This window comes from Salvia splendens, chromosome 20, assembly GCF_004379255.2.
Source record: "Salvia splendens isolate huo1 chromosome 20, SspV2, whole genome shotgun sequence".
Classification (NCBI taxonomy): Eukaryota; Viridiplantae; Streptophyta; class Magnoliopsida; order Lamiales; family Lamiaceae; genus Salvia; species Salvia splendens.
The window spans coordinates 10071060-10143148 of record NC_056051.1 but is presented as its reverse complement, the minus strand read 5'-3'; the positions used below and the strand labels follow the sequence as shown (position 1 = coordinate 10143148).

General features: G+C 49.2%; 2 protein-coding genes and 1 pseudogene across 2 annotated transcripts; 1 reads left to right on the top strand and 2 right to left on the bottom strand.

The window, feature by feature from the left end:
- Positions 1-2687: 2687 nt before the first annotated feature.
- LOC121781444 lies at positions 2688-4202 on the bottom strand. The gene has a single exon (XM_042179182.1). It carries the CDS (start codon positions 4200-4202, stop codon positions 2688-2690), a length of 1515 nt encoding a protein of 504 aa, XP_042035116.1.
- A 26868-nt stretch (positions 4203-31070) lies between these two features.
- Positions 31071-32159, top strand: LOC121781443. The gene has a single exon (XM_042179181.1). The coding sequence runs from the start codon at positions 31071-31073 to the stop codon at positions 32157-32159; it is 1089 nt and encodes a 362-aa protein (XP_042035115.1).
- Positions 32160-51786: 19627 nt separating this feature from the next.
- LOC121781015 lies at positions 51787-52819 on the bottom strand (annotated as a pseudogene).
- Positions 52820-72089: the final 19270 nt, after the last annotated feature.

The window sequence follows — 72089 nt, the reverse complement described above, 5'->3', positions numbered from 1 at the left end:
ACATGGTTGGAGACTACATCCGAAATAGACAATGGGATGAACCCAAACTGCAACTCCTCCATGCCCAAGCCGGTCTCCCCCAACATGTAATCCAACAAATTCTCGGCACTCCAATTGTATCTGGAGAACCGGACATCCCAAGATGGAGCCACTCTCGGCTCGAGGACTTCTCCCTTGCCACGACATGGGAGATCATCCGTAATCGGAGACCTATCATCCGGGGCTTGGATGATATATGGAAGGCTGGCCTCACCAAGTCAATCTCCATTTTTGTTTGGAGGCTGCTTTCTAATCGTATCCCGGTCGACACAAAGCTTCAATGGAGGAAGATTGAGATGGCATCCAAATGTCAATGTTGCCCATTCAGGCCAAACATCGAGTCTCTCCAACACCTTTTCATTCAAGGTTCCGAGGCAGCCAGAGTGTGGAGATAATTTGATGCCTGGTTTGAAGGACCCTCACCCGCAATCATGATCAATGACACTATACCGGAGCGCCTGGAGGTCTGGTCGCGAAGAACCCGACAAGAGAGCAAGAGGCACCTTAGCCATGCCATGCCTTACCTTATCATGTGGTTCCTTTGGGCCGAGCGAAATCGGAGCCGGCACCAAATGTCCCAATTCAAGGCGTACAACGTGGTTTGGCAGGTTCAAACCTATATCCGAAACAGCATGGTTAATGGGAGCATAAAGCAAAAACATTGGAAGGGAGTGAAAATCAACTTGAACATACCGGCTGAAGCCGAGACAAGGACGCCAAGGCTAATCGCCATGGCGATCAAGTGGCAACCCCCGGATGAGGTTTGGGTAAAGATCAACACGGATGGTGCGTTTTCACACACCCTTGGTAAAGCCAGAGGGGGAGGAATTGTCCGTGACTTCACGGGAAAGATGTAAGTCGCCTTCGCTACACCACTCCAAGCACATTCGGCCCTTGAGGCCGAGCTCAAGGCTATTCACCACGGCCTAATCTTGGCAAAGGAGTTCAACCGTCTAATATGGCTCGAGGTGGATTGCGAACAAACGCTCAACCTTCTAAATGGTGTATGTTGGGGGCCGCCTCAAGTTAGACACGATGTAGCTCGACTAATCGTCCTCCAACGTCAAATAACCTTACGCGCATCCTTTATCCAACGGGAAGGTAACAAGGTGGCTGATTCCCTCTCAAAAATGGGCGCCGAAAAAACAGATTACCAACGCATGACCGCTAGCTTAGCCCCTCGGCTAGTGAGGGCCATGGTACGCATGGAGGAGATGGGAATGCCTAATATCCGAATGCGTGGAGAAGACCCGACCTAGCTTGATGTTTTGTTTGTTTTTGCTTTTGGATGGAGTAGGATGAGGTCCGCACCGTGTTGGCACGGACCGCCTAATACTCTAGTTGTGTCTTCTGTTGGAACACCACTTTGGGGTGTGGCCATGAATTGTAATTTCTCTTGATGCAATATAGGGATGAGGGACCCACGAACCCTCCATCGTGACGGTGTTTGAATAAAAAAAACAAAAATAGGTAGAGATTCAGTTTTTGTGGTTGTTGATAGGTTTTCAAAAATGGCACATTTTATTCCATGTCACAAAACTGATGATGCATCTCATATTGCTGATTTGTTCTTAAAAGAAATTGTCCGTTTGCATGGTGTTCCTAGATCAATTGTGAGCGATCGAGATGCTAAATTTGTGAGTCACTTTTGGCGTGTGTAGTGGAATAAGTTGGGAACTAAACTCTTGTTTTCTACTACTTGTCATCCACAAACAGATGGACAAACTGAAGTATTTAATAGGACTTTTTTTTTCCAAACACCTTCACGGTGGAGGGTTCGTGGGTCCCTCATCCCTATATTTCAAAAGGTTGTGAACTACAGAACGTGGCCATACCCAAAAGTGGTATGCCATAGCGAAGGCAAGAGTAGTATGCGGTCCGAAACCGCAGGGACCAGACCTTATCATACTCTCTTCAAAATTACAATTGCATGGTACGTACAAGAAATAACACATCATTCCTCGGCACTCAAACCTAATCTTCATCCTCGGTTTGGACCCGAATATTGGGGACGCCCATAGCCTCCCTTCTGACAATTGCTTTAATCAGGAACTTGGCGGTTGAGTTTTTTCAAAATCTCCTTGTACCCGAGCCTATGATGTTGGCCGAACCTGAAATTAGCATGATCCACCACCTTCCGGCCTTGAATCAAACCGAGGACTTAGCCAAGCCTCCCGAGGAGGGTGAGGTAAAACGAGCCATCTTTGAGATTTCCGGTAATAGTGCACCGGGTCCGGATGGATTCACGGCAACCTTCTATCAAGCATGTTGGGAAATTGTAGGCGCGGATGTGGTGGAGGCGATCAAGAAGTTCTTCCTCGGGGCCTACCTACCTCGAAGCATCACAGCCACAAGTATTGTCCTCATCCCCAAAAAGCCTTCACCGGAAACATTTTTTTTTTATAAAACACCTTATCGGTGGAGGGTTCGAGGGTCCCTCATCCCTATATATCATCCAACAATTTCAGTTACAGTTCTCGGTTACAAATGATCTTAATCGAAGCCAAAATACAAAACTGTTACAACCAACTCAAGAACAAAAGCAATAAAATGCAACTCACAAACATCAAACTTGGCTCTAAGCACTTAAGAGTAGGTCGGGGTCGTGTCATGGCTGGCTCGACACCTGCATACTCTATGGTGATCAATTAAGTCTCTCCATCTTCACGAACGCAGATATTCGGGGTCCCCTTCTGCTCCAACCGGACGATATCTGTAAGGGCCCACGGCACATCTTGTTCGGACCAGGTTTGGCTGCAGATCATGTCCGTACCCATCTTCGCGAGTAAGTCGGCCGCCTTGTTGCCTTCCCGATGGATGAAAGTTGTTCGGAGGGTGAGCCTGCGCTTTAGCAAGGCAATGTGCGCCATGGCGTGGCGAGTATGGGCAGGGCCCCATTGTGCCCCTTTGATAAGGTTAATGGCTTGCTCGGCATCCGACTCGAGCCAAATTGGTTTCGCAAGGGCCTCGGCCATCTTTAATCCATGCTGTATAGCAAGCAGCTCGGCCTCGAGGGGTGATTGTGCTTCGAGGGTTAAGGCATAAGCCAAAATCAACGTGCCCGAATGATTCTGAATAATGCCCCCTCCCCCGGCCTTACCAGACCTCTCGAAGTATGATCCATCTGTGTTTAGTTTGATCCAAGGCTGATCCGGAGGCTCCCATTTGATCATCATTGCAAGCGGAAGTGGTCTTAGGCATTCGGCACGGCTAGGGATGGTGACTCCAAGCCGAACTCCCCTCCAATGTTTTGGCTTGAGTCTTCCATTCTCCATGTTGTTACGGATAAAGGTAATGGTCTGCCACACAACGTTATTCGCCCTGAACTGGAGTTCATGATGGCGGCTTCTATTTCGTTCTGCCCAGAGGAACCAAAAGATGATGTAAGGCAAGGCTCGGCTAAGATGTTTCCTACCTGGTTGCTGCGTTCTTCTCGCCCATACTTCAATTCGTGTGGGTATGGTGTCATTTATCCCAAGTGGTGAAGAGGGGCCCTCGAACCATCCATCAAATTCTTTCCATACTCTTCTCACCCCTACGCCTTGGATGAAAAGGTGTTGGAGGGACTCTGTGCTCGGCCGGTGGGGGCAGCAGTTGCATTTGGATGCGATCTCGATCTTACGCCATTGAAGTTTCGAATCAACTGGGATCCGGTTAGATAAGAGCCTCCAATTAAAGATTGCCATGGAAGTTGTGAGACCAGCCTTCCATATGTCTTCGAGTCCCTGGATAATTGGTCCTTGGGACCGGGACACCTCCCGCGTTACGGCTAAGGTGAAGTTCCCTCGCCGGGACAAGGTCCATCTCGGGACGTCCGGATCTTCGGTTATTATTGGGGTGTTGCGGATCCGATCAATGATTGGTTGCGGAAGACCAGCTTGATCATGAGGCAATTGAAGTTTAGGAACATCCCATGTGCCGTTAGTGAAGAACTCCGAAACGGTTGTCATGGGATTGCCCCTCTCATCAATGCAAGTCTCCCTAAGGGGGATATCACCGAGCCATATGTCATCCCAAAAACAAATTCTTCCTGTTCCCACAAGCCATCGAATGTGCGGGTGGGCATGACCCCATGCCTTGGTCAATCTCTTCCAAGTTGGGCTCCCTCTACTCATGGGTGTCGGGGCAAGTGGTGAGCCATTGGAGCAATATTTCTGCATCATGTACTGTGCCTATAAGGAATTTTGTTCTCGAAATCGCCACCACAGCTTGATGTTGAAGGCACGCAACACCTCGAGAACTTCCGAATGCCGAGTCCTCCCTCGTTAAAGGGAAGGCACATCTGGTCCCAACTAATCCAATGAGTTCTCTTCCTTTCATTAGTCGAGCCCCAAAAGAAACGGGCCAATTGTTGATCTAGTAGCTTGAGGGTACCAGCCGTTGGCTCAATGGCTTGAAAGATATGAATGGGGATCGCCTCAAGTGTGCTCTTAATAAGAGTGAGCCTCCCTCCAAAAGATAGATGTTGATGCGCCCATCCGGATACTCTTCTAGCTAGCTTCTCCCGAATGAACATAAACATTTCCGTCCGCTTGGCCCCTCGGTATATAGGAACCCCCAAATATAGGAAAGGGAACGTACCCCGAGCAAATCCTCCTTCCTCTTGGATTGTTCGTGCCCATTGCTCGTGCACGTTTGCAATGTAGAAATTGCTTTTATCAAGGTTGATCTGTTGCCCTGAAACTTTTACATAATTGTTGAGACACGCTCTAAGCCGACGCATTGGGGCTGCAGCCGCTTGGGTGAAAATGATAATATCATCAGCGTAAGCCAGGTGGCTGATTTCCATGCACTTCCTGGAGGCCTTGAATACCATCTCCTTCTTGCCAAGAATAAGCTTGTCGAGTGCCCTAGAAAGGTAATCCGCGGCTATCACAAAAAGAGCCGGGGAGATGGGGTCTCCTTGCCTTAACCCTCGGGTTGATTTGAAGAACCCAGCGGGAACGCCATTAATGAGAACTGAGAACCAGCATGAGCCTATACATCGTTCGACAAGGCTTATCCATGCATCCGGGAAGCCCATGCGCCTAATAACCTTAGTTAGGAAGCTCCATTAGACCCTATCATAAGCCTTAGCCATATCAATCTTAATTGCCACATTTGGTGCGGGGGAGCACCTTGCTATTTCGTGAAACATCTCTTGGGCCATCAAAACGTTGTCATGTAGAAGTCGTCCCTTAACAAAGCCGCTCTGGTTTGGGGAAATTACTTGGGGCAGGAACGGGCCGAGGCGAGCAGTGAGGACATGTTTTGGAACCGAAAAGCTTTACCTCCCACGGGGGTATTAGGCATCTTGCATCGGACAAGGAGAGGGCCATGATTCGATGCAATACGAGGAAGGTTCGTGATTCGTATTGCATCGAACAATTGAGACGCCACCTCACTAATCAGCACCCTGTCTAACCTTTCCAGAAGTCCATTCTTAGCCCATGTAAAGTCTGATCCATCATACCCTGGATCCAAAAGACCACAATCTTCAATAGCCTCAGCAAAGTCCACCATTTCGGCCAGACGGTTTGTGTCACTCCCCGTTCTGTCTCTCGCGGAGAGGATTGTGTTGAAATCCCCTCCGATAAACCACGGCATTCCTTCTGATTGGCCTATCCCCGAGCCAGATGTCGTCCCAAAACAGGGCTCGTCCATCACCAATGATCCAACGGATGTTTGGCTGGACCAGGGGCCAAGCGGCCGCGAGTCGTCGCCACGTCGGGCTGCTCCTACCCGAGTTCAGTCGAGCCAAAGGTGATTTTGAGGCACAGTATTTGCTATACATGTGTGAGGTCCATAAGGAGTTTCGCTCTCTAAAGCGCCACCACAATTTGACGTTGAAGGCCTTCAGGACATCCTCAAATTTCCTAATCCCTAGGCCTCCTTCCGTAGTGGGGAGGCAAATCTGTTCCCAAGCAATCCAGTGTGTACGTCGTTTGCCCTCCACAGTGCCCCAGAAGAATCTTGCCAGTTGTTGCTCCAAGAGCTTAAGGGCTCCTTTTGTTGGTTCGATCGCTTGGAACACATGTATTGGGATGGCCTCGAGGGTACTCTTGATCAAGGTCAACCTGCCCCCAAATGATAGGTGTCTGTGTGCCCACCCCAAAATTCTTCTTGAAATTTTATCTCGGAGGAAGAGAAACATGTCGGTCCTTTTGACACCTTTGTAAATAGGTACGCCAAGATAGAGGAAGGGGAATGTACCTCTAGTAAAACCTCCCTCCGTTTCCACCGTGCCTGCACAGTCACCGTTAGTCTCGGTAATGTAAAAATTGCTCTTCGATAGATTGATCTTCTGCCCGGAGACGGCCGAATATTCATCTAAACAAGCTCTAACCCGTTGGATGGATTCCTTGGCCGCTTGCGTAAAAATAACAATATCATCAGCGTAGGCCAAATGACTAACCTCGGAGCATGCGCGTTTAGACTTGAAGGTCATTTCCATCTTCCCTAAAATAAGCTCATCCAACGCCCTTGATAGATATTCCGCTGCAATAATGAATAATGAAGGAGAGATAGGATCCCCTTGCCGCAAGCCACGAGTGGATTTGAAGAAACCAGCTGGTGCTCCATTGATTAACACCGAGAACCAACAATATCCAATGCATCTTCCAATGAGACTAAGAAATGTCTCCGGGAATCCCATACGGCGCATGACTTGGATCAAGAAAGGCCATTGTACCCGATCATAAGCCTTTGCCATATCAATCTTGATTGCAACGTTTGGCGCGGGCATCCTTCTATATAACTCGTGAAACATTTCTTGGGCTAAGAGGACGTTGTCGTTTAGAAGCCTCCCTTTAATAAAACCACTTTTGTTCGGGGATATTACCTTAGGGAGGACGGGGGCCAGCCTTGAGGCAAGGACTTTTGTGATGATCTTGTTTGAAACATTGCAAAGACTAATTGGTCGATAGTCCGACCAAGATGCCGGGTTATCCTTCTTTGGTAATAGAACAATCATTGTCGCGGTGATGCTCCATGGGAGAAAAGCCCCGTTAAAAAATTGTATTACCGCATCCCCCACATCCCGACCAATGATATCCCAACAACTATGATAGAAGGACGCGGTGAATCTGTCGGGGCCCGGTGTGCTATCAGCCGAAATGCTCCATACTGCCCGTTTGATCTCCTCTTCATTGGGGGAAGTAGCGAGGCTCTCCAAGTCCGAGGCCTGTGGGTGTCGCCGAATCAAGTTCAAATCTGGATCGGCCAGAGGGAGAGCCGATGGTGCAAGTAACTCTTGAAAGAAGTTAGACGCCGAGTCCTTGATCTCTCTCTCGTCTGTAATGGTTCGGTCTCCCGCAAGTATGCCATGGATTCGAAGACGGGCTCTCTTTTGTTTGACCCAACTTTGATAGAACTTCGTATTTCTGTCCCCCTCCTTGATCCACCGTACCGCTGCCCTCTGTCTCCATAAGTCCTCCTCCATTTTTAGTAAAAGGATGTAGTCTGCAATTGCCTTATTTACTCGGCATCTATTGGTCGGGGACGCATCAGCTTCGAAGGCTTGCTGGGCCTCTACTATAGTTGCCTCGGCCTCTTTAAGGTTGGATTGGAGGTTTCCAAAAGTTGCTCTATTCCACTCTTTAAGGACTTTCTTAAGCCTTGCGAGCTTGATTTGCAAGTTAAGTAGTCCTCCGGCCTCGGTGGGTTGGCTCCAACTAGATTCCACGACTCCTCGAAACCCCTCGTGTCTCAACCACATGTTCTGGAATCGGAAGTTCCTACCTTGCTCCCCTGTCACCTCTGTTTTGCATCGAACCAGGATGGGACCATGATCCGAGGCGACGCGAGGCAGGTTCGTGATTCTTGTTGCCTCGAAAACGCTCGCCCACTGCTCATTTATAAAAACTCTGTCAAGCCTCTCAAATAGGTTGTTCTTTGCCCAAGTGAAAGGTGCACCGTCAAATCCCATATCGACCAGTCTACAATCTTCGATTGCTTCCGCGAAGTCCAACATCTCCGCTTGCCTATTAGACTCGCTCCCGGACCTATCTCGTGGGTTAAGAATGGTGTTGAAGTCCCCTCCAATAATCCACGGCCGACTCTCCAAGTTGTCCGCAAGATCCCGCAATTTGTCGCAAAGTGGATATCTTTCCACGCGAGTACACTTAGCATAGATAGCCGTGACCGCCACAGGTTGGCTGCATGCCTCCAAGCGAAGTATACCGTGGAGAGTTTGCTCGAAGTCGTCCATAACATCAAAGTTAACTCCCTCTCTAGTAAAGATCCAAATTTTCCCCGACGTGTTAGCGCCTTTGAAGTTGAGTCCGAAAAGCTTCGAATACAACTCCGGGTTTGGCGCGGTGAAAGGTTCCATTATTGCCATGAAAGAAATATTATGAACAGCAATTAGTCTTTTGATAACGTTGCGGGACGAGGATTTCACAATTCCCCGCACGTTCCAAAACAAAAGGTTACAAGACATAATTAATTGGATGAGGACTTACCCGAGCGGGATGAAGACTGCCCTGTTACATCCATATTCCGATCATTTTTGTGCCTTGAACTCTCGCTGAGGCAAGAGGTTACATCCTCCCCCGTGTTCGGGATTGGTTGCACCACAATTTCCATTCCAATCACCTCATCTTCCTCGAGATGATCCGTTTCATAGGCTTCTTTCTCCATGAGTGCATGGTATTTATTAATGCTCATGAAGTTTCCTAGGTCCCCCTCGGGTGCCATCGATCCATTCTCCTCTTGACCCCTAGCCGGGGTGCCTCGTTTGATTGGAGAGGAAGGTCCGCTTGAGGCCTTGCGTGCGGAGCGTCCACGAGGTTGCCAACTCCCGTTCCCCTTATTGCTCGATCCACCGGCCCCATTATGAGGACCTCTCTCCCCCCATTGTCTCGGCTCAAGAACATCCGGAATGCATGTGTCCGAGTAAGGTGGGACCTCTTGAGCTACCGAAACCATGGCCGTGGGAATAGGCTGTATACTTGCCTCCTCCTTTTCCGGACGATGCCATTCCGTTATTACCTTGTTTCCATTATGGTGAGGCGATTTTCCGGCCGTATTGTGATTTTTCTCCGAGTTCCTCCTCGCCATCGGGATGTTGTAGTTCCGCTTTGGAGGCTTCTCCTTCTTACCCGAGGCATAACATGTTGCGGCCGAATGGCCCACGTGCCGACACTCCGAACAAAACGCAGGTATCTTGTCCCATTTTATGTTTTGGATGGACACCCTACCGCACATATCCAAGATAATTTCCTCCGGAACGGGTTTGGTGATGTCTATCTACACGCAAATTCTCGCGAACGATAACCTCGACTTATTAGCTGTTGCACGATCAATTTGGATCGAGTTTCCTAGGAGTTTTCCAACCGCAAACAAGGCCGAATGGTCATAGAGATGGATAGGAAGGCCAATAAGGTTACACCATATGGCTGCTATCGGTGACTCGCAATAAATGTTGAAGTCCGGAGTCCACTTAAAGACTCGCATTAGGTGTCTATCCACGTACCACACCGGAGTATCCTTCGGACCATTAAGCAACCTCGCGTAGTCATTAAGATCATCTAGTTGTATTAGCACATGCTTTGCGTTAATATATTTCCAATTCCAACCTCTAACAAACTTCATATTGTCTAAGGCTTTTTGTATTTGGCTTGAAGCTGGAATGGAATGTGAAAACTTACCTACAATAGCAAATCCCAACGAGTCGGCCAATTGTTGTGTCACACTTCCGGAAAAGTAGATCGTCGGGACGCCATTGCTCGACGAAGTGAACCCCATGTTTTTTATTTTCTCCGGCTCAAATATGTCGGGTCCGGTTGGTTGCGAAGGATATCCGCCATCGTCGGTTGTGGTTGCGGCCCTCGGTCCTTACTCGGGTTGAGATGCGAGCCTTTTCCCGTCGGATGAAGCTCCCCCCGAGGCACCTTTTCCACCAGGTTCAAGACCCCATTCTGAACCCCACCGGCAGAGCTTTGCCCGTGTTTCGGCCTTCCCTTCCATGATGACGCCTCCCCTGTTTCGAACGAGCTACATAGTTTTTTGGTTCGGCCCTTTTCGAGAGGAGGGAAGTGCTCGAGATACTCCTGGTTCGGGTCAAGGTTCCTAGCCTGCTCCGCGGTTTGTTCGGCGTTATGAGACTCGACTCCAATAATTGCTTGAGGCCCACTCGAACCATGCCCGTTGCCGGCGTCGACTTGTTAGAGGGGTTGTGACGAAATCCGGTCCAAGGCCTCGGCGGAATCGAGATTAGCTAGTTGCAAAAGGGATTGTTTTGGCTGCACATGTGACTCTTCCATGAAGCAATAACGTGAGTCAAGGTTTGGGAATGAGACCAATTGCCTTTCACCAATGAGTCTTGTCTTTATTGCCATATCCAGAAAGTTGACCATAGTACCTTTTGTTTGTCTTGTTTCCACTCCAACCAAGCAAGCTAGCTTCCTAGAGTGTACCATCTTGTCACCCACCATAGCAACGGTCATATTGTCGCCGGATGAGGGCTGCGCCGCCGCCGCCGCCCGCGTGGAGTTGGAATTCAAAGATTCCAGGCGTTCGGGTAGTTCCAACGCTCGGGATTCCGTTTTACTTACCTCGAGAGGGCCTTCCTCACCACCAATTCCGTCCTTTGGGAGTTCGGAGAAGACAACACTCTCTTTGCGAGTCGGTATCACTTCTTCCGGTGCCTTCTCCTTTGACCGGCCATTGTTACCTTCTCTTCCTTGTCTTTCAGCGCTTCCCACCGCCATGTCAAGCTCCTCTATAAGGTTTTTCTTGAGGCCGCTTGTACGGATATCCTCCCCGGCGTCGTCCTCGGCAAAAGCTTTCTTGACTTCCGGTTTTGTCGACGGGGAGGGGGACGCATTGTATCTTTTCCTCCCGTTACCTTTCGTTGCCGGCCTCGGAGTAGACTTCCTCATTTTCAGCCGGTCTCCTACACTTCGACGGGCCTCCTTTTTGCTCGTCGTCGCACTTGTAATGGTATCGCCGGCGGATTGGAACAAGGCCATCGTTGCATCACTCTCATCGGTAGCCGAATCGTCCATGGACGACGGGGAGACCGCCAACGAACGGGGAGACCGCCAACGAACGATGGAGACCGCCAATGGCTGGGTGGTTCCGGTCGTCTAGTCCGACGGGGAGACCGCCAACGAACGATGGAGCAAGCGTTCTAGAGAGAGAAGTTAGAGAGAAGGGAGAGAAATTTTTTGGAGTTGCACTGTTGTCGAGGTTTTTTCGAGCAGGTCCCCAGCTTGGCCCTTTGAAGAGATTAAGTGCTTGCTCGGCGTCCGATTCAAGCCAAATTGGCTTCCCGAGCTCCAAGGCCAGCTTCAAACCGTGGTGCATGGCGAGCAGCTCGGCTTCGAGTGGTGATTGTGCTTCGAGGGGGAGCGCATATGCGACGAGCACCTTACCCAGGTGATCTCGAATGAGACCTCCTCCCTCGGCTTTTCCAGTTGCTTCAATAAAGGACCCGTCCATGTTGAGTTTAATCCAGGGCTGATCCGGTGGTTCCCACTTAACCATCATAGCAAGACGCGGTGGCCGTTGGGGTTCGGCATGGCTTGGAATACTAACTCCGAGCTTCACCCCTCTCCAATTCTTCGGTTTGAATTGAACATCATGGTGGCGGCTTCTATTTCTCTCTGCACGGAGGAACCAAAAGAAAAGGTAAGGCATGGCTCGGCTGAGGTGCTTCCTTCCTGGCTGTTGCGATCTTCTCGCCCATACTCCAATTCTTGTTGGAATCGTGTCATTCGCCCCGAGAGTGGGGGTCGAGCCTTCGAACCACCTGTCGAATTCCCTCCATACTCTAATCGCACCTGCGCCTTGTATGAAGAGGTGTTGGAGGGACTCGGTACTTGGCCTTTGTGGGCAGCATTGACATTTGGATGCAAGTTCAATCTTGCGCCATTGTAACTTTGCGTCAACAGGGATGCGGTTAGAAATGAGCCTCCAATTGAAGATAGCAATGGAGGTTGTGAGGCCAGCCGTCCAAATCTCTTCAAGACCTTGGATGATGGGCCAAGGCGACCGGATCGTCTCCCACGTCGAGGCTAGCGAGAAATCTCCTCACCGTGATAGCGTCCATCGCGGGATGTCCGGCTCCCCGGGGAGGATCGGGGTTTTGCATATTTGAAGAATAATCTGTTGGGGGAGTCCAGCCTGGTCATGAAGTACTTGGAGTTTGGGGACGTCCCATGCACCATCCATGAATAATTCCGAGACGGTCGTTGTAGGGCTACCTCGCTCGTCGAAACAGAGCCCCCTAAGAAGGGCATTGCCGAGCCATATATCATCCCAAAAGTATATCTTACCATGTACAACAATCCATCGGATGTGCGGGTGAGCATGGGCCTAAGCTTTGGCCAGCCTCTTCCACGTCGGACTATGGCGAGGATATGGCGCAATATTTTCTCATCATGTAACGGGCCCATAATGAGTTCTGTTTTCTGAACCGCCACCAGAGTTTAATGGTAAAGGCTCGTAGGACTTCAGTGAACTTTCGGATCCCGAGCCCTCCCTCCTTGGTGGGAAGACACATTTGGTCCCAGCTGATCCAATGGGTCCGTTTTCTTTCTGTTGTCGAGCCCCAAAAGAAGCGAGCCAGTTGCTGGTCAAGAAGTTTAAGGGTACCGGCTGTGGGCTCAATGACTTGAAAGATGTGGATAGGAACCGCCTCAAGAGTGCTCTTAATGAGAGTTAGCCTCCCTCCAAAACATAGATGACGATGTGCCCATCCGGAGATCCTTCTAGCAATCTTCTCTCGGATGAACATGAACATTTCCGTCCGCTTGATTCCACGGTATATGGGGACCCCCAAATATAGGAAGGGGAACGACCCACGAGCAAAACCTCCATCGCTTTGGATTGCATGCGCCCATTGCTCGTGTGCTTCGGCAATATAGAAATTACTTTTAGCGAGGTTGATTTGCTGCCCCGAGACTCCGTCATACCTGTCAAGGCACGCTCTAAGCCGACGCAATGGGTTTGCAACTGCTTGAGTGAAAATAATGATATCATCAGCGTATGCTAAATGGCTGATTTCCATGCACCTCCTGGACGCTTTGAAGGTCATCTCTTTCTTGCCAAGAATAAGCTTGTCGAGGGCCCTGGAAAGGTAATCTGCGGCGATCGCAAACAGTGCGGGGGAGATGCGATCTCCTTGTCTAAGCCCCCGAGTAGATTTGAAAAAGCCAGCTCAGGCGCCATTAATAAGGACCGAGAACCAACAAAAACCATTGCATCTTTCAATGAGGTCAATCCAAGCAGCCGGAAAGCACATGCGCCGAAGTAACTTGATTAGAAAACTCCATTGCACCCTATCATAGGCCTTGTCCATGTCGATCTTGTTGGCCACATTCGGTGCTGGGGAACGCCTTGCTAATTCATGAAACATCTCTTGGGCGCGGAGGACGTTGTCGTGTAGGAGCTGACCCTTCACGAATCCACTCTGGTTAGGGGAGATAACCTGAGGCAAAAAAGGCGCAAGGCGTGCGGTTAGTACTTTGGTGAAAACCTTGTTAAGGACATTGCATAAGCTTATGTGCCGAAAGTCGGCCCATGTCTCGAGCGAGGCCTTCTTCGGGATAAGGTCAATGTTTGTTGCCGTGACACTTCGAGGAAGGTATGCCCCCAAGAAAAACATTTTTGATGGCTTCCACCACATCCGTTCCAATGATCCCCCAACATGTTTGATAAAAGACGGCCGAGAAGCCGTCCGGACCTGGTGCACTATCCCCGGAGATGTCAAAAACCGCTTTCTTCACCTCCTCAGGGTCCGGTGGGTAGTGTAACTCCTCTAGCTCTGTTGAGGGGGGGAGTTGGTGAATTAGGTCAAGGTCCGAATCCTCAAGCGCCGGGGTGTCCGGGGCAAGAAGGCTCCGAAAGAACTCAACCGCTGAGTGCCGTATCTCTGTTTCTTTCGCAATCTCCCTGCCATCCACATTGATAGAGTGAATTCGGAGTCTCACTCTCTTCTGTTTCACCCAGCTTTGGTAGAATCTGGTATTCTTATCTCCATCTGCAAGCCACCTTAGTGCCGCCTTTTGCCTCCAGAAGTCCTCCTCCATCCGGAGTAGGAGAATGTACTCGGCAATGTTTTTATTGATCTTGGTCCTGTTCCGCGGCGTTGGGTCAGCCTCAAAATTGGCTTGAGCTTGCGCGATCTCTTCCTCCATGGCTTGGAGGTTGGCGTGGATGTTGCCAAAAACCTCCTTGTTCCAAGCCTTAAGGGCCTTTTTGCTCCTAGCAAGCTTAGTTTGGAGATTTAAGAGCCCACTCGCCTCTGTCGGTTGAGCCCAAATATCTTGAACTTGCTGCAAAAAGCCGTCGTGCCGGACCCACATATTTTGGAACTGGAAGTCACTACCCTTCGAGGGCGGCCTCGGCATCGTACACCTCGCAAGTATCGGACCATGATCCGAGGATACCCTTGGGAGATTAGTCACCCTCGTTGCCTCAAATACATTTGTCCATGCCTCATTAACAAGCAACCTGTCCAACCTTTCAAACAGGCCATTTTTAGCCCAAGTGAATTCCGCACCATCAAACCCCGGGTCCAGAAGCCTACAGTCTTCAATGGCTTCGGCAAAATCAATCATCTCTGCTTGCCGATTGGTTTCACTTCCAACCCTGTCTTCGTGTGCAAGGATAGTATTAAAGTCCCCTCCAATCAGCCACGGTGTTCCTTCCATCCGGGTTGATATCTCCCTCATTTTATCCCACATGGGATGTCGCTCCAATCTATTGCATTTAGCATATACCACCGAGATGGAAATATAGTTGGCCATGAGGTCCAAATCCTCCTCAATGATGAAGTTGGCTCCCTCCTCGGCAAATACCCATATCTTGCCGGACATATTTGATCCTTTGAATTGTAGTCCCAGCGCCTTAGAGTACCGAACCGGGTCGGGATTAGTAAGTGGCTCCATTATTGCAAGAAACATGACATTATAACACTTAATTAATCTTTTTAGGACGTTTTGGGTCGGCGCATTAGCGACTCCCCTAGCGTTCCAAAACATGAGGTTGTAAGACATGATTAACAAGGAAGGGTCGTACCCAGAAGGTTTGAAGGCCCTCCTTGGAATATGACGATCTGATGGTCATCCTCCCTCGTGTGCGTGCCGGCATCAATTTGTAACAGGGTGTCCTTGGGTTGTGCACCGACGGTTTGAATATCCATTTCCACCGCCTCCATCTCGCCACATCCTTCGATATCAAATTCCCCATTGGCCATGAGCGAGTAATACTTGTTTGTGCTCATAACATTGCCCATCCACTCGTCTCCACTCCTTCCATGGTTTGATGTGGGATATCGCCATCTCCCTCTCGATCCCCCTCGTGACCCTCCTCAGGAGCTCGAAGCCAGCCGACGAGTCGTGTCTCCATGTTCCCACGGCACGTCCATTGACACCTCATCTTTCGATCTGGATCGGCTCGGCCCCATTGAAAAATTAGTGGCGGCTTCCTCACCTCGAACCGAACTAGTGCTAAGTTGGCCTTTTCCAAGCCCGTCATCTTCATGGAGGTCCCCCACGATGTCCGGGCCCTCCCAAACCGGTTCCTCCCTTTTTTCCCCATTCGGCCTAGCTTTCGGGGGAGTTCCCTTTCCTTTGTTTTTTCCTTGCCGTCTCCACTCATTATTGTCGTTTGGCTTGGCCTCAAAATTGACTGGCTTTTCGGTTGGGCCGTTTCCGTCTTGATTTGCTTTTTGAGGGGTTACATTATTGTAATTTCTCTTCGGTGGCCTTTCGGTCTTCCCCAAAGCATAGCAAACATTACTCGAGTGTCCGACATGCTTACACTCCCGACAATAGGCTGGAATTTTGTCCCACCGCACTTGTTGAACCGTTTCTCTTCCACAAATATCGAGTGTGATTTCTTCGGGGGGTGGTTTCGTGATGTCAATCTCGACGCAAATGCGCGCAAAGGAGCTTGCCGATGGCGAAGAGGGCTGAGTGATCAAATAAATGGATCGGGAGGCCAACTAAGTTACACCATATCGCTGCTATCGGGGACTCACAATAAGCATCAAACTCCGGAGACCATTTGAAAACCCTCATTGGATGCCGATCAATGAGCCACACCGGCGTGCCCTTCGGGCCACTAAGGAGCCTAGCATAATCTGTCAATTCCTCGCATTGAATGAGAATGTGTTTGGCGTTAATGTATTTCCAATTAAAACCACATTGAAATTTCATGTTATTGAGAGCCTTTTGAATTTGTCCGGCTGTCAGGATAGAGTGTGAGAATTTACCTGCGATGGCGTGCCCTAAGGTTTCGGCAAGCTTCCGGATCTCCAGCCCCGAGAAGTGGATTGATGGGATTCCATTTGATACTGATGCAAATCCAATTGATTGGATCTTGTCGGGCACGAACACTTGCGGTCCATTCGGGTCGGGAGCCCCCTTTGATCATGTCCGCCATTGAACGCCACGCATTTGTGGTTTCCGAGCCCGTCTCGGCACCATTGGCCGACAAATTGCCGTTTAACCTGGCCAAAGCTCCCTCTTCTCTACTACGTTGTGGCCCATTCGTTGGGGCTGATGGATTGGCCTTAAAGAGGTCGGCCATTACCCCGGATTTAGGGGCCGATGGACTCACCACATTCTTCGGGACCTCGGGCATGCTGGCCGAGGCCGTGGTGGCTTCTCCTGCACCTGGCTTGAAGTGGGTGTTAGGGAGTGCGTGCTGACTCGAACGTGAGCTCGGTGCCATCCCCGCACCTTTCGGCCTGCCGCTCTCGAAGGAATCACGGATCTTTAGAGTCCGGCCTTTCTCCAAGGGTGGGAACTCCATTTGATATGCCTTGAAGGCGGACGAGGGAGATGGCAAGGAACGGGTCGTACCTGATTGAGGTGCATAATTTGGCTCGGCTGCCGGCCGGCCAGACTCCGCCATGCCGGCGTTGAGGAGTGGTTGCGCTGCCAGGGTGTCTAGCATGTCCGCCGATTCCAAGGAGGCAACTTGGAGAAGATTGGTAGAAACCGGCTGCAAATAGTCTCCAACGGCTAGTGCATCATGTGACTCTCCATTGTGGCAAGGAATCAAACTACTTTCCGAAAGCATTTTTGTTCCCATATCCATATCGGGCAAGTTGACTCTCTCTTCATCCAAGGCTCCTAGTACTTTTGCAGCACCAAGTACGATAGATTTGTCATGGCTCGGTTGAGAGGACTCCATGTCGGGGTCGGCTCGCCGGTTGAGAGGACTCCATTTTCCTCAACATGAGATGCGTCCTCCTTGTCGAGGCTCACTTTGGTTTTGCGTAATAACGCTCGGAAGAAGGGGCGCAAGGCATGTCGTGAGGATCTTGGTAACGGCCTTGTTAAGGACGTTGCAAAGGCTAATAGACCTATAGTCACCCCATGTTTCCTTTGAGGCAACACGGGTGTCTAACCTACCTCGAATCTCCTCGGATCATGGACCGATCCTCGCCAGATGCACGATCCCGAGGCCTCCAACAGGGGGTAGCGCCTTCCGATTCCAGAATATGTGGGTTCGACACGAAGGCATCAAGAGCTTCATTCAAGATGTTTGGGAAGAACCGACCGGGGCGTCGGGCCTGCTCAATCTCCAAACAAAGCTAGCCAGAAGTAAAAAAGCACATAAGGCTTGGAATAGGGAGGTCTTCGGCAATATCCATTACAATCTCCAACATGTTTACAATTAGCACAAAACAATGGGATACAGTCCCATGCCACTTTGTACCTTGAATCTTTGCCTCGGATATTAAAGATGATCTCTTCCGTCGGGGGAGTAGAGATGTCAATCTCTACGCAAATCCTTGCGAAGGAGAGCCGGCTTTGATGGATTGTGGCATGATCGGCTTGTAGTGGCTTGCCTAGTAGTTTACCGATTGCCATGAGAGCCGATTCCTCAAAGAGATGCGCTGGGATTCCCATGATGTTGCACCAAACGGCGACAACCGGCGACTAAAAAAATGTATCAAAGTCCGGCGCCCACTTGAACACCCTCATCGGGTGGATATCAACATACCAATTGGGGTTCCCATTGGGGCCATTTAAGACCTTAGCGTAGTCAGCCATCGCTTGGAGTTGAATTAAGATGTGCTTGGCATTCAAGTATTTCCAAGTGAAAGAACCCACTAATCCCAAACCTCCAAGGCTATTTTAGATTTGGGAGGGAGATGGGAGCGAGTGTGAGAATCGGAGAAGGTAAGGGATGGTGTGCCTTCAAAGCATCCGGCCTTCCCCACAGCTTTAATCTTGGTGTCATCCAAAGGTATTGGCTCGGCCTTAAAGGGCTAGTGCGTGGCTGATTCTCCTCCCATGCTCCCCGACCCCTTTTGGGGCTGGAGTACTTTCGCCACCTTCCAAGCTCCCGCCGGACTTTGATACATTTTTTAAGTCGCCGGTTGTCGCCGTTTGGTGCAACATCAAGGGAATCCCGACGCATCTCTTTGAGGAATCGGCTCTCATGGCAATCGGTAAACTACTAGGCAAGCCACTACAAGTCGATCATGCCACAATCCATCAAAGCCGGCTCTCCTTCGCAAGGATTTGCGTAGAGATTGACATCTCTACTCCCCCGACGGAAGAGATCATCCTTAATATCCGAGGCAAAGATTCAAGGTACAAAGTGGCATGGGACCGTATCCCATTGTTTTGTGCTAATTGTAAACATGTTGGGCATGAGAAAGAGGATTGCCATGCAGCGGGAAGAAAGGCTCGGGGCAGAGACAAGGATCGCCGAGCATCATCCAAGGAGAACCACTCGAGTCATGCCGCCAAGATCATCCGCCGTGAGTGGCGCCCAAAGGCCGATGCTTGGGTCGACACTCCATCGTCGATTGGACACTTGGAGAAGGCCAAAGATAGTAACAACCACACGGAGAACATTGAGGGTACATCGGGTGCGGGATCGTTGAAGTCAAGAGTGGTTAGTAGGAGTCACCCAAGTGTGGATGAGGATGGCTTTCAATTGGTGTCGAGGAAGAGGAAGGGAAAGGGGCATGAGGGCGATATGCACACCAAGGCTCCACACGTTGAGGATTGGCATTTGAAGGAGAATGTTGCTACGGTGACATTCGGGAGTGTCCCATCGGGTGCGAATGACTCGAGCTTTAGCTCGAAGAGGGCATGTCCCTAGCGGAGGTATCCCGAGTTGCATTAAATGGCAGCATTAAATGGTATGCAAAGGCTGCATTAAATGGTATTTGGATTTTGAGAGTATATAGATGACCACCCTAGTTGTTAGGGAGGCCCTCGTTGTACTCTAATTGTCATGTCTTGGCGAGTCGTCACTTTTGGGCGACTCGGTGTATGTTTGGCTGTAGCAAATGGTTTCGGGTAATGCACAGGTGTGGGTCCGCCTCAACCCTCCGCCCCTTAGGGTGTTTAAAAAAAAAGCATCAAGATGTGATCATTTTGCTCTATACAACATCGCAGTAATTGCCATATTTTAAAAGCTTATTTGAAGTAAAACACTTTATATATTCATTTTCTTGACCAATAAGCAAACGTGTTAAATCCAAATTGCTTACACACATACAATGTGAGACGTCTGTAATGTAATGGCATCGAAGACAATATTATATTGGTCAATAGAGTATCGTGGAAGTTCAATTAAAGCATAACTATTTGAATTTGTGTTTACTTGGCCAACAAGCAAACCTATTTCAATATGTGTTTACTTGGTCATCAAGTAAACGTTTTGAATCAAAATTGCCCACACACATACAATGTGTGATGTCTGTAATGTAATGACAATGAAGAAAATATCAAAAAAGTCTGAAAAAAATAGTAGCACCAACGACGCTCCTCCTTCTCTCTAACAATTGCATCCTTTTGACCCACCAATTATCTCCCACCGCCGGCTACCCTTTCCGCCTTCACGGTTCACCACGGCTCGTTGGCCGTCGACCACCTCGTCTCCCTTCTCCTCCACCCCGACCACAACTCTCGGCCCTTGCCCACCCCTCGTGACACCAAAGTTTTCGACCTCCGTCCTTTGTCGCCAAGCCTTGCCCCGCACCCTTCGCTCCTCCACCAGTTCGGCTGGCAGAATATGTGGGCTCGACACGAGGGTTTCAAAGACCTTGTCCGAAATGATTGGGGGGCCCCAACGGAGGCTGAGGGACTCTTCAACTTGCAGATCAAGCTCGCCAGGGTTAAGAAAGCACTGAAATGGTGGAATAAGGAAATGTTCGGTAACATCCACAACAATCTCCGGGATATGGAGGAAAAAGTGGCTGCGGCACAACATGAGTTCGAAGAAAGGCCAACGCCGGGGAATAGAGTCGAGATCAACAAGTTGGTCGCCAACTAAATCCTTCTCCTTAAGATGGAAGAGGACTTTTGGAGGCAGAAAGCAACCCTCAGGTGGCTAGCGGAGGGAGATAAGAATACTAGGTTCTACCAAAGTTGGGTGAAGCAAAAGAGGATCCGGATGCACATCCACAAAATCAAGGTAAATGGCTACGAAATCACGGATGAGGTAGAGATCAGGAACTCGGCGGTTGAGTTTTTTCAAAATCTCCTTGCACCCGAGCCTATGATGTTGGCCGAACCTGACATTAGCTTGATCCACCACCTTCGCCTTGAATCAAACCGAGGACTTAGCCAAGCCTCCCGAGGAGGGTGAGGTAAAACGAGCCATCCTTGAGATATCCGGTAATAGTGCACCGGGTCCGGACGGATTCACGGCAACCTTCTATCAAGCATGTTGGGAAATTGTAGGCGCGGATGTGGCGGAGGCGATCAAGAAGTTCTTCCTCGGGGCCTACCTACCTCGAAGCATCACAGCCACAAGTATTGTCCTCATCCCCAAAAAGCCTTCACCGGAAACATTTTTTTTTTATAAAACACCTTATCGGTGGAGGGTTCGAGGGTCCCTCATCCCTATATATCATCCAACAATTTCAGTTACAGTTCTCGGTTACAAATGATCTTAATCGAAGCCAAAATAAAAAACTATTACAACCAACTCAAGAACAAAAGCAATCAAATGCAACTCACAAACATCAAACTTGGCTCTAAGCACTTAAGAGTAGGTCGGGGTCGTGTCATGGCTGGCTCGACACCTGCATACTCTATGGTGATCAATTAAGTCTCTCCATCTTCACGAACGCGGATATTCGGGGTCCCCTTCTGCTCCAACCGGACGATATCTGTAAGGGCCTCCGGCGCATCTTGTTCGGACCAGGTTTGGCTGCAGATCATGTCCGTACCCATCTTCGCGAGTAAGTCGACCGCCTTGTTGCCTTCCCGATGGATGAAAGTTGTTCGGAGGGTGAGCCTGCGCTTTAGCAAGGCAATGTGCGCCATGGCGTGGCGAGTATGGGCAGGGCCCCATTGTGCCCCTTTGATAAGGTTAATGGCTTGCTCGGCATCCGACTCGAGCCAAATTGGTTTCGCAAGGGCCTCAGCCATCTTTAATCCATGCTGTATAGCAAGCAGCTCGGCCTCGAGGGGTGATTGTGCTTCGAGGGGTAAGGCATAAGCCAAAATCAACGTGCCCGAATGATCCTGAATAATGCCCCCTCCCCGGCCTTACCAGACCTCTTGAAGTATGATCCATCTGTGTTTAGTTTGATCCAAGGCTGATCCGGAGGCTCCCATTTGATCATCATTGCAAGCGGAAGTGGTCTAAGGCATTCGGCACGGCTAAGGATGGTGACTCCAGGCCGAACTCCCCTCCAATGTTTTGGCTTGAGTCTTCCATTCTCCATGTTGTTACGGATAAAGGTAATGGTCTGCCACACAACGTTATTCGCCCTGAACTGGAGTTCATGATGGCAGCTTCTATTTCGTTCTGCCCAGAGGAACCAAAAGATGATGTAAGGCAAGGCTCGGCTAAGATGTTTCCTACCTGGTTGCTGCGTTCTTCTAGCCCATACTTCAATTCGTGTAGGTATGGTGTCGTTTATCCCAAGTGGTGAAGAGGGGCCCTCGAACTATCCATCAAATTCTTTCCATACTCTTCTCGCCCCTACGCCTTGGATGAAATGGTGTTGGACGGACTCTGTGCTCGGCCGGTGGGGGCAGCAGTTGCATTTGGATGCGAGCTCGATCTTGCGCCATTGAAGTTTCGAATCAACAGGGATCCGGTTAGATAAGAGCCTCCAATTAAAGATTGCCATGGAAGTTGTGAGACCAGCCTTCCATATGTCTTCGAGTCCCTGGATAATTGGTCCTTGGGACCGGAACACCTCCCACGTTGAGGCTAAGGTGAAGTTCCCTCGCCGGGACAAGGTCCCTCTCGGGACGTCCGGATCTTCGGTTATTATTGGGGTGTTGCGGATCCGATCAATGATTGGTTGCGGAAGACCAGCTTGATCATGAGGCAATTGAAGTTTAGGAACATCCCATGTGCCGTTAGTGAAGAACTCCGAAACGGTTGTCATGGGATTGCCCCTCTCATCAATGCAAGTCTCCCTAAGGGGGATATCACCGAGCCATATGTCATCCCAAAAATAAATTCTTCCTGTTCCCACAAGCCATCGAATGTGCGGGTGGGCATGACCCCATGCCTTGGTCAATCTCTTCCAAGTTGGGCTCCCTCTACTCATGGGTGTCGGGGCAAGTGGTGAGCCATTGGAGCAATATTTCTGCATCATGTACTGTGCCCATAAGGAATTCTGTTCTCGAAATCGCCACCACAGCTTGATGTTGAAGGCACATCTGGTCCCAACTAATCCAATGAGTTCTCTTCCTTTCATTAGTCGAGCCCCAAAAGAAACGGGCCAATTGTTGATCTAGTAGCTTGAGGGTACCAGCCGTTGGCTCAATGGCTTGAAAGATATGAATGGGGATCGCCTCAAGTGTGCTCTTAATAAGAGTGAGCCTCCCTCCAAAAGATAGATGTCGATGCGCCCATCCGGATACTCTTCTAGCTAGCTTCTCCCGAATGAACATAAACATTTCCGTCCGCTTGGCCCCTCGGTATATAGGAACCCCCAAATATAGGAAAGGGAACGTACCCCGAGCAAATCCTCCTTCCTCTTGGATTGTTCGTGCCCATTGCTCGTGCACGTTTGCAATGTAGAAATTGCTTTTATCAAGGTTGATCTGTTGCCCTGAAACTTTCACATAATTGTCGAGACACGCTCTAAGCCGACGCATTGGGGCTGCAGCCGCTTGGGTGAAAATGATAATATCATCAGCGTAAGCCAGGTGGCTGATTTCCAGGCACTTCCTGGAGGCCTTGAATACCATCTCCTTCTTGCCAAGAATGAGCTTGTCGAGTGCCCTAGATAGGTAATCCACGGCTATCACAAAAAGAGCCGGGGAGATGGGGTCTCCTTGCCTTAACCCTCGGGTTGATTTGAAAAACCCAGCGGGAATGCCATTAATGAGAACTGAGAACCAGCATGAGCCTATACATCATTCGACAAGGCTTATCGATGCATCCGGGAAGCCCATGCGCCTAATAACCTTAGTTAGGAAGCTCCATTGGACCCTATCATAGGCCTTAGCCATATCAATCTTAATTGCCGCATTTGGTGCGGGGGAGCACCTTGCTATTTCGTGAAACATCTCTTAGGCCATCAAAATGTTGTCATGTAGAAGTCGTCCCTTAACAAAGCCGCTCTGGTTTGGGGAAATTACTTTTGGCAGAAACGGGCCGAGGCGAGCAGTGAGGACTTTTGTGATAATCTTGTTAAGGACATTGCAAAGACTTATGGGGCGGAAGTCAGCCCACGTCCCGGGCAAGGCCTTTTTCGGGATGAGGACAATATTTGTGGCCGTGATACTTTTGGGAGGGTATGCTCCAAGGAAGACCTGCATTATGGCATCCACAACATCCTTTTCAATGATCCCCCAGCAAGCTTGAAAAAAGACCACCGAAAAGCCATCCTGGCCCGGAGCACTGTCCCCGGAGATATCAAATACCGCTCTCTTCACCTCCTCGGCATCTGGGGGCTTATGGATCTCCATTAAGGCCGGGGTAGGAGGGAGCTCTTGGATTAAGTCGATATCTGGCTCCACGAGTGTCAAATTATCCGGTGCGAGGATGCTCCAAAAAAACTCAACCGCCGAATTTCTCAACTCTGTTTCGTCCGCAATCTCTCGGCCATTCGCATGTATGGAGTGTATACGAAGCCTAACTCTCTTCTGTTCACCCAGCTCTGGTAGAACTTGGTATTCTTATCACCTTCCGCAAGTCACCTTAGGGCTGCTTTCTGTCTCCAAAAGTCCTCTTCCATACGCAATAGGAAGATGTATTCTGCAATGCTTTTAATGATCTCGGTTCTATTCCGGGGGGTTGGATCAGCCTCAAAATCGGCTTGGCCTTGTGCGATCCTCACCTCCATTTCTTGGAGATTGTAATGGATATTGCTGAAGACTTCCCTATTCCAAGCCTTAAGTGCTTTTTTACTTCTGGCTAGCTTTGTTTGGAGATTGAGCAGGCCCGACGCCCCGGTCGGTTCTTCCCAAACATCTTGAATGAGGCTCTTGAAGCCTTCGTGTCGAACCCACATATTCTGGAATCGGAAGGCGCTACCCCGTGTTGGAGGCCTCGGGATCGTGCATCTGGCGAGGATCGGTCCATGATCCGAGGAGATTCGAGGTAGGTTAGACACCCGTGTTGCCTCAAAGGAAACATGGGGTGACTATAGGTCTATTAGCCTTTGCAACGTCCTTAACAAGGCCGTTACCAAGATCCTCACGACATGCCTTGTGCCCCTTCTTCCGAGCGTTATTACGCAAAACCAAAGTGGCTTTGTCAAAGGCCGTCTACTTAATGATAACGTTCTTCTGGCCCAGGAGATGTTCCATGAATTAGCTCGACGTGCACCAGCTCCAAACGTTGCAGTCAAAATCGATATGGCTAAGGCATATGATCGGGTCCAATGGCCCTTCCTTCTCAAGGTGTTACAGCGCATGGGCTTCTCCGGAACTTGGATCTCCATGATCGAGAGATGTATTGGCTCTTGTTGGTTCTCGGTTCTCATCAATGGTGCCCCGGCGGGCTTCTTTAAGTCAACCCGAGGGTTAAGGCAAGGAGATCCAATCTCCTCGGCTTTGTTTGTCATTGCCGCAGACTTCCTATCGAGGTCCCTCGATAAGCTTATTTTGGGCCATAGAGATATGATTTTCTAAGCCACCCGCAGGTGCATGGAAATTAGTCACCTAGCATATGCGGACGACATCATCATTTTCACGCAAGCGGCCACTGAATCTCTCCGCAAACTCAGAGCGTGCTTGGAGGAGTATGCGGCTGTCTCGGGCTAGCAAATCAACCTCTTGAAGAGCAACTTCTATGTCACCGAGGAGCACGAGGACTGGGCAACTTCCATTCAATCTGAGGGCAGTTTCTCCCGAGGTACCCTCCCCGTTATGTATTTGGGTGTCCCTATCTACCGAGGAGTAAAACGCACGGACATGTTCATGTTCCTTCGGGAGAAGATCACAGCAAGAATTTCCGGATGGGCTCATCGGCACCTATCCTTTGGGGGCTAGACTAATGCTCATCAAGAGCACACTTGAAGCGGTCCCAATCCATATTTTCTAAGCAATTGAGCCAACAGCGGGGGCGCTTAAACAGATTGATCAATAACTGGCCCGTTTCTTTTGGGGATCAACAAAAGAAAAGAAAAAGACACATTGGATCGGATGGGACCAAATTTGCTTACCGAACGAGGAGGGTGGGCTCGGCATTCGTAGGTCGAAAGAAGTCCTCCGTGCCTTTAACATCAAACTCTGGTGGCGCTTCCGGGAACAGAATTCCCTATGGGCTAAGTATATGATGCTCAAGTATTGCCACAATATCTCACCGCTCTCGGCTAGGCCGTCCGGGAGAAATAGCCCAATGTGGAAACGGCTATTGAAAGCAAGGGCCCAAACACAACCATATATTCGGTGGTTGCTAGGGAAAGGGAAGGTCTTCTTTTGGGATGATATTTGGCTTGGAAACTCGGCTCTTCGGGAGCATTGCATGGATGAGAGGGGTGCAGACTCGACCTTGGTTTCAGATCTGGTTAGAGATGGAGCATGGGACTAACCGAAACTAAGGCTACTCCAAGCACAAACAGGAATCCCGCAACAAATCGTATCAAGGATTCTCGATTCGCCAATCATTCCTGGGGAACCGGATGCCCCGAGGTAGAGTCTTTTCCGGCACGGGGATTTCACTTTGGCTACAACGTGGGAGACCCTGAGGACTCATAGGCCGATTATCCAAGGCCTTGATGATATTTGGAAGGCCGGACTTAGCCTCTCCATAGCCATTTTTAATTGGCACCTCCTATCCAATCGGATACCGGTGGACTCGAAGCTCCAATGGCGAAAAATTGAGTTGGCCTCGAAGTGTGAATGCTGTCCGAATCGGCCAAGCAGCGAATCACTTCAACACCTCTTCATCCAAGGACATGGTGCATTTAAAATTTGGAAAGAGTTTGATGAATGGTTCGAAGGCCAAGCCCCAGCCATCCGGGTCAATGACACTATTCCAGAAAGGCTTGAAGTTTAGTCACGACGAACCCAGCAGCAGGATAAGAGACACCTTGGCCGTATCATACCATACCTCATCTTTTGGTTCATTTGGGCAGAGCGAAATAGGAGCCGGCATCAGCGGGTACAATTCTAGCCTTTTAACGTGATTTAGCAGGTCTAGATGTACATCCGTAATTGCATGTCCAATGGAACAATCAAGTCAAAACATTGGAAGGGAGTTCGGCTTAGAATGAGCATACCGCCGCGTGTCGAGAACAGGAGGCCGAGGCCGCTTGCTATGCCGGTTAAGTGAAATCCCCCGGATCAGCTTGGATCAAACTGAATGTGGATGGTGCCTTCAATGAAATGAATGGCAAAGCCGGAGGGGGAGGGGTAGTGCGAGACTCCTCGGGCAAGTTGCTTGCTGCATTTGCAACTCCCCTTGAGGTACAATCAGCCTTAGAAGCAGAACTCATGGCCATCCACCATGGGTTGGAATTGGCTAAGGAATTCAGAAAACCCGTCTGGATTGAATTTGACTCCGAGCAAGCGGTCAAGTTGATTTCGGGGATGAGTTGGGGTCCGGCGCATGTCCGCCAAGCCATGGCGCGGCTGGCCGTTGCTAGGCGGCAGCACAATACACGAGCATCTTTCATCCATCGGGAAGGGAATAAGGCAGCCGACCTCCATGCCAAAGAGGGTCTTGAGCAAGATGACTACCGCCGTGTTACTATCCAAACTGCCTCGAGATTACTTAAAGCCATTCTCCGTTTGGACGAAATGGGGGTTCCAAACATTCGGGTCCGAGGTGGCTTGCGGAGGGAGACAGAAACTCAAGATTCTATCAAAGCTGGGTGAAACAGAAGAGGGTCAGGCTGCGAATCCACTCTATTCTTGCAAATGGTCAGGAGCTCACAGATGAAGCTGAGATTCGAAATTCGGCGGTTGAGGTCTTCCAGAGTCTTCTTGCACCGGACAACCCAGTGCTGGACGAGACAGACCTAGACCTGATCCATCAAATATCTCCTTCGGACGACCTTGCGGACCTTCATAAGGCACCGGATCCGGACGAGGTGAAGAGAGCAGTTTTTGAGATATCCGGGGATTGTGCACCCGGACCGGATGGCTTCTCGGGCACGTTCTATCAAGCGTGTTGGCTGATTGTTGGAAGGGATGTCGTTGAAGCGATCTCTTAGTTCTTCAACGGGGCTTACCTCCCTCGAAGTGTCACGGCCACAAACATTGTCCTTATCCCAAAGAAGGCTTCGCCCGAGACATGGGCAGACTATCGTCCTATTAGCCTCTGTAATGTCTTCAATAAGATCATCACCAAAGTACTAACGGCCAGACTCGCACCTTTCTTGCCACAGGTCATCTCCCCCAATCAATCTGGTTTTGTGAAGGGACGGCTCTTGAACGACAATGTCCTCCTCGCCCAAGAGATGTTCCATGAGATCGCTAGGTGTTCCCCTGCCCCGAATGTGGTGATCAAGATTGACATGGCCAAGGCCTATGACAGGGTCCAGTGGGGCTTTCTTACAAAAGTACTCCAACACATGGAGCCTGGATTTGCCTTATTGGAAGGTGCGTTGGTTCCTGTTGGTTTTCTGTTCTTATTAATGGTTCCCCCGCCGGTAGAAATAAAAGGTGCATTCAAGATAGAGTGAGAAGCTCCCCCTTCTCTCTAAAAACCTCACTATATTGACCCACCGGAATTTCCCACCCGCCTCCACCTCAACATCCCGTCGACCAACAATCCACTTAGCCTCACGCCATAACAACCTTGCCGACCACCACCTTCACCGGCCGAGACAACCCAATAACTACCGCCCTCGATCCCAAGCCTTTCCCGAGCAACCCCATCGCCCTCCCGGCCATGCCGGACGACCCGACGAGCGAGCCACCCCCTCTTGAGGGAGAGCAAACCCCCTCGGACCAACAAATGAAGTTTTGCTCGAAGGAATCAAACTCCCCGAAGGAGCCGTCAAAGAAAATGGCCTTGAAGGCTGCTAAAGCAAAGATCAAGGCTCGAAAGAGCACTCCGGCCCCGACTACTAAAGGGGATGGTCGGAAGAGGTACGTACTCTCCCCACTTCCCGAGGACAAGCAACTAAGGAAGAGAATCGACTTTGGGGAGGAAGATTGCGCCCCGGTTGTGAGCCCTAAATGCAAAAACTCGATCTTTCCGGTGCTTGTAAGTCCCAACATGGCGGACGCATTGCAAGAGGGGGAGAATGTGCAAGGAGAAGTTGAAGAGGAGATAGAAATGGAAAGGCCACATGTGGTCCGAGGCGCAACTTCCGACCTGGTGCTTTTCTCCGGCCAAGATTCCGTCCAAGTCGCCGGAGAGGAGACGGCCGACCACGACATGGAGCCTTCTCAACCGAGCCATGACCAATCCATTGTACTTGGTGCTGCAAAAGTACAAGGAGCCTTGGGGGAGGAGATGGTCAACTTGCCCGATAAGGATATGGGAACAAAAATGCTTTTGGAAAGTAGGTTGGTCCCTTGCCAAAATGGAGAGTCACATGATGCACTAGCCGTTAGTGAGTTTTTGCAGCCTAACCCTACCAACCTTCTCCATGTTGCCTCCTTGGATGCGGCGGACATGCTAGACACCTTGGCGGCGCAGCCACTTCTCAACGCCGGCACGGCGGAGTCCGGCCGGCCGGCGGCCGAGCCAAACCATGCACCTCAATTTGGTATGAACTTCCCCTTGCTACCACCTTCAACCGCTTTCAAGGCCTACCAAACGGAGTTCCCACCCTTGGAGAAAGGTCGAACTCTAAAGCTACGTGATTCCTTTGAGCGTGGCCGATCGAAAGGTGCCGAGATGGTGCCGAGTCCGTGCTCGAGTCAGCACGATCTCCCTTACACGCATGTCAAGCCGGGTGCGGGAGAAGGCCCCACGGTCTCGGCCAGCATGCCCGAGGCCCCGAAAATTGGGGCGAGCCCGTCATCATCTCCTAATTCCGGGGTAATGGCTGACCTCTTTAAGGTAACTCCATCAGCCACAATGAACGGACCATAATGTAGTAGAGAAGAGGGAGCCGGGGTCGGTTCGAACGATAACTTGCCGGCCAATGGTGCCGAGTTGGGCTCGGTAACCACAAATGCATGGCGCTCAATGGCGGACCTGATCAAGGGAGCCCCCGATCCGAATGGACCGCAAGTGTTCGTGGCCGACAAGATCCAAACCATTGGATTAGTATCAGTCTCAAATGGGATACCATCAATCTACTTCTCGGGGCTGGAAATCCGGAAGCTTGCCGAAAACGTAGGGCACGCCATTGTAGGTAAATTCTCACACTCTATCCCGACAGCCGGACAAATTCAAAAGGCTCTTAATAACATGAATTTTCAATGTGGCTTTACTTGGAAATACATTAATGCCAAGCACATTCTTATTCAATGCGAGGACTTGGTGGATTACGCAAGGCTCCTTGGTGGCCCGAAGGGGACGCCGGTGTGGCTCATCGATCGGCATCCAATGAGGGTGTTCAAATGGTCTCCGGATTTTGACGCCTATTGTGAGTCCCCGATTGCAGCAATATGGTGTAACCTAATTGGCCTTCCGATCCACCTATTCGATCAATCAGCCCTCTTCGCCATTGGCAAGCTCCTAGGGACGCCAATACAAGTTGACCGAGCCACCGCGAACAAGACAAGGCTCTCCTTTGCGCGCATTTGCGTCGAGATTGATATCACGAAACCACCCCCCGAAGAAATCATACTTGATATTTGTGGAAGAGAGACGGCCCAACAAGTGCGGTGGGATAAAATTCCAGTCTATTGTCGGGAGTGTAAGCACGTCGGCCACTCGAGCAATGTTTGCTATGCTGTGGGAAAGACCGAGAGGCCACCGAAAAGAAACTACAACAATGCAGCCCCCCAAAAAGCAAATCAAGATGGAAACGGTCCCACGGAAAAGCAAGCCACGGAAAAGCAAGCCAATTTGGAGTCCAAGCAAAATGATAACAATGAGTGGAGACGGCAAAGGAGAAACAAAGGAAAGGGATCACCCCCGAAAGCTAGGCTAAGTGGGGAGTAGTCGGTCTGGGAGGGTCCGGACATTGTGGGCAACCTTCAAGAAGATGATGGGCTTGGGAAAGGTCAACTTAACACAAGGCCGGTCCAAGGTGAGGAAGCCGCTACTAAATACTCAATGGGGCCGAGTCGAATAAAATCGAAAGATGAGGAATCAATGGGTGTGCCGTGGGAACATGGAGACACAAGCCGTCGGATGGCTTTGAGCTCCCGAGGTGGGTCAAGAGGGGGCTCGAGAGGGCGAGGGCGACATCCCTCATCAAACCATGGAAGGAGTGAAGATGAGTGGACGGGCAATGTCATGAGCACAAACAAGTACTACTCGCTCATGGCTAACGGGGAATTTGACGTCGAAGCATGTGGCGAGATGGATGAGGAGGAAATGGATTTCCAAACCTTTGGTGCACAACCTAAGGATGCCTCGCAACAAGTTGATGCCGACAACCACTCGATGGATGATGACCATCAGATTGTCATATTCCAAGGAGGGCCTTCAAACCTTCCGGGTACGACCCTACCTTGTTAATCATGTCTTACAACCTCATGTTTTGGAACGCTAGGGGAATCGCTAATGCGCCGACCCAAAACGTCCTCAAAAGACTAATCAAGTGTTATAATGTCATGTTTCTTGCAATAATGGAGCCACTCACTAATCCCGACCCGGATCGGTATTCCAAGGTGCTGGGACTAAATTTCAAAGGATCAAATACGTCTGGTAAGATATGGGTATTCGCCGAGGAGGGTGCCAACTTCATCATTGAGGAGGACTCGGACCAAGTCCTACACGGAAGGCTTACTTCGCACCGCATGGCGAATCATATCTCCATTTCTGCCATCTACGCTAAATGTAGTAGGTTGGAGAGACACCCTCTGTGGGATAAAATGAGGGAGATATCATTCAGGACGGAAGGAACCCCGTGGCTGAATGGAGGGGATTTTAATACGATCCTTGCACATGAAGACAGGGTTGGTAGTGAAACCAACCGGCAAGCAGAGATGATTGATTTTGCCGAAGCAATTGAAGATTGCCGGCTTTTGGACCCGGGATTCGATGGTGCGGAGTTCACTTGGGCTAAAAATGGCTTGTTTGAGAGGTTGGACAGGCTGCTTGTTAATGAGGCATGGTCTAATGCGTTTGAGGCAACAAGGGTGACTAATCTCCCAAGGGTTTCCTCGGATCATGGTCCGATTCTTGCAAGGTGTAAGATGCCGAGGCTTCCCTCAGGGGGCAGCGCCTTTCATTTCCAAAACATGTGGGTCCGGCATGAAGGCTTCATGCAGCTTGTGCAGAATATTTGGGCTCAACCAACAGAGGCGAGTGGGCTATTGAATCTCCAAACTAAGCTTGCTAGGAGCAAAAAGGCCCTCAAGGCGTGGAACAAGGAGGTTTTTGGCAACATTCACTCCAATCTCAAAGGAATGGAGGAAAGAATCGCGCAGGCTCAAGCCGACTTTGAGGCTGATCCAACGCCACACAATAGATCCGAGATCAACAATAGCATTGCCGAGTACATCCTCCTTCTCCGGATGGAGGAGGACTTCTGGAGGCAAAAGGCGGCTCTAAGGTGGCTAGCAGATGGAGATAAGAATACCAGATTCTACCAAAGCTGGGTGAAGCAGAAGAGAGTTAGACTCCGAATTCACTCTATCAATGTGAATGGCCGGGAGATTGCAGGCGGTCGAATTCTTTCGGAGCCTTCTCGCCCCGGACACCCCGGACCTTGAGGACCCGGACCTTGATCTTATTCAACAACTCCCCCCCTCAACGGATCTTGAGGAGCTACACTACCCACCGAACTCTGAGGAGGTGAAGAAAGCGGTTTTTGACATCTCCGGGGACAGTGCTCCAGGTCCGGATGGCTTCTCGGCCGTCTTCTACCAAACATGTTGGGGATTCTTGGAACGGATGTGGTGGAAGCCATAAAACAGGTCTTTCTTGGGGCCTACCTCCCTCGGAGCGTTACGGCCACAAACATTGTCCTTATCCCGAAGAAGGCCTCGCCCGAGACATGGACCGATTATCGCCCCATAAGCCTTTGCAACGTCCTCAACAAGATTATTACAAAAGTTCTAACCGCACGCCTTGCGCCTTTTTTGCCACAGGTTATCTCCCCGAACCAGAGTGGATTCGTGAAGGGGCGGCTCCTACATGACAACGCCCTCCTCGCCCAAGAGATGTTCCACGAATTAGCAAGGTGCTCCTCTGCACCGAATGTGGCCATTAAGATCGACATGGCCAAGGCGTATGATAGAGTGCAATGGAGCTTCTTGATAAAGGTGCTTCGGCGCATGGGTTTCTCGGATGCGTGGATCGACCTGATTGAAAGGTGCATTGGTTCTTGTTGGTTCTCGGTCCTTATTAACGGTGTCCCAACTGGATTCTTCAAATCTACTCGGGGGCTCAGACAAGGAGACCCCATCTCCCCGGCGTTGTTTGTGATTGCTGCAGAGTATCTCTCTAGGGCCCTCGACAAGCTCATCCTTGTTAAAAAAGAGATGACCTTCAAAGCGGCTAGGAGGTGCATGGAAATCAGCCACTTAGCATATGCCGATGACATTATTATCTTCACTCAAGCAGCTGCAACCCCATTGCGTCGGCTTAGAGAGTGCCTTGACGGGTATGAGAGAGTCTCCGGGCAGCAGATCAATCTTGCAAAAAGCAATTTCTATATTGCTGAAGCGCACGAGCATTGGGCGCATGAAATCCAAAACGAAGGAGGCTTTGCTCGGGGGTCCTTCCCATTCCTCTATTTGGGGGTCCCTATATACCGTGGAGTCAAGAAAACCGAAATGTTCATGTTCATTCGAGAGAAGATCGCTAGAAGGATTTCCGGATGGGCGCATCGTCATCTATCTTTTGGAGGAAGGCTAACTCTCATTAAGAGCACTCTTGAGGCAGTTCCTATCCACATCTTCCAAGCCATTGAGCCCACGGCCGGAACCCTTAAGCTACTCGATCAGCAATTGGCTCGCTTCTTTTGGGGCTCGACGACTGAGAAAAAACGGACACATTGGATCAGCTGGGACCAAATGTGCCTCCCCACCAAGGAGGGAGGGCTCGGGATCCGAAAGTTCACAGAAGTTCTAAGAGCATTCAACATTAAACTCTGGTGGCGGTTCAGAGAACAGAACTCTTTATGGGCCCGGTACATGATGAGAAAGTATTGCGCCAATTCCTCGCCACTTTCGCCAAGGATCACGGGAAGGAATAGCCCGACGTGGAGGAGGCTGGCCAAAGCTTGGGCCCACGCTCACCCGCACATTCGTTGGATTGTTGGTCAAGGTAAGATCTACTTCTGGGATGATATATGGCTTGGCAACGTCCCTCTTAGGGGGCTATGTTTCGACGAGAGGGGCAGCCCTACAACGATTGTCTCGGATTTTATCACGGATGGTGAGTGGGACGCTCCAAAACTCCAAGTTCTCCACGACCATGCGGGCCTTCCCCAACAGATCATTGATCAAATTTGCAAGACCCCGATACTCCCCGGGGAGCCGGACATCCGACGATGGATGCTCACGAGGTGAGGAGATTTCTCGCTAGCCTCGACTTGGGAGACGGTCCGGTCGCCTCAACCCATCATCCAAGGGCTCGAGGAGATTTGGACGGCTGGCCTCACAACTACTATCGCTATCTTCAATTGGAGGCTCATATCTAACCGCATCCCTGTTGACGCAAAGCTGCAATGGCGCAAGATTGAATTCGCATCCAAATGCCAGTGCTGCCCACACAGGCCTAGTACCGAGTCTCTCCAACATCTCTTCATTCAAGGAGTAGGTGCAACAAGAGTGTGGAGGGAATTCGACGGGTGGTTCGAAGGCTCGGCCCCCACTCTCGTGGTCAATGACACGATCCCAACAAGAATTGAGGTATGGGCGAGAAGAGTGCAGCAGCCGGGAAGGAAGCACCTCAGCCGAGCCATGACTTACCTTATCTTCTGGTTCCTCTGGGCAGAGAGAAATAGAAGCCGCCATCATGATGTTCAATTCAAACCGAGCAATGTGATTTGGCAAATCCTCACTTTCGTCCGAAACAGCATGGCCAATGGGAGGCTTAAGCCAAAGCATTGGAGAGGGGTTAGGCTCGGAGTCAGTATCCCAAGCCATGCCGAACCTCAACGGCTACCGCGACTCGCTATGATGGTTAAGTGGGAACCACCGGATCAGGCCTGGATCAAACTTAATACGGATGGGTCCTTTAATGAAGCAACAGGAAAAGCTGGGGGAGGCGGCCTCATTCGAGACCATTTGGGTAAGGCGCTCGTCGCCTTTGCGCTCCCTCTCGAAGCACATTCACCACTCGAAGCCGAACTACTCGCCATGCACCACGGCTTGATGCTGGCCTCGGAGCTTGAGGAACCAATTTGGCTCGAATCGGACGCCGAGCAAGCACTCAATCTCATTAAAGGGCCAAGTTGGGGGCCTGCTCACACTCGCCAAGCCATGGCCCACATGACCTTACACAAGCGTCAACTCACACTCCGAACTACCTTCATTCACCGTGAAGGCAATAAGGCGGCTGACTTACTTGCGAAGATTGGTGTCGACTTGAGTCACAGTCGAGTCTTGGAGGCCCAAGACTTACCGAGAGCCGTCCAAGATGTCATTCGAATGGAACAAATGGGGATTCCGAACTTCCGGGTCCGTGCCGAGGAAGATGCTTAGGAGGACACCGTAGAGTAGGCGGGTGTCGAGCCATTTGTGACACGAACCCTACTTACTCTTGTGGTGATTTGGCCTTTTGATTGTCCTTGTTTTGGTTGTAATAGTTAGTTGTAATAGCCGCTTGTAACCCTAAGCCTCGAGCTAGGCTAATTGTAACCGAGAAATATTTTGCTATATAGGGATGAGGGACCCACGAACCCTCCACCGTTAAGGTGTTTGACTAAAAAAAAAAATGGTTCCCCCGCCGGTTTTTTCAGATCAACCCGAGGATTACGACAAGGAGATCCCATCTCACCCGCCTTGTTCGTAATGGCGGCGGACTACTTGTCGAGGGCCCTTGACAAGCTCATTCTCGGCCAAAGGGAGATGACATTCAAAGCCTTGAGGCGGTGCATGGAAATCAGCCACTTAGCATACGTCGACGATATCATTATCTTCACACAAGCGGCTGAGACTCCCCTACGCCGACTTAGAGCTTGTCTGAATGGGTATGAGGGAGTCTCCGGGCAACAGATCAACCTCGCCAAAGGCAACTTTTACATCGCTGAAGCTCATGAGCAATGGGCACAGGCAATCCAATCTGAAGGTGGCTTTGCTCGGGGGACCTTTCCCTTCCTCTACCTGGGAGTTCCCATATACCGGGGAATCAGCACACGGATATGTTTATGTTTATCCGGGAGAAGGTTGCTAGAAGGATTTCTGGATGGGCGCATAGACACTTATCTTTTGGAGGGAGGCTATCTCTCAATAAGAGTACCCTGGAGGCGATCCCTATCCACATTTTCCAAGCTATTGAGCCAACAGTCGGTTCCCTTAAGCTCCTTGGCCAACAATTGGCGCGGTTCTTTTGGGGCTCGACAAATGAAAGGAAAAGAACCCATTGGATTAGCTGGGATCAAATGTGCCTCCCCACTAACGAAGGAGGGCTTGAAATTCGCAAGTTCAAGGAGGTGCTGCGAGCTTTCAATATTAAATTGTGGTGGCGATTTCGAGAACATAATTCTCTATGGGCACGTTACATGATGAGTAAGTATTGTTCCACATCTTCGCCTCTCACCACGGGAATCACGGGAAGAAATAGCCCAACGTGGAAGAGGTTGGCCAGAGCTTGGGCCCATGCGCACCTGCACATTCGATGGATAGTCGGGGCTGGACGGATTTATTTTTGGGATGATATTTGGATGGGCAATGTACCACTTAGGGGGCTTTGCATCGATGAGAGGGGCAACCCTGGCACGACCGTGTCGGAGTTTATCAAGGAAGGTTCTTGGGACGAACCTAAATTGCAGCTACTACATGACCAGGCTGGCCTCCCACAATAGATCGTCACTGATATCCTCGACACACTGATTCTGTCTGGGAGGCCGGATCTACCGAGATGGACTTTATCCAGGAGCGGTGAGTTTTCTCTAGCCTCGACGTGGGAAGCACTCCGGGTGACAAGGCCCATCATCCAAGGACTTGAAGATATTTGGAAGACAGGTCTCACTACAACCATTGCCATATTTATTTGGAGGCTCCTCTCTAACCGTATTCCAGTCGACTCAAAGCTCCAATGGAGGAAGATCGAGCTGGCATCCAAGTGTCAATGCTGCCCCTTTAGGCCACATACCGAGTCCCTACAACACCTCTTCATCCAAGGAGTGGGCGCCTCAAAGGTGTGGAGGGAATTTGACGGGTGGTTCTAAGGCTCTTCTCCACCACTTCGGATCAACGATACCATACCAACTAGGCTCGAAGTATGGGCGACAAGATTGCAGCAACCGGGTAGGAAAAACCTCAGCCGGCTCATGCCTTATCTTATATTTTGGTTTATCTGGGCAGAAAGGAACAGAAGCAGACATCAAGAAGCCCAATTCAAGGCGAACAGTGTGGTTTTTTTTTTTTAAATCAAACACACCCTAAAGGGCGGAGGGTTGAGGCGGACCCACACCTGTGCATTACCAACACCATTGGTTACAAACAAACATACACCGAGTCGCCCAAAAGTGACGACTCGCCAAGGCATGACAAATTAGAGTACAACGGGGGCCTCCCTAACAACTAGAGGTGGTCATCTATATACTCTCAAAATCCAATTACCATTTGATACAACCTTTGTATCCCCAACACTTCTGTCCATCACCTAGCTAAGGCCCGCAATAGGGATACCTCCGCTAGGTACATGCCCTCCTGGATCAAGGTCCTCGATGTGGCCCTCTATCTCCCGGTTGGGGCGCCCACATGCGACACTCATGGAGCTAAAGCTCGCGTCATTCGCACCCGATGGGACACTCCCAAATGTCACCGTAGCAACATTCTCCTTCAAATGCCAATCATCCACGTGTGGAGCCTTGGTGTGCATATCGCCCTGATGCACTTTTCCTTTCCTCCTCCTCCACACCAATTGGAAGCCATCCTCATCCACATTTGGGTGACTCCTACTAGCCACTCTTGACTTCGACGAATTTCTTTTAAGCTGTGATGCAAAGAATTCTAGAGAGAGACGCTCCTCCTTCTCTCTAGCAATCCCACCTCCCCAACGGTTACAACGCCTTATTCCTCCGCCCAAGTCGCTCCTACGCCGACGATCACCACCACACCCCATCATCACTTCGTTCTCGACCCCCATGCTCCTTCGAACGCCACCCTTGCTCCACCTCTCACGGTAAACTCATTGGTTTGGCCATGTCGGACGGCCCGCCGAGCGACCCTCCACCGCCGGAAGAAATACGAACCCTCTTGGACCAAGCCATGACATTTTGCTCGGTGGAGCCTTCTTCCCCGAAGCACGTATCTAAGAAGGCGGCAATGAAGCTGGCCAAAGCTAAACTTAAGTCACGAAGGAGCACCCCGGCACCACCAACCAAAGAGAACGGCCGGAAGAGATTCATCCCGTCTCCACTTCCCGAAGACAAGCAACTCCGGAAGAAGATAGATTTTGGAGAGGAGGAAGGTGCCCCACTTGAGAGTCCCAAATGCAAAGGGGCAATTTTTCCGGCGACTTCAAACGGAGAAATCGAGGGTACCATTCAGCCAAAGACGTGCGAGCAGCGTGACCTCTTTGACGAGCTTGATTTTGACAAGCCAATCAAGGTATGTGAAGCCTCTCCTAATAATTCGCACTTTTCCGATCAAGATTCCGACCGGACAGCCGGAGAGGGGCCGGTCGCCGATGGGGTAACGGTCACCCAGCCAAGTCACGACAATACACTTGTACTTGTTGCTGCAAAAGCAAAAGAAGTGTTGGAGGAAGAGAGAGTCAAACTTCTTGAAATGGATATGGGAACAAAAGAACTTTTGGAAAGTGGTTTGGTCTCTTACCACAATGGTGACTCACGTGATGCACTAGACTTGGGAGGCCATGTGCAACCAAATCCTACCAACCTCCTCTTGCATCTTGTCACCCTTGACACGCCGGAGATGTTAGACTCCATGGTGGCGCAGCCCCTTCTCGGAGACAAATGGCCGACGGACCTAGCCGAAAATGCCGGACCGAACCTCGCCCTACCATGGACCTCCGGACCAACCCCCGAACCACCCTCGGTAGCAAATGGCCCATCGGTCAAGGATTTCCCGCCCCTTGAACGAGGCCGGACCCGCAAAATCCGAGACGCCTTCGAAAGTGGTCGGCCACTCCCGAGCCAATCCCCACAGCCGGACGCCACACCACATCGAGCTACATCAGGACCCTCGGCCCCCGACAAGGCTGCCGAGACGACCGAGAACATGGCCTCGGTTGCGGACGGGAGGCCGGCCAAGGATGACACGCCGATGGCCGATATGTGCGAGCACCGTGGACCGCATGCCTTGGTTGGAGCCGAACCACTAGGCAATGCTTGGGCGACGCGGCACAAGGCCTCATTGAGAAACTTCCGACCCGAAGGAAATGAAGATGGTGCGCGGAACACTAGCGCACCCAAGAGCATGGCGGATATGGTTCGGATGTCGCCGAACATCGAAGGGCCGAAAGTGTTTGAGCCGGATAACATCCCAAATATTGGCTTTGCGACTACTTCCAATGGCATTCCGGCAATCTACTTCTCCGGAGCAGAAGTCCAAAAGCTAGCCTCGAGCATTGGGCACGCCATTGTGGGTAAGTTCTCCCACTCTATACCCACTTCATACCAAATACAAAAGGCATTAGATAATATCAAATTCAATAGAGGTTTTACATGGAAATATCTTAATGCTAAGCATATACTTGTTCAATTCGAGGATATGGCGGATTATGCCCGATTGCTTAGTGGACCGAAAGGGACGCCGGTGTGGTTTATTGATCGGCATCCCATGAGGGTTTTCAAGTGGTCCCCGGATTTTGATGCGTATTGTGAGTCCCCGATCGCGGCAGTTTGGTGCAACATCATTGGCCTCCCAATCCACCTTTTTTATCACGCCGCCCTCTTTGCAATCGGTAAATTGCTTGGAACCCCTATACAAGTGGATCGTGCTACGGCCAACAAGTCGAGACTTTCGTTTGCTCGCATTTTCATTGAGATTGACATCACGAAGCCACCTCCCGAGGAGTTCATTCTAGATATTTGTGGACGTGAGACGGTGCTAAAAGTGAAATGGGACAAGATCCCGGCATATTGCATGGAATGTAGGCATGTTGGACACAAAAGTGAGGTGTGTTACGCGGCGGGCAATGTTGAGCGTCCCCCGAAGAGGAACTACAATAATGTAACACCGAGACAGCCACACCATGAGAGTCAAGGGGGAAGGGACAAAACGGAACAACCAAAGGAAATGGCTAGCACTAACGAGTGGAAACATCAAAAGAAAAACAAAGGGTCGAAGGGGCAGCCAAAGGCTGGATCCTCGGCTAATGGCTCCGAGCCGAGGGAGTGGTCGGGTCCGGACATCATGGGCGAAGTGCATGGTAACTTTGACCTGGCTCCGGTTGCAAGCGTCCATGAAGGTGGTGAGAGTTCCTATGGCCGAGAAACTTTCGATAAAACCGTCGGAGTGCTTGCTAGCTCTACCCATCGTGGTGGTAAATTCCATGGAGCCACGAACGGGTACACGCCCTCACGACGAGGAGCGTTCACTTGTTGGAGAGGGGGCGCACGGGAAGCGGCAAGGGGCCGAGGGTCCCAAGCAGCCCGAAATGTCCTAAGCTCCAACCAATACTATTCTCTCATGGAGAATGAAGATTTCTTAGAAGATGATGATGAACAGGAGGGGGATGGAGATAAAGAGGGGATTCCCCGAACCATCCCTTTTGCCGATGGGGAAGATCCCATGCTCATGCATGAGGAAGAATGCCTAGGAGAGGAACGACTACGAATGGTGGAATTTCAGGGGGACCTCTCACGGTCACCGGGTACGATACTTCCTCATTAATCATGTCTGTCAACTTTATTTTTTGGAACGTTAGGGGAGTTGCTAACGCGCCTACCCAAAATGTTCTTAAAAGATTAATTAAGACTCATAATATTCACTTTCTTGCAAAAATGGAGCCGCTCACAAGCCCTAACCCGGAGAAGTTCTCAAAGGCTTTGGGGCTGGCTTTCCAAGGCTCGAATAGAAATGGGAAGATCTGGGTGTTTGTTGAGGAAAGGGCCAGCTTCGTGGCCGAGAGAGATACGGATCAGGCCCTATCCGGCCGCTTTGGATCTCCTCGCCTTGCTAGCCACTTGTGTGTCTCGGCGATTTACGCAAAATGCACGAGGACCGAACGACTTCATTTATGGGATGAATTGAGGAGTGCTCTATACTTTTGGAGGGTACACCCTGGATGATTGGAGGGGACTTCAATACCATTCTCCATCCGCAAGACAGAGTAGGGAGTGACACAAACCGCCAAGCTGAAATGGTGGACTTTGCGGAGGCCATTGAGGACTGCAGGATACTAGACCCCGGATTTGATGGGTCGGAGTTCACGTGGGCCAAGAATGGCCTTTTTGAAAGAATGGATAGAATCCTTGTGAACGAACGATGGGCACAAACCTTGGAAACTACTCGGGTGACGAACCTGCCCCGGATTGCCTCGGACCACGGGCCTGTGTTGGTAAGATGCAAAGTGACAAGCAACAACAGCGGGGGTAGGCCATTCAGGTTGCAAAACATGTGGGTTAGGCACGAGGGATTTGAGGACCTTGTTCGGGGAGATTGGAGCCAACCGACGGAGTCCGAAGGCCTCCTCAATTTCGAAATCAAACTTGCTCGACTAAAGAGAATCCTAAAGGTGTGGAACAAGGAGGCCTTTGGGAACATCCATAACAACCTCAGGGATATGGAGGTGAAAATCACACTGGCCCAAAGCGATTTCGAAGAAAGGCCAACCCCGGAGAACAGGACAGAGATCAATAGATGCATTGCCGAGTACATTCGACTCCTTAAAATGGAGGACTTCTGGGGACAAAAGGCTACCCTAAGATGGCTAGGGGAGGGCGACAAGAATACTAAATTCTACCAACGTTGGGTCAAATAAAAAAGGATCCGCATGCGCATCCACAAGATCAATGTGGGCGGCCGGGAGATCTCGGATGAAATGGAGATAAGAAGTTCGGCGGTGGAGTTCTTCCAAGACCTCCTGGCCCCGGGGCCCCTCACTTTGTCCGAGCCAGACCTTGATTTGATCCATCAACTCCCACCCTTGGATGAAGTGGCTGCTCTCCCCGACCCCCCATCCGCAGAGGAAGTTAAAAACGCTGTTTTTGACATCTCCGGGGACAGTGCCCCAGGGCCGGATGGTTTCACGGCCTTGTTCTACCATGTCTGTTGGGCGACGGTTGGGCCGGACGTGGTGGCGGCTATAGGCCAATTCTTCGGGGGTGCTTACCTCTGACAAACTCATAATTTAGGATGGTGTTGTGGGTAATGAGATGGTGATTTTGATGATTTAAGGTGTTTAATTTAGGTTTTTATCCACACATACACTAATTAGTGTTTTGACGAGTTTGTCGAGTGTTTGGAGCTAAAACAGGTGAAAATGACTTGAAAACGAGCTTGAAGGAAGAATCGCCCACTATATTATTCAAGTCATCCGCGCTTCAATGCGCGACTTTCGTATAATAGCCATAACTCTCTCATCCGGACTCCGATGGGGGCGTGCAAGATACTCACGCGAAGCCCTTTCGAAGACGAAGATCATGCTTTTGGAGGATTTCAGAGGAAACGCCCGACCGGGCGATTTTTATGGGGAAAACGCCCGACCGGGCGTTTTAGTCGCGAACTCCAGAAAATTTGCCCGACCGGGCATTTTGGCGACTTAAAATCGCCCGACCGGGCGATGTGTTCTGCGAGGCTTTACGTCTGTATTTCCGCCCCGGGTATAAAAGAGACCGAGGGTTTTCGTCTCCCATATCTCAGAGCCCCAATCCTCCTCCCTCTACACATTCTTCCACTCCATCTCTCACACATAACTCATCCATCTTCCATTGGAGCGGAGCTCTGCAGATCCAGGCAAGAAACGATTGAAGATTGAAGATTCAACCTTGGTTCTATCGATTTCTTTCATATCTAGTGCTATTATTCTTGTTTTTACTACTTGTCTATGAGTAGTTAAACATCATTTGTAGATTTGTTTGGTGAAAATTATTATGAATATGTTTTGATTGATTGAATTGAACCTTTTCCTAGCTCTTGTGATTATTTTGCTTGTTCTTGTGCTTTTATTGTTCTTTGTCTGGCCAACTTTAGAACTATGTTCGTTAACTAGATTAATCGAGAGATAGCTAGTTTTACGTGGTAAAAGGAACGAGTACAACACATAGGTTTATCTGCACTCGAGAGAGGGGACCCTTTGTGAGGGCTTGAGTCTTAGGAACTATAAGGAGTTAGAATCTAATCTATTGGAAGGAGACTTTGATAGTTAGAGTCTAATCTACTGGATAAGTGCACTCGAGAGAGGGCTTATCTTAGAATCATGACTTTCCTAATAATCCTGGAGACACTTATAGGTAAAGGTTTTGTGAGATCAATCATCACTAGGTCGTAGTAGTCGTATCCTAAAACTCTACATTCTTTAGCCTGCTTTGTCTATTTTATTTTATTTTTATATTTGTTCATATTTATGTCAAGTTTATAAAATCAAAAACCAAAATTCTCCGTGTCTCTAAATAGTATATGACGCTTAGTATATGATAGCCAGTTGCAATCTTATTCCCTGTGTTCGATATCCGGTACTGACCTTTAGCTATACTAGATCTACCCTGTATGCTTGCAGGTATTTTTAGTGCTAATAAATAGTGCATCAAGTTTTTGGCGCCGTTGCCGGGGAATATTATTGCTTTAAGCTGATATTGTAGAACGGTTGATAATACTAATTTAGAGTTTAATATCTTGTATAGTTTTATTGTGATTTTTTTTCTCTTTATCTGTTTTTACAAGGGTTGCTATTTGAGGAGAGCACGGAGCACAATAATGGATTACCCTCCGCTCCTGTACAAAAGGCATCCTAAAGGAAATCCCGAGAATGGGGGTTAACTTTTGAGCTTCAAAGAACGTCAAGCTAAAGACGTTAACCAAGCGCTTGTTGGGAGGCAACCCAACATCGGTATCATTTTTATCTTTTTTGTTTTAGTTTAATGTGTTTTCTTAGTTTACTCATGTCCATACCGACTTTACAAACTTATTCTTAATTTAATTTTGAATAAGTTTGGGGGGATGAAGTGGTGGACCGTGAGTTTAGTTGTTTTTGCTTGTTTTTGTTAATTTTTTTAATAATCCCGGGGTGAATCTTGTCATGAGCATAACAAAGAAAATTTAGAAATACTCATGTTTAGGAACATCAGACCGAGTTGCCTACGATTAAATGTTTGTGTTGATTGAGTTGACTTGATGCATTGATTTGAAGGTTTAGTGAAAATGTGCATAAATAATGAATTGCTTGTTTGCCTTGAATCTTGCATAAACCTTGTGAGACTTGAGCCATAGATTTCTTTCTTGTGTGATTTATCTGTATTCATGTATTTGTTTCTAGAATTTGCTCATAGTCTGCTTAAGTCTGCAAAGTGTTTAAATGATAAAAGAGGACGTTAGGCCATCCTTCTTAGCTACTTTATATATCCAAATTATTGACCTTACTCAAAATATTTTTCCTAGCTAACCATTTTGAGCCTTTAAAGCCTTTTTCTTTGAAAGCTAAATAAAGGGGAATATTCATACACTCTTGAAGAAAGTTAGTTCATATCTAGTGAAAAGAGTCGGAGAGATAAGGTAGAAAGAAAAGTAGTGTGCTTACTTGTGAAAAGTGCATAGACATCTGTGGTTTGAATAAGATAATTGGCCGTGCACAAGAAAAAAAAAAGAGAGGATGTGCAAAAGAAAAAAAAAAAGGGAAAATAAAAAAAAAATCAAAGGAATTTGGGAAGTGAGAAGAAATTTAGACTAAGTCTAGAATTTACTGAGATATGAATTGTTGGTGGGGTGCTAAGTTTGATGTAGTAGAAATTGATCACTTTTGCTATGTTTGGGTTTAGTCACTTTTTAGCCATATTTCCTCACCTTACCAAAAAGCCTACATTATAACCTTAAATAAAGACCTTTCGGATTTTTGATTTTAATCACATAAAGTAGAGGAGAGATTAGACTTCGAGCAAACCTATGGTAAACTTTGCATGTTGCATGATCTGAGAGCATATACTTTTTCCAATATACACTTTGTGAGTGAGTGATAAACACACTTCTAAACACTTGTGAGCGCATGTACTTCAAGGTGATCAACGAGCTAGTAATGAAAATGCACTAATAAGCTTTGCTTGATTTGATTTGTATTCTTGTCAAACTCTTTATTTCTTGTTACAATTTTTGAGGCAACTATGAAGTCTAGTTCTTAGCATCCGTGTTTCTTTATTAGTTTTTCTCTTGTTTTGTTTGAGGACAAACAAATATGCAAGTTTGGGGGAGTTGACAAACTCATAATTTAGGATGGTGTTGTGGGTAATGAGATGGTGATTTTGATGATTTAAGGTGTTTAATTTAGGTTTTTATCCACACATACACTAATTAGTGTTTTGACGAGTTTGTCGAGTGTTTGGAGCTAAAACAGGTGAAAATGACTTGAAAACGAGCTTGAAGGAAGAATCGCCCACTATATTATTCAAGTCATCCGCGCTTCAATGCGCGACTTTCGTATAATAGCCATAACTCTCTCATCCGGACTCCGATGGGGGCGTGCAAGATACTCACGCGAAGCCCTTTCGAAGACGAAGATCATGCTTTTGGAGGATTTCAGAGGAAACGCCCGACCGGGCGATTTTTATGGGGGAAAACGCCCGACCGGGCGTTTTAGTCGCGAACTCCAGAAAATTTGCCCGACCGGGCATTTTGGCGACTTAAAATCGCCCGACCGGGCGATGTGTTCTGCGAGGCTTTACGTCTGTATTTCCGCCCCGGGTATAAAAGAGACCGAGGGTTTTCGTCTCCCATATCTCAGAGCCCCAATCCTCCTCCCTCTACACATTCTTCCACTCCATCTCTCACACATAACTCATCCATCTTCCATTGGAGCGGAGCTCTGCAGATCCAGGCAAGAAACGATTGAAGATTGAAGATTCAACCTTGGGTTCTATCGATTTCTTTCATATCTAGTGCTATTATTCTTGTTTTTACTACTTGTCTATGAGTAGTTAAACATCATTTGTAGATTTGTTTGGTGAAAATTATTATGAATATGTTTTGATTGATTGAATTGAACCTTTTCCTAGCTCTTGTGATTATTTTGCTTGTTCTTGTGCTTTTATTGTTCTTTTGTCTGGCCAACTTTAGAACTATGTTCGTTAACTAGATTAATCGAGAGATAGCTAGTTTTACGTGGTAAAAGGAACGAGTACAACACATAGGTTTATCTGCACTCGAGAGAGGGGACCCTTTGTGAGGGCTTGAGTCTTAGGAACTATAAGGAGTTAGAATCTAATCTATTGGAAGGAGACTTTGATAGTTAGAGTCTAATCTACTGGATAAGTGCACTCGAGAGAGGGCTTATCTTAGAATCATGACTTTCCTAATAATCCTGGAGACACTTATAGGTAAAGGTTTTGTGAGATCAATCATCACTAGGTCGTAGTAGTCGTATCCTAAAACTCTACATTCTTTAGCCTGCTTTGTCTATTTTATTTTATTTTTATATTTGTTCATATTTATGTCAAGTTTATAAAATCAAAAACCAAAATTCTCCGTGTCTCTAAATAGTATATGACGCTTAGTATATGATAGCCAGTTGCAATCTTATTCCCTGTGTTCGATATCCGGTACTGACCTTTAGCTATACTAGATCTACCCTGTATGCTTGCAGGTATTTTTAGTGCTAATAAATAGTGCATCAACCTCCCACGTAGCGTCACGGCCACAAGCATTGTCCTCATCCCAAAAAAGCTTGTGCCGGAGTCGTGGAGCGACTACCGCCCCATTAGCCTGTGCAACGTCGTCAACAAGATTATCACAAAGATAATGTCGAAGAGAATGACTTCGCTCATCCCTATGGTTATCTCACCAAACCAGAGTGGATTTGTGAAGGGACGGCTCCTCAATGATAATGTCCTTTTGGCACAGGAGATGTTCCATGAGCTCTCGAGATGTGCGCCGGCCCCTAATGTCGCGGTAAAAATCGATATGGCTAAGGCCTACGACAGAGTACAATGGCCCTTCCTTTTGAAAGTGCTACACCGGATGGGTTTCCCGGCCCTGTGGGTCTCTTTGATTGAGAGATGTGTGGGCTCGTGTTGGTTCTCGGTGCTGGTCAATGGCGCCCCCTCCGGGTTCTTTAAGTCCACCCGCGGCCTCAGACAGGGAGATCCAATATCTCCGACACTTTTCGTAATTGCAGTTGAGTACCTCTTAAGAAAATTAGACAAGCTCATTTTGGGAAAAAAAGAGATGACTTTTAGAACTACTCGCCACTGCATGGAAATAAGCCACCTCGCCTACGCCGATGACATTGTGATATTCACACAAGCAGCAGAGCGACCTCTTAGGCGGCTGCGGACTTGCTTGGAGACATATGCCGGGGTTGTCGGGCAGCAGATTAACTTTTTTTTTTTTTAAATTAACTTCATATATTTATATCATATATATGAAGGAGGAAATTACAAATCAACTCCTATAACAAGGAGGAAAGACAAATTACGCCACCCAGGGTTCGAACTCGAGACCTCCAGGATGGACGCGGTATCCAGCACCCTTTACCGCTAGGCCAAGGAGCTTGGATGGGCAGCAGATTAACTTGGCAAAAAGCAACTTCTACATTGCCGAACAACATGAAGGGTGCGCCAACATTATACAAAATGAAGGAGGCTTCGCACGAGGTACTTTCCCATTCTTGTACCTTGGAGTTCCTATTTATCGTGGTGTCAAACGTACAGATATGTTTATGTTCCTTCAAGAAAAGATTGCTGCACGAATCTCGGGGTGGGCTCATCGACACCTCTCCTTTGGAGGTAGGCTTACACTACTCCAAAGCACACTTGAAGCGGTGCCGCTGCACATTTTCCAGGCCATTGAACCAACATCCGGGGCCCTTAAGCAATTGGATCAGCAGATGGCCCGATTTTTCTGGGGATAATCAACAGAGAGAAAAAAGACACATTGGATTGGGTGGGATCAGATCTGCCTCCCCACCCCTGAAGGGGGTCTCGGCATTCGTAAGACCAAAGAAGTCCTCCGGGCCTTCAGTATGAAACTTTGGTGGAGGTTCCGGGAGCAAAATTCCCTTTGGGCTAGATACATGAAGGCCAAGTATTGTCATAAAAACTCCCCCCTTGCGGCCTCCCCTTCGGGGAGAAGTAGCCCGACATGGAAGCGGCTAATGAAAGTGAGAAATCAAGCAAATCCACACATTAGATGGGTGATCGGTCAGGGCGATGCCTACTTTTGGGATGACATTTGGCTTGGTGAATCTCCCCTTCGCGAGATCTGCCTTGACGATAGGGGCGCCTCATCGGCCAAGGTCTCGAACTACATTGGGGTGGAACTTGGGATGAGGCTAAGTTACGTCAACTTCACAACCAGGCTGGAATGCCACAAGAGGTTATCACACAAATTCTTCATACCCCAATCGTCGAGGGAGAACCGGACGTCCCTCGATGGAAGCTTTCTCGGCTCGGGGAGTTCTCGCTTACTACGACCTGGGAGACTATACGTACGCAAAGGCCGAGAATCCAAGGTCTCGACGACATTTGGAGGGCTGGCCTTACAAAATCTATTGCAATCTTCAATTGGCGATTATTGTCAAACAGGATACCGGTTGACTCCAAGCTCCAATGGAGGAAGATTGAGCTTCCGTCGAAATGCCAATGCTGCCCACGGAGGCCTAACACCGAGTCCCTTCAACATCTCTTCATCCGAGGGTGGGGAGCAGCATGTGTCTGGAGGGAGTTCGACGGTTGGTTCGAAGGCTCGGCCCCATCTCTTAGGGTGAACGACACCATCCCGGACAGGTTGCAAGTGTGGTCCACTAGGACCCAACAACATGATAGGAGACACCTTAGTCGAGTCATTCCATACCTCATTCTGTGGTTCCTTTGGGCGGAGAGGAATAGGAGTCGACATGAGCAAATTCAGTTCAAACCGTAAAGCGTTGTTTGGCAGGTTCACATGTTCATCCACAACAACATGACCAATGGTCACATCAAGCCGAAGCATTGGAAGGGAGTGAAACTCGGAATGAGCCCTCCGAATCACCCCGAGACAAGGGGGCCGAGACAGTTAGTTATGCCGGTTAAGTGGCACCCCCCGGAACGCACATGGATCAAGCTTAACATGGATGGGCGTTCTTTGAGACAACAAACAAGGGTGGCGGAGGGGGTCTTGTTCGGGACCACAATGGGAAATTACTTGCAGCATTTGCAACCCCCCTCGTCGTTCAATCGGCTCTTTAGGCCGAGCTCATGGCCATACACTATGGGTTGGAGGTAGCGAAGGCGTTCAACCTACCCATATGGATTGAATCAGATGCGGAACAAGCTATTAAGTTGCACAATGGCACGACTTGGGGCCCGACACAAGTTCGCCGCGTCATGGCCCTTTTGCATGGCTTCAAAAGTAGACATATATTCCGGGCCACCTTCATTCATAGGGAGGGCAACAAAGCGGCTGATATGCTCGCCAAAATGGGAGTGGAACAAGATAATTTCCAACAAATGTCCCCACAAAATGTTCCAAGAAGGATTAGAGCCATCATCCGGATGGACGAAATGGGAGTCCCCAATCTTTGGGTGAGAGATGATGAACGAGAGTAGCACGAGGCACGGAAAGTGGTCACCGATCTTGCTTTGTACCGGACGCCGTAGAGTATGTGGGTGTCGGTCCATCCCCGGATTGACCCCTATTTACTCTTGTGGTGTTTTTGTAATAGGGTGTGGTGTAAATTGTTTTTGTCACTCTAGCTTTAGAAAGATTGGTCCTCTTATAATCAAGTAATGGCCTTTTGTTGATATATAGGGATGAGGGACCCACGAACCCTCCACCGTGAAGGTGTTTGATTAAAAAAAAAACACTCTTAACTTCGACGATCCCGTACCCCATGTACCCTCGAAGTACTCCGCGTGGTTGTTACAATCTTTGGACTTCTCCAACTGTCCAATGGACGATGGAGTGCCATTCGCCTTTGGGCGCCACTCACGGTGGATGATCTTGGCGGCATGGCTTGAAAGGTTTTCCTTGTATGATGCTCGGCGACCCTTGTCTCTACCCCGAGACTTCCTTCCCGCTGCATGGCAATCCTCTTTCTCATGCCCAACATTTTTACAATTATCACAAAACAATGGAATACGGTCCCATGCCACTTTGTACCTCGAGTCTTTGCCTCGGATATTAAGGATGATCTCTTCCGTCGGGGGAGTAGAGATGTCAATCTCTACGCAAATCCTTGCGAAGGAGAGTCGGCTTTGATGAATTGTGGCATGATCGGCTTGTAGTGGCTTGCCAAGGAGCTTACCGATTGCCAAGAGGGCCGATTCCTCATAGAGATGAGCCGGTATACCTAATATGTTACACCACACGGCAACAATTGGCGACTCAAAGAACGTGTCAAAATCCGGTGCCCACTTGAACACCCTCATCGTATGGCAATCAACATACCAATTCGGACTCCCATTAGGGCCATTTAGCACCTTAGCATAATCGGCCACCTCTTGAAATTGGAGTAAAATATGCTTAGCATTCAAGTATTTTCATGTGAATGCTCCAACTAGCCCCATGCCACTAAGACTTTTTTGAATTTAGGTTGTGGACGGGAGTGAATGGGAGAACTTCCCGACAATAGCTAGCCCTAGCTTCTCCGAGAGAAAATCCGTTTCAAAATCGGAAAAGGAGAGCGATGGCGTACCTTCAAAAGAGCCGGCTGTACCCAAAGGCTTGGTCTTGCCGTCGTCCAAGGGGATTTGGGGCCGATGAACCCTCCACCGCCCTGGTCCCCTAGCGGTTGGAATGATTCGTTGCCGCCTTCCACACATTCGCCGGCGGTGCTAGCGTTTCCTGCGAAGATTCCGGCGGTGCCAGCATTTCTGGTGACGGCTCCGGCGGTTGTGCCACGGGGGCACGGTCTTCCATGCGTGCATCAGCCTCAAGGTGGAGGTAAGTAGCACATGGTATTGCTTGTGAGTACAAATTGTCATTTTCCCCATTTGGAGCAACACCTTCTTCCCCATGCAAAGTGGTCTTTGTCTCTACCTCTTTTTGCAAGTCACATGATTCCAACACATCACATGCCACCCCATCATCTAGCCTAGGACCCATGTGATGTATTGTACTTGCACCGGTTGGGTGGTGGTCCAGCTCACTCCGGCTCGCCGGCGCCGGCGAAATTCCGGCCACCTCCTCGGAGTTGAGCATTTCCATTGCAATCTTCTTCTTCTTTTCTTCCATCTTTGCTGTCGACTCCTTCATCGGCTCAACTACCTCCCGAAAACCGGATTTGACTGGTGGGTCCACTAGGTCATCGTCCAAGATTCCGGCAGCAAAATACCGTTCATGGTCGAGAAGGAGTAAGTGACCCGTAGCTGCTTCGAAGGGGCCCGGCCTCGCCATTTGAGCAAACGTTCTCATCGTATACCCATCGGAAGGCTGCTCTCCTTCCAGCGACGCCGTCTCCTCATCATTTTTTCCGGCGAGTAGCTCCTCGGCCATTTCGAAGATCATTTTTTTCTTGATTCGACTAACCCCCGAAATAGTCTCAAGGCCTGTGCGTTTCAGCTCACGTCGGCCTCTCTCAGGGAAAGGAGTCCCGGCCCTCTTCCTCTTTGGCCGTGGGATGAAAGGGAGACTCCGTTCCGGCGAGCGGGGTGATTGGATCGTGTGAGATGAAACCGTAGCAGCCTCAACCGCCGGTTCTCCGCCGGCCTTCACCATAGTCGTGGCTGAATATTACATTTCACCTCCCTCAAAGGGGAGGGAGGGAGAGTGGACGAAATCTAGAGAGAAGGGAGAGCTTCTCTCTCTTGACAATTATTGATTAGGTGGCAGGCGAACAGTGTGGTTTGGCAGACCCTCACCTTCATCCGGAATAGCATGTCCAACGGCAGCCTCAAGCCGAAGCATTGGAAGGGTTTTGTTTTGTCTAGATACTGTTTGTCTTAACTAATGACAGAAAACACTTAGAAACACTGCAATGATAATACTAATCCAAATGCGAATAAGGTAAATCAAGTCGCAGAAAACCATAAAGCCAAACAAATCTCTCCATCAAAAATCAAATTTGTGAATAAACTAGATCTCTAATTCGATAACAAACATCCCCAAGTTCTAATAACAAACCATCGTCCCGCACTAAATCAGGCACTGCCGGACCTAGCCGGAAGTGGAGATGCAAACCTCGATTTGGACCTTGATCTTGATCTGGACCTCGATCTGGGTCGAGATGGTTTGACAGGCGATACTGAGGGTGATCTTGAAGCTGATCGGGGCAGTTACCTACTTCTCTTCCTCAGGCTTCTGCTTCTGCTGCGACTCCTGCTTCGGCTTCGGGATGGACTGCCCTTGTATTCCTTCACCCGGATATAAGTTCTGGTCCAAGGGTTTTTGAACTCACTATCATCAAGCTTACGCATAGCATATTTCATGTCCTCATAATTAGTATAATCAACTAGGCCATACGTTCCTTCACTATCTCGGGAAACTTCAGCAAACACACATCACCAGCTTTCCGCATATGATCCTTTAAATCTTGGCAAGAAGCAGAAGAAGGAAGCCCACGCACAATCACTCGATAATCAGAATGGCGGGACACACAAAATCTGCCACCTCCGCCTCCCCCACCACCTCCCCTTTCACTATAACCACCACCACCACCACGACGGTCACTAGAAGAGGATGGTCCTCTGCCACCATGAGCAAGTTCAACCCTCAAACGGCAGCCGTCAAAGTTGTAGCCATCTCTGCCCCTTATCGCATCTTCAGCATCCCGAGCATTCTCAAACTCAACGAAACAATAGCAAGGTGGACGAGGTGGACTCTTCAGTTCAATATCCAAGATGCGACCATATTGTAAAATATGTCTTCGACTTCTGATTCCCTGATATCAGCAGGGAGGTTTCCAACATAGATGGTTCGAGAGAATCGGCCACTCATTTTTGGTCTTTGTAGGTGAAGTCAAAGAAAAATTCTTATTTAGACCTCTTTACGCTGCAGAAAAAATGGTCCCGAGCAAATAATAGTAACTCCTCACACACAAATCAACTACTGAAGCAGAGACTCCGATGCCTTGTACAGCTAGGGTTTCTTTGGCTCTTTCGCAAAATTTGGGCGGCGCCTTTGCAAATTTTTCGAATTCGCTTCGCTGTTGGCTTGGTTTAGGGCTCCCGAAGCATTGGAAGGGTGTTCGACTTGGAGTCAACATTCCGAGTCACGTCGCTCCAAGAAGGCCGCAGCCACTAGCCATGATGATCAAATGGAACCCACCAGACCAACCATGGCTGAAACTTAACCGGATGGTGCGTTTAAAAAGACATGGATTTTTTTTAAACACCTTCACGGTGGAGGGTTAGTGGGCCCCTCATACCTATATATCATCTCAAAGAAAGGTTACAAAACAAGGACACACCCAAAAGTGGTGAGCCGGCACAAATTACAAGAGTAGAAAGCGGTCCAGCCCAAGTAGTTCCGGACCACATCCTACTCCTATCAAAAGGCAATCTACACTAAAAGACCACTATTCCAGCCCGGCGAGAACTCGGTGACCCAGATTAGACTTCTTCCCCATTTCAAACACGGATATGTGGTACTCCCATCTCCTCCAAGCGGAGTATGTCCTTAAGCTCCCTCGGTATTGTGGTGGTGTCCATGTTAAGGTCGTTTCCCAGCTGGAGGCCTCTCTTCGCAAGAAAATCGGCAGCCCTGTTTCCTTCCCGGTGGATGAAAGTCGCTCGAATAATGAGTTGTTTCTTGAGCAGGAATAAATGAGCCACGGCATGCCGAGTGGAAGCCATCCCCACGCTTCTCCATTGATCAACTTAAATGCTTGGGCAGCGTCTGATTCGATCCAAATTGGTAGCACGAGCCCTCTAGTGAGGTTCAAACTATAAGTCATGGCTAAGAGCTCGGCTTCCAAGGGTGAGTGAGCTTCAAGGGGTGTGGAGAAAGCTAAGATCAACTTGCCCAAGTGGTCTCGCAAGAGCCCTCCTCCTCCGGCTTTATTGGACGCTTTAGTAAAGGATCCATCCGTGTTGAGTTTGAGCCATGGGTGGTCCGGTGGCTTCCATTTGATCGCCATGGCTAGGGGTAGCGGGCTAGGAGTTTGCATTTGTTGGGGGATGCTAACACCGAGTCTGACCCTGGTCCAGTGCTTCGGTTTCAGTCTCCCAGTAGCCATGCTGTTCCGGACATACATGAGAACTTGCCACACAACGTTGTACAATTTGAATTGTGTACCCTGATGTCGGCTCCTATTTGATGCCAAAGGATAAGGTAGGGCACGGTTCGGCTGTGGTGCTTCCTATTCGGATGTCCACTCCTCTGTGCCCAAACTTCAATTCTCGACGGGATAGTATCATTTATGCCAAGGCGCGGGGAGGGGCCCTCGAACCACGGATCAAATTCCTTACAAACTCTGAGTGCACCGTCTCCTTGGATGAAGAGGTGTTGTATGGACTCTTCGCTTGGCCGGTGCGGGCAGCATTGACACTTGGAGGCTAGGTCGATCTTCTTCCATTGGAGTTTTGTGTCAACCGGAACACGGTTGGAGAGAAGTCTCCAAACAAATATGGCGATGGATGTGGTAAGCCCTGCTTTCCACACGTCGTCCAACCCAAGGACAATAGGCCGTTGGGTTCGGATCGTGGCCCAAGTAGAAGCCAACGTGAACTCTCCACGCTCCGAAAGAGACCATCACGGGATGTCTGGTTCCTCTTGAAGGATCGGGGTCTTGAGGATGCGGCCAATGATATGTTGCGGGAGGCCGGCTTGATCGTGGAGGAGTTGAAGTTTGGGTTCGTCCCAATCACCGCCCTTGATAAAATCAGAAACACGGGTTGTTGGACTACCCCTTTCATCTAGGCTGAGATCTCTAAGTTGGGAATTGCCCAGCCAGATGTCGTCCCAAAAGTATATCTTACCTTGTCCCACTAGCCATCGCATGTACGGGTGAGCGTGGGTCCATGCTCTAGACAATCTCTTCCATATTGGGCTATTCCGTCCCGTCGTCCTTGAGGTAAGTGGGGAAGAGTTGGAGCAATACTTGGCCATCATATATTGGACCCAGAGGGAAGTTTGCTCCCGGAAGCGCCACCACAGCTTTATATTAAAGACATGGAGGACCTCCTTGGCCTTGCGTATCCCGAGCCCTCCCTCGGCGGTGGGGAGACACATCTGGTCCCAGCTGATCCAATTAGTCCTTTTCCTATCGGTAGTAGAGCCCCAGAAGAACCGTGCCAATTGTTGAACAAGCTGCTTGAGGGTGCCCGCCGTTGGCTCAACAGCTTGGAAGATGTGCAAAGGTATCGCCTCAAGGGTACTCTTGATAAGGGTAAGCCTTCCTCCAAAGGATAGGTGGCGATGGGCCCATCCGGAGATCCTCTTTGCTATCTTTTCCCGGTGGAACAAAAACATCTATGTCTGCTTCACACCTCGATAGATGGGGACACCGAGGTAGAGGAAAGGGAAGGTTCCCCGAGTGAAGCCTCCATCCGTTTGAATTGAGGCCGCCCATTGCTCGTGGGTTTCGGCAATGTAGAAGTTGCTTTTGGCAAGATTGATTTGTTGTCCAGAAATTTTCTCATACTCATTAAGGCACGATCTGAGCCGCCGCAGGGGGGTGGAGGCCGCTTGCGTGAAGATGATTATGTCATCGGCGTAGGCTAAGTGGCTAATCTCGATGCATCTTCGGGATGCTTTGAAAGTCATTTCCTTTTGGCCGAGGATGAGCATGTCAAGGGCTCTCGACAGGTAGTCAGCGGCGATCACAAACAATGCTGGTGAGATGGGGTCGCCTTGTCTTAATCCCCGTGTAGACTTGAAGAATCCCGCGGGGGCTCCATTGATGAGGACTGAGAACCAACAATAGCCGATGCACCTTTCAACGAGAGAGATCCAAGCATCCGGGAAACCCATGCGCCTTAGGACGTTGAGGAGAAAAGGCCATTGGACTCTGTCATAGGCTTTGGCCATGTCAATCTTTATCGCCACATTTGGGGCCGGGGAACATCTCACCAACTCATTGAACATCTCCTGGGCGAGGAGAGCATTGTCGTTGAGGAGCCGACCTTTCACAAATCCACTCTAGTTTGGGGATATGACCTTAGGAAGAAAAGGAGTAAGTCTTGACGTTAATATCTTTGAAATAATCTTGTTCACCACATTATAGAGGCTGATGGGTCGGTATTGGCCCATGACTCAGGTGAGGTCTTCTTTGGGATGAGAACGATGCTTGTGGCTGTTATGCTCCGGGGGAGATAGACACCACTGAAGAACTGCTCAATCGCTTCCACAAGGTCCGGTCTCACACTGTCCCCCGAGATGTCTAAGGTCGCACGCTTCACCTCATTCAAATTTGGAGGCCGAGCAATATCGGTGAGTTGCTCATTGGCTTATAGTCTGTGAATCAGCTCAAGGTCGGGTTCATCTAGGGTTGGGTTGCATGGGGCAAGGAGGTGTTGATAGAAGTCAAACGCTGACTTTTTAATCTCCACTTCATCGGTGATCTCGTGCCCATTAGCCCGTATCGAGTGGATGCGCAGCCGGACCCTTTTTTGTTTCACCCAGCTTTGATAAAAATAGGTGTTCTTATCTCCCTCGGCCAACCATCGGAGGGAAGCCTTTTGGCGCCAAAAGTCCTCTTCAAAATTTGCTTAGGTCGTGCTAATCTTCTCCTCCATGTGCTTGAGGTTGTCATGCAAGTTCCCAAACACTTCTTTGTTCCACGTCTTTAGGGCTCTTTTGACCCTAGCGTGCTTGATCTGGAGGTTTAGTAGTCCATTCGCCCCCGTGGGCTCCGCCCAAGCCTCCTGCACTAAAGCCAAGAATCCTTCATCCCGGATCCACATATTCAGGAATATATAGGCTTTGCCGCCGGTATTGTGGTTCGACGTCTTGCATCTTGCGAGAATCGGCCCGTGGTCCGAAGCCACCCTCGGGAGATTGGTAACCCATGTTGTCTCAAAGACTCTAGGCCAAGCTTCGTTAATCAACACTCTGTCCAATCTTTCAAACAGCCTGTTCTTGGCCCAATTGAACTCCGCCCCGTCAAACCCGGTGTCGAGGAGCTTGCAATCTTTGATGGCCTCCGCAAAATCGATCATCTCGGCTTGCCGATTGGTGTCGCTCCCCGTTCTGTCCCGGTGCGACAGGATGGTGTTGAAATCACCACCAATCATCCACGGAATTCAATCAAGTAACCCAGTCAACTCTCTCATTTTGTCCCACAGGGGATACCTCTCTGATCTCGTGCACTTCGCGTACACGACTGTGACGACAAGGGCACTAGCCAAGCGAGGGGATGAAAAGCGCCCGTGGAGGACTTGGTCCGAGTCATCATCAATATCAAACCTTGATCCATCTTCCGTAAAGATCCAAATTTTTCCGGTAGGGTTCGAGCCTCTGAACTGTAGCCCAAGGCCATTGGAGAAACGATCCGGGTCCGAGGACGTGAGGGGTTCCAAAATTGCAAGAAACATGATATTATGACAATTAATAGTCTTTTTATGACGTTTTAGGTTGTCGCGTTAGCGATTCCCTTAGCGTTACAAAACATAAGGTTGTGAGACATCATTAACAAGTTAGGTACGTACCCTGGAGGGGTGGATTCCCTCCTTGATATTCAATGAGTTGTTGCTCTTCATTCCTTATGTTAACTTCATCCTCGCCAAGAAGTAGCGTGGCGTCCTCCATTTCCGAGCCAGATTGTACTTCCATAGCCACCTCTTGTACCTCTCCACATTCATCAACATCGAATTCTCCATTCGCCATGAGAGAGTAGTACTTATTAGAGCTCATGTGGTTTCTCGTTGGGAAGTAGCTTCTCCCCCTCATCATAGAGTGCCAACCACCCCACCGCGAGCCCCCTCGAAAGGGTGGGGAGACCGAGCGTTGGGCGTTGGAAGGCCCCGGAGCAACATCCGAATGCCCTTGGATCCGTGGTGGTAAAACGGGGGTAGGGTGAGACGGGGAGCCCCAATCTACATCCCTGGCTCTAGGCCACCTTGTGCCTGGCGCTCCACTTTTCGCTCCTTTCCCATCCTTGAGTTCACCCACAATGTCGGGCCCCGTCCATTCGAAAACCTCGGCTTCAACTCTACTTGGACTATTACTTGACCGGTCGCCCGTACCATTGTTCTTACCTTGGTGTTTCCATTCGTTGGGACTAGGGGTGTGTTTCACGAATTCTTGCTTTCCTTTCGGGCCAAGTGCCTCGGATTGCGGCTGCTTTGGAGTGGCTATGTTGTAGTTTCTTTTTGCGGGCCGTTCCCTTTTTCCCGTCGCATAACACTTAACGCTTTGATGGCCCACATGCTTGCATTCTCGGCAATATGAAGGTATCTTGTCCCACCGGACTTGTTGCACCGTTTCACGGCCACATATATCAAGGATTATTTCTTCGGGGGGGGGGGGGGTGGGGCGGTTTTGTGATGTCTATCTCGATGCAAATACGCGCAAAGGAGAGTCTAGTCTTGTTGGCCGTGGCACGATCAACTTGGATTGGCGTGCCAAGAAGCTTGCCGATGGCAAATAGGGCGGATTGGTCGAGCAAATGGATAGGGAGGCCGATTAGGTTGCCACAAATTGCCGCGATCGGGGACTCTCAATAAGCATCGAAATTCGGGGCCCATTTAAAAACCCTCATTGGGTGGCGGTCAATGTACCATAAGGGTGTGCCTTTTGGACCTCTGAGGAGACCACATAGACCGCCAAATCCTCGCATTGAATGAGAATGTGTTTAGCGTTATTGTATTTCCAATTGAAACCACACCGAAGTTTAATGTTATCAAGAGCTTTTTGAATTTGATGAACCACCATGTTACATAGAAAGTAATAGCTATTGGTAGAAGGATAGCAGATCCAGTCATGAACTTCTTCGAAGCCCAGCTCCTCACAACTTTGTAAAATGTCTCGGGTATCACTCTCCCTTTTCTCTAACTTCTCTCTCTAAAATCCTCGACGTCGATGGTAACTAGGCGTCTTCCCCGACGGGACAGCCGAAGGGCACGCACGGTCTCTCGGCCAAGGTATCTCTTGTCCGGCCGGAGGTGACATGTGCTTGCACCTGATTCCATGGTGAAATCCGATGGTGAGCTGCCGGAGGGAGATGTCACGGCGGTAAGCTCCACAACGCAACCCCTCTCGTTGACGGAATGGAACCTCTCCTCGATTTCAAAACCCAAAACAAAGCGGGGAATGGAACTTCCCCTCGATTTCAAGACCCAAAAAGAAGATGGTATTCGAAATGGTAGAGAACCTAGCCGCCGAGGCACATGGTGATGGGAGGGGATCGCCGGAACTTGGGCAAGCCGATATTGGGGAGATGCTGAGCTCGTTTTTTTTTTTTTATCAAACACCCTCATGGTGGAGGGTTCGTGGGTCCCTCATCCCTATATTTCAAAGAGTGACGATTACAAAACGTGGCCACACCCGAAAGTGGTGTGTCCTCACAAACTTAAGAGTAGTATGCGGTCCCAAGCCACAAGCCCGGACCTCATCATACTCCCTTACAGAAAACAAAATACAATCAATCAAGGAACAAAGGGTACCCTCCAAACATCCCAAACACAATTCTATTCTTCGTCGTCATGTTGGACCCGAATGTTCGGGATTCCTAGTGCTTCCATCCTAGTAATTGCAGCGAGGTGTCTCGGCATCGTGTGGGCATTCATACGGCAGTAGTTTTGACTATCAATTCCCATCTTTGCAAGTAAGTCTCCGGCCCTGTTCCCTTCCCGAGGGGTGTAGGTGAGGCGCACAACTCGTTGACGCTTGAGGAGTAAGATCCGCGCCACCACCCTGCTCATGTGTGCCGGTCCCCATCGTGTATTATTAAGGAGCTGGACCACTTGTTGTGCATCCGACTCAATCCAGATAGGCCGATTGAACTCCAGGCCAAGTTCTAACCCGAGTTGGATGGCTAGGAGCTCCGCCTCAAGGGTGGAGTGGGCCTCAAGTGGGGATGCGAAGGCTGAAAGCACTTTGCCCGTATGATCTCGGATGATACCACCTCCCCCGGCTTTATCCGACGCTTCCAAGAATGCACCATCGGTGTTGAGCTTGATCCAGGGGTCATCCGGCGGGTGCCACTTGATTGCCACTGCAAGCGGCCTAGGGCTCCGTAGTTCATCATGACTCGGGACAGTGATTTTTAGACGAACTCCCTTCCAATGCTTCTTCTTGTATATCCCGTTGGCCATACTATTCCTGATGTAGATTTGAACTTGCCAGATGACATTGAAAGGCCTAAATTGTACGGACTGGTGGCGGCTCCTATTCCGTTCTGCCCAAATGAACCATAAAATGAGATACGGCATGGCTCTGCTTAGGTATTTCTTGCCTGGTTGCCGAGTTCTTCTTGTCCAGACCACGAGTCGTTCCGGTATGGTGTCATTGATCCGAAGGGGTGGTGAGGAGCCCTCAAACCATGCGTCAAATTCCCTCCATATCCAGTGAGCCCCGTCCCCTTGAATGAAGAGATGTTGGAGGGATTCAATCCCTGGTCTATGTGGGCAGCATTGGCATTTGGACGCCAATTCCATTCGTCTCCATTGCAGCTTTGTATCCACCGGAATGCGGTTGGAGAGAAGTCGCCATAAAAAGATGGCAATGGAGAACGTGAGGCCCGCTCTCCAAATGTCGTCGAGGCCTTGGACAATCGGCCTTTGGCTTCGAAGGGTCTCCCAAGTAGTAGCGAGAGAGAACTCTCCATTGGATGATAACCACCATCTTGGTATATCCGGCCCATCCGAAATGACGGGTGTGTCGATGATCTTCTGGACGATGTGCTGTGCTAGGCCGGCTTGAGCTTGGAGATTCCGCATCTTAGGCTCATCCCAGGCACCATCCTTAATATAGTCCGCCACACGAGCAAGAGGCCCTCCTCTATCATCAAGGCTAAGTTCTCTCAGGGGAGCCTCTCCTAGCCATAAGTCATCCCAAAATAGTATCTTTCCTTCTCCCACCACCCATCGAATGTGCGGTTGGGCCTGAGGCCGAGCCTTCAGCATCCTCTTCCACGTAGGGCTACCCCTCCCCAAGGGTCTAGCTGTAAGTGGGGAGACCTTATGGCAGTATTAAGCCATCAAGTACGTAGCCCACAGAGAATTTTGTTCCCTGAACCGCCACCATAACTTGATATTAAAGGCTCTTAAGACTTCCTTGATCTTCCGGATGCCCAAGCCCCCTTCGGCCTTTGGTAGGCAGACCTGATCCCAGCTAATCCAGTGCGTCCTCTTCTTCTCATTAGTTGACCCCCAAAAGAAACGAGCCATTTGCTGATCCAATTGCTTGAGGGCACCACCCGTAGGCTCGATAGCTTGGAAAATATGTAGTGGGATCGCTTCAAGTGTGCTTTTAATCAGAGTAAGTCTCCCCCCAAAGGAGAGGTGTCGATGGGCCCACCCAGAGATCCTAGCCGAGATTTTCTCACGGAGGAACAAGAACATGCTCGTACGCTTCACACCCCGGTAAATAGGGACTCCAAGGCATGCGCGTAGCCTCCGGAGGGGGTTCGCCGCCGCTTGCGTGAAGATGATGATGTCGTCTGCGTAGGCGAGGTGGCTGATCTCAATACTTCCCCGGGTTGCTTTGAACGTCATTTCTTTGTTGCCGAGGATGAGTTTATCAAGTAGTCTCGAGAGATAATCCGCGGCAAGGACGAAAAGGGCGGGTGAGATGGGGTCCCCTTGCCTTAGACCACGGGTAGATTTGAAAAAACCCGCCGGCACCCCATTGACAAGGATTGAAAACCAACAAGACCCAATGCACCTTTTGATGAGATCCACCCACGGCTCGGGGAAACCCATGTGCTTAAGGACTTTTAGGAGGAACGGCCATTGAACCCGATCATAGGCCGTGGCCATATCAATCTTGATTGCAACATTAGGGGCCGGCGTGCTTTGTTGTAGCTCATGGAACATCTCCTGTGCAAGGAGTACATTATCATTGAGAAGTCTCCCTTTGACAAAACCACTTTGATTGGGAGCTACCACGCGTGGGAGTAAAGGGGCAAGTCGCTTGGATAGGATCTTAGTAATCACCTTATTTATCACATTACACAAGCTAATGGGCCTGTAGTCTCCCCAGGTCTCTGTTATAGGCTTCTTAGGGATGAGTACAATGCTTGTGGCCGTGAAACTTCGGGGAAGAAAAGCCCCACCGAAAAATTGTCTAACCGCTTCCACCACACCCGATCTCACAATGCCCCAGCAAGCTTGGAAGAAGAGAGCCGAGTATCCATCCGGGCTAGGTGCACTATTGGCCGAGATGTCAAAAACCGCTCTTTTCACTTCATCTGCATCTGGAGGTTCGGGGAGGGTCGCCAAAGTCTCCGAGGGAGGAAGTCGGTGTAGGAGGCTAAGGTCCGGGTCCGTGGGTTCCGGGTTGCTTGGGGCAAGAAGGTTTTGATAAAACTCAACCGCCGACGCTTGGATGGCCGAGTCCTCCGTGAGTTCACACCCATTAACGTTGATCTTGTGTATACGTAACCGAACCCTCCCACGATTGTAATGGAAAAGCCCACCTTCGAGGAGGTGGCCGGACTATCGCCGGCGTGCTGGAGTGCGCTGGACCAACAGCCGACCGTTACAAGTACAATGCATCACACCGGTCCTAAGCTAGATGATGGGGTGGCATGTAATGTGTTGGAAACATGTGACTTGCAAAATGAGGTAGAAACAAAGGTCACTTTGCTTGGGAAATAAAGTGTTGGTCCAAATGTGGAAAATGACAATTTGTACTCCAAAGCAACACCATGTGCTACCTATCTCCACCTTGAGGCTAATGCATGCAAGGAAGACCGTGCCCCCGTGGCACAGCCGCTGGAATCTTCGCTGGAGATGCTGGCACCGCCGGAGTCTTCGTCGGAAAAGCTAGCCCCGCCGGCGAATGTGTGGAAGGCGGCGAGAAATCCTTTCACCCATGGGAGGACCGAGGCAGTGGAGGGCACACCGGCCCCAAACAACCACGGAAGGCCCGAGCCAATCCCCTTGGACGCCGGCAAGGCCAAGCCTTTGGGGACAACCGGCCATTATGAAGGTACTCCATCTCTCTCTTTTTCCGATCTAGAAACGGATTACCTCTCGGAGAAACTAGGGCTTGCTATTGTCGGGAAGTTCTCCCATTCGATTCCGTCCACAACCCAAATTCACAAAAGCCTTGGTGGCATGGGGCTATTTGGTGCATTCACATGGAAATACTTGAATGCCAAGCATATATTACTCCAATTCCAAGAAGTGGCCGATTATGCTAAGGTGCTAAATGGTCCTAATAGGAGTCCGAATTGGTATGTTGATATCCATCCGATGAGGGTGTTCAAGTGGGCGCCGGATTTTGACACGTTCTTTGAGTCGCCAATTGTTGCCGTTTGGTGTAACATAATGGGAATCTCGGCTCATCTTTATGGGCCATCTGCCCTCATGGCAATTGGTAAGCTCTTAGATAAGCCACTACAAGCCGATCATGCCACAATTCATCACAATTGACTCTCCTTTGCTAGGATATATGTAGAGATTGACATCTCTATCCCCCCACCGGAAGAGATTATCCTCACTATCCGAGTTAAAGATTCAAGGTACAAAGTAGCATGGGATCATATCCCATTATTTTGTGCCAATTGTAAACATGTTGGGCATGGGAAAGATGATTGTCATACATCGGGAAGAAAGGTCCGATATGGAGGCAAGGACCGCCACGCTCCAACCAAGGCAGTATCCTTGAGCCTCGGCCCCAAGTTCAACCGCCGTGAGTGGATACGTGGTCCGACACTTCACCGACCATTGGACATTCGGAGAAGGCTAAAGATTGTAACGACCAAGCGAAGAACATTGAGGGTACATCGGGCGAGGAACCGTCAATGCTAAGAGTGGATAGTAGGAATCAACCAAGGGTGGACGAGGATGGTTTCCAATTGGTGTCGAGAAAGAGGAAAGGCAAGGTACATGAGGGCGATATGTACATCAATGCCCCACACATCGACAATTGGCATTTGACGGGGAATGTTGCTATGGTGACATTTGGGAGTCACAAATCGGGAATGAATGAGTCGGGGACCTTGACCTAGGAAGGTGTGTCCCTTGCTACGGTGTCGCATGTGGGCCCCCCATCCGGGAGATTGAGGGTTTCATCGAGGACCTTGACCCAGGAGAGTGTGTCCCTTGCGGCGGTATCCCTATTGCGGGCCTTAACTAGGATATGGACTAAGGTTTTGAGGATGCACAGGCTGCATCAAATTTGTAATTGTTAGGGAGGCCCTCGTTGTACTCTAATTTGTCATGGCGAATCGCCACTTTTGGGCGACTCGGTGTTTGTTTGGTTGTTGCAAATGGTTTTTGGTAATGCACAGGTGTGGGTCCGCCTCTACCCTCCACCCCTAGGGGTGTTTTAAAAAAAGAGCTTTTTGAATTTGATGGCCAGTTGGGATAGAATGAGAGAACTTACCCACAATGGCATGCCCCAAACTTTCGGCGAGCTTTTGAGTTTCGGCTCTGGAGAAATAGATGGCCGGGATGCCATTAGACGAGGAGGCGAAACCAATGTTTTGGAGCTTCTTCGGTTCGAACACCTGGGGGACGTTGGGGTCGGGAATGGCCTTAAGCATATCCGCCATCAACTTTGGCCTATTCGGGTGTCCCGAGGATGCGTTGGCCCCCCCGTGAAGGTTAGTGTTCGTCGCTCCTTGTGATGCTCCCTTCTGGGTTGGGTCAATCGTATCCGCCGACTTGTCCGCGATTCTCGAGTCTACATTGTTCCTTTCGGCTGCAATGGGGTTAGGCGCATCCTTGTATGCTTCACTTACTCCCGGAGACGGGCTTCCGCTTGTGGTCGCACCATTTTGCAACCGGCTGCCCCACTTTGGTCTCGCGCCGGGTTGGGAGTCCCTCGGGTGGCTCTAATTTTTAGCGTCCTCCCCTTTTCAAAAGGTGGCTCTAATTTTTAGCGCCGGGTTGGGAGTCCCTCGGGCATGCTTCACTTGCCGGTTTCGAAGGTGGCTCTAATTTTTAGCGTCCTCCCCTTTTCTAGAGGGGGTAAATCCTCGTATGAGAGGGAAGATGTTACCACATGCGGAGCCCGTGGTGGTTCGAGGCTCGGCGCTTGATTGGCGTATGGCTCGGTAGTCATGTTTTCGATATCCGGTGGGCCGACGACAAGTAAAGGTTGAGCGGTTATTGCGTCTAGCATCTCCGCCGAATCCAAGGAAACAAGGTGGATGATCTCAAGCTCGTTTGGCTTCATTTGGGCTGCAACGGGAAGGAAGTCACGTGACTCCCCAAAGTGGGAAGGCGCCACCCTACTTTCCACGGGTAGGTTTGTCTCCATAGCTATTTTCGGAAATGAGACCATCCAATCATTCTTTGGCTGCATTGTGGGGGGTACATCACGTGAATCCTCATTTTGGTAAGGGACAAAGGCACTTTCAAAAGCTATTTTTGTGCCTTCATCCAATTTGGGAAGGTTGACTCTCACACACGCCAATGCATATTGAGCACCACGTGGGTCAGCAAGATCCATTGGGGAAGCGGACAAAGTATTGAGGTTGTTCTTCCCAACGGCCTTCAAGAATTCGCCGGAGTCCGGGCCGGCGGTGCCGCCGTGAGGGATTGTCGTCATTGCGAGACCAATATCACCATTGGCATGATCTTCTTCGTTCTTCGCGTTGTCGAACACAGGCTCGCCATTTGACTCCTTAGAAGCCACCGTCATGTTCGGTGAGGGGTGCGCAGGAAAGATTGAGCCCTTACATTTCACGGACTCGGAGGAGGAACCTCCATCCTCCGGGAGGGGGGATGGCACGAACCTTTTCCGGCCATTTCCTTTGGAGGGGGGTGCCGGAGTGCTCTTTCTAGTCACCGTCCAATTCTTCTTGATCTTTAGTTTCAATTCTTTGGCTGAGATCTTCGAGGTTGCATCATCGCTCGAGAGAAAGACCATTTGTTGGTTCGGGATAGTCCTCGCCTCCTCGGGGTCCGGCGGGGCCGGGGAGGGGTGCGTTGGGGGATCCGGCATGGCCGGCCAAGAGGCTTCCTGGTGGGGCCAGTCGAGGGAGACTTAGATGTAGTTTGCTCTCGATTACCGGCCAAAGATAGGTGCCATGGTTCGGAGCGGCGAGGAGGGATGGGTGTTGGCGAAGACGGCGTGCGGAGGTGGGTGGGGGACGGAGCGGGTGGGAGCGGGGTGGGTCTAAGTCCGGCAGAGTAGCAAGCCCCAAATGAGGGCTCGTCGTGGCTTCTCCGGAGGTGGCGTACCTGCCCGCTTTCTTTCGGGTCTTGAAATCGAGGGGAAGTTCCATTTCGTCAAGGAGAGGGGTTGCGTTGTGAAGCTTACATCCGTGACATCCCCCTCCGGCAGCTCACCACCGGATTTCACCATGAAATCAGGTGTAAACAGGAGTCAACCAAGTGTGGACGAGGATGGGTTCTAATTGGTGTCGAGAAAGAGTTAGGTACATGAGGGCGATATGCACACCAAAGCTCCACACATCGATAATTGGCATTTGAAGGAGAATGTTGCTACGGTAACATTTGGGAGTCATAAACTGGGTACGAATGAGTCGAGCATTAGCTCAATGAGTGTAGCATGTGGGCCCCCCAACCCGGAGATTGAGGGCTTCATCGAGGATCTTGACCCAGGAGAGTGTGTCCCTTGCGGAGGTATCCCTATTGCGGGCCTTAATTAGGAGATAGACTAACATTTGGGGATGCAAAGGCTGCATAAAAAATTGTAATTGGGTTTTTGAGAGTATATAGATGACCACTCTTGTCGTTAGAGAGGCTCTCGTTGTACTCTAATTTGTCATGGCGAGTCGTCCCTTTTGGACGACTCGGTGTTTGGTTGTTTGTTGCAAATGGTTTTTGGTAATGCACAAGTGTGAGTCCGCCTCAACCCTCCACCCCTTGGGGATTTTTTTCAAAAAAAAAATCGAAGACAATATCATCTTGGTCAATAGAGTATCGTGGAAGTTCATTTAAAGCATAACTATTTAAATTTGTGTTTACTTGGCCAACAAGAAAACCATTTCAAGACCATTGACTAAGAGAGAGAAGCTCTCCCTTCTCTATAGAATTCGTCCACTCCCTCTCCCTCCCCTTTGAGGGAGGTGTAATGTGATTGTGGCATCCAACACATGGTGAAGTCCGGCGATAGATCGTCGGAAGGGGGTGCCGCGGCCTTGGTCTACACGGCGCAGCACCTCACCTCGCCGGAATGGAGTTTCCAATCAATTGCTCGGGCAAAATCAAAGAGGGTTGGCACGCCGCACCTGGAGAAATCACGTCGTGCCCTCTTACGCGCCGGGCTAGAAGTTAGTTCGGTGGTTAGTAGGGCGAAGAAGAAGATGGCCTTTGAAATGGCCGATCGTCTCTTTGCCAAACACCATGGAGAAGATAAGAGGTCGCCTGAAAATGAGCGAACCTTCTTTGGGGAGATGTTGAAGTCCTTAGCTCAACTGGGAATGTGCCGACCAGCGAAAGGGAAGGGCGCCACCAAGAGGTTGTGGCCGGAACCACGCCGGCGCCGGTTCGCCGGGATCTTGGTGACACACGCAAGGAATTGGAGTTGGTCAACCATTCGGCCAATGCAAGTACCAAACTTCACGTGACTTGTGAGGAGTCGGTTTCATGTGAATTGCTAATTGAGGATAAGCCAAAGGCCACTTTGCATGGGCAAGACAATGTTGGCCCTTTTTTGGCAAATGCCAATTTGATTTCAAATTCAGCCACATGTGATATTCCTCCCTCTCTCGACAATGATGGATGCATGAGAGACCGCGCCCGGTTGTTTTGAAGGTACACCCTCCCTCTCCTTTACCGATCTTGAAAAGGAATATCTTTCGGAGAAGCTAGGATTAGCCATTGTCGGAAAGTTCTCCCACTCACTCCCATCCACTTTCCAAATCCAAAAAGGCTTGGGGGGCTTGGGGATCGTCGGGTCATTTACTTGGAAATATTTGAACGCTAAGCATATCTTACTCCAATTCCAAGAGATGGCCGATTATGCTAAGGTGCTAAGTGGACCTAGTGGAAACTCGACTTCGTTTATTGGTATTCACCCGATGAGGGTTTTCAAGTGGGGGCCGCAGTTTGACACTTTCTTCGAGTCGCCGATTGTTGCCGTATGGTGTAACATCATGGGTATTCCGGCTCACCTTTATGAGGAATCGGCCCTCATAGTTAGGCATGCACAAGGGTCGGGAACCGTCGGTTCCTGGCCCGAACCGGCGGGTCAAGGGTCGAGAAATCTATGAACCTGAACCGGCCCACCTAGCTCCCGGCGGTTCCGGTTCCGGTTCAAAAAACCGGCGGTTTACGCGGCGGTTCCGGTTCCGGTTCAAAAAACCGGTGGTTTACGCGGCGGTTCAAAACCGCCGGTTTTCAGCTTGAACCGCCGGTTCCGGGCTTGTTCGACGGTTCGACGAATTTTTTTTTTTTTTTTTTTTTTTTGCATTTTTCAACTTTTCAATTTTAATCAAATTACATTACACTTTTCAAGTTTGTTTTTGTATGAAATGTGAGTAAATAAAATTGAAAAAAAATACGGCTAAAGTTGCAATTTTATTGAAATTGCATGTTTACAAATTACACGTTACAAGTTACAACAATTACAAATTGAAAACATATGGCGGTTTTGAAGTCTTAAACAAAATTTAAATACAAATGAGACTACTAGTGAAGAACTAATTACAAATGACAAGAAACGACGTTGAAGTTCTTAAACGTATAAGTGTATTATATATATACTCTTAACCGGCGAAGAAGATCTTTCTACATAACTAAATTAAGGACATCTTTAGCAATTCAACTTTAAATGTTGAGTTTCGTCTAACAATCAACAATTATAGTAGAATTGTCAAAAGTTTCCCCCATTTAGCCGTATAGAGAAATATACTTCATCGACTAGAGTATATACAAATACAATTATGTAATTGTATTTGCATATTTTTAAAGTAGGAATTAATGGGAAAAAAAAGAAATAAAAGAAAAAGGACTTGAGCTCAACTTAAATTAAAAATTTAAGTTGAGGTGCCTACGTATCCAATTGCTCATTTGCATTAGGGAATCAAAGTCCACGTAGTTCTCTTACCTTACTTACCTATTTGGCTTGGCCGGCGGCGGTTGACGGTTGGCCTAATCTTCATCCCCGGTGAATTCATCTTGTGATCCCTCTTGACGATCATTCCAATCATTTTCTTGTTCTCGGACGTCAGCTTTGGCCCAATCATCAAGTAACATCACGGCTTCCATATTTTTCGCCGAGAGCTTACTTCTTGATTCATCCAAAACGCACGAGCCAACACTAAAAGCGGACTCGACGGCGACGGTGGAAGCCGGAACAGTAAAAATCTCCTTGGCCATTGAAGCAAGGATGGGAAAATCTTTCTCGTGGGTTCCCCACCAATCGAGGACGTCGATTTGGGCGGGAGGAGTAGGACCTTCATCACCAAAGGAAAAGAGTGATTCAAAATATAAATCTAATTCACTGACCATACCTGAGGACCTTCCGCCGGTGCTGTGGTTGTATAGGTCGGCAAGTTGGGATTGCGCGTCGGGGTCATCATAATCGGCTTGAAATGCAAAGCCATAGTTATGTTGTGGAGGAGGGGGTCTTCTCAAATCACCATCCACTTCATTTGTACGCCCTCTTCTACCGTTTCCACGTCTCTCATTTCGATGCCTATATGAAGCATCATCTTCTCCTCCACTCTCTTCCTCCTCGTTTTTATTTTCATTTGTTGCCTGAACTTCTAGCCTCTCCAACCGACGTGAAACACTTTCCAGAATCCGTGCAAACCTTGCAAATTGTTGTTGCATGGCTTTCAACGTAGGATCAACTGGAATATGATCGTCAGTAGAATCCATCCTCACAGTTCACTCGTGTATCACACAAAAAATAAACCTCACAAAACACTCGTGTATATCACTCGTTGGCTTTTACCTCCCCTCAAATAACCTCACCTCTCAAGCCTTTTACCACTCTTTCTCTTTTGCAAAGAAAACACAAGTATAAAACAAATCAAGAACAAACAAGAACAAATAGCAATCAACCAACTTTAGCCCTTGAATGAAGGATGAAAGGAAATGGTCGAGAAAATGATGTGAAAAATGTATTTGGGTTTTTTTTTTCTGGTTTTTTTGTTTGCTTCTTTTTGTAAAGCAAAAAAAATAATGGATAAAAGAAGGTAAAGATGTTTACTATATGTACTTTTTTTTTTGGCCCCTTTTTTTTTCTTTTTGCTACAACTAGATAAAATGAAGATAAAGTTGTGCTAGCCTTTCTCACTTTTTTTTTTCGATTTTTTTTTGAAACTAAGATATGAATGTAAGGTAAAGCTAAGAATAGATCAATACCAGATGGCTCGTGATACCAAATGATATGGATTGGGATAGGACGAAGGACCCGTTGGATATATTGATCCAAGAACCCCACGTATAAGGTTTGGCAGCGGACTTCCAGAGCTTGGAAAACCTGGACCCGTTGGCTATATGATCAGCCAAGAACCTCAGTATGGTTGAACGCCACAAGAACTTGCTCAAAGTATCTTGATAAGTTCCAAACAAGTGAAAAACTCTACAAAGAGAATTCAACTCACAAGACAAAGTCTATTTTTGTATTTGATCAATGGTGTCCTCAAAAGACATGCTTACAAGCCTATTTATTGGCTAGAATGGAATCTTGAAAGTCTCGTATCATTAGTACAACTTAAGACCTTTAGAATGACTCATAATAAGTGAAAAGTAACTCCTAAACTATTGGTGTGACTTTAGGACATCTAAAGTCACTTATTTAACTCAAAAAGTAACTTAAAATGACTCTTCATTTTGGTTGCTCCAACTTGGACGAAAATGCATCATGTATCTTCAATTTGGGCCTCCAAAGTGTGTTATATAGTGACTCAAAACTTCATGCATTGGGCTGCCCACTAACTTGAATAATATTCACCATTTGGCCCAATGTAGATTGGTCTTGGAATTGGGCTTTTACTTCATCAACTAAAAGCATCATGGACTCATTTATCTTCTTAGCTCTAGCTCTTGTAAATTGGTCCACTTTGAATGATCAATGGATCCATCTTCTTGTCCTTGTAGATCAGCTTGGGTGTAGCTCCATCAGCCTTCACCATAGTCGTGGCTGAAGATTACATTTCACCTCCCTCAAAGGGGAGGGAGGGAGAGTGGACGAAATCTAGAGAGAAGGGAGAGCTTCTCTCTCTTGGGTGCTTGTACCAGGTGTTTGTACCAGGTGTCTACGAGCATGCCTTGACGACTACGAGAGAATTTCGGGACAGTCGGTGAGCCTGCCCAAAAGTAACTTTTACATTGCCGAAGCACACGAGCAATGGGCGCAAGCTATACACAGAGATGGAGGTTTCGCCCGGGGAGCCAATTTAGGGGTTCCAATTTACAGGGGAGCCAAGCGCCGGAAATGTTCATGTTCATTCGGGAGAAAATCACTCGTCGCATTTCGGGATGGGCGCATCGGCATCTGTCTTTTGGGGGGAGACTCACCCTCATTAAGAGCACACTTGAGGCGGTTCCTATTCATATTTTCCAGGCTATTGGGCCGACGGCCGGTGCACTCAAGTTACTAGATCAACAATTGGCGCGTTTCTTCTGGGAGTCGACGAATGAAAGAAAAAGGACTCACTGGATTAGTTGGGAGCAGATATGCCTACCCACCAATGAAGGGGGGCTTGGTATTCGCAAGTTCACCGAGGTACTCCGAGCCTTTAAAATCAAACTGTGGTGGCGGTTTCGGGAACAGAGTTCGTTGTTGGCACGATATATGAAGCAGAAATACTGCGCCTCAACATCACCGCTATCTACCGGAATTTCGCGAAAGAATAGTCCAACTTGGAAACGACTTGCTCATGTGTGGATTCATGCACATCCACATATTCGTTGGATCGTTGGGCAGGGAAATATATATTTCTGGGATGACATTTGGCTTGGGGATGAACCCCTCAGAGGTCTTTGTCTCGATAAACGGGGTAGACCAGAGATGCTTGTTTCGGAGTTGCTCACAGATGGTACCTGGGATAAGGGTGTGGAGGGAATTTGATGGGTGGTTCGAAGGAAATTCCCCTCCTATCGGGCTGAATGATACCATCTCATCAAGAATCGAAGTGTGGGCGACCAGATTGCAGCAGCCGGGAAGGAAGCACCTTAGTAGAGCCTTGCCATATCTCATATTCCGGTTCTTGTGGGCCGAAAGAAATAGAAGCCGCCATCATGGAACTCAATTTAAGGCGAGTAATGTGATATGGCAGGTCATTACCTTTGTCCGAAATAATATGAATAATGGGAAGCTAAGGCCGAAGCATTGGAGAGGAGTTCGGCTCGGATTCATTATCCCGAACGAGGCCGAGGCCCAACGACCCATGAGGCTAACGATGATGATCAAGTGGGAGCCGCCGGACCAATCGTGGTTAAAACTCAACACGGATGG

Bases quoted from the DNA above. Each gene is read 5' to 3' on its own strand.
- LOC121781443 (XM_042179181.1), top strand. From the start codon at position 31,071: ATGGAGCCACTCACTAATCCCGACCCGGATCGGTATTCCAAGGTGCTG.
- LOC121781444 (XM_042179182.1), bottom strand. From the start codon at position 4,202: ATGATGCAGAAATATTGCTCCAATGGCTCACCACTTGCCCCGACACCC.